This window comes from Gavia stellata, chromosome 24 (genome assembly GCF_030936135.1).
Source record: "Gavia stellata isolate bGavSte3 chromosome 24, bGavSte3.hap2, whole genome shotgun sequence".
Lineage (NCBI taxonomy): Eukaryota > Metazoa > Chordata > Aves > Gaviiformes > Gaviidae > Gavia > Gavia stellata.
Genome location: NC_082617.1, coordinates 7,282,347 through 7,349,942, shown reverse-complemented (window position 1 = coordinate 7,349,942; position 67,596 = coordinate 7,282,347). Strand labels below are relative to the sequence as shown.

At 58.4% G+C, this 67,596-nt stretch overlaps 3 protein-coding genes across 5 annotated transcripts; 1 reads left to right on the top strand and 2 right to left on the bottom strand.

The window, feature by feature from the left end:
• Positions 1-11,017: 11,017 nt before the first annotated feature.
• On the bottom strand, positions 11,018-33,875 carry PRRX2 (paired related homeobox 2). Its single transcript, XM_059828935.1, has 4 exons — positions 33,632-33,875; positions 12,068-12,252; positions 11,719-11,897; positions 11,018-11,153 (listed from the first exon to the last, which is right to left on the bottom strand). The coding sequence occupies exons 1-4, from the start codon at positions 33,873-33,875 to the stop codon at positions 11,018-11,020; spliced, it is 744 nt and encodes a 247-aa protein (XP_059684918.1).
• A 3,028-nt stretch (positions 33,876-36,903) lies between these two features.
• On the top strand, positions 36,904-46,323 carry ASB6 (ankyrin repeat and SOCS box containing 6). 3 transcript variants are annotated; one of them, XM_059828820.1, is made up of 7 exons: positions 36,904-36,924; positions 41,794-41,912; positions 42,366-42,547; positions 42,976-43,082; positions 43,493-43,601; positions 44,137-44,223; positions 44,425-46,323. In XM_059828820.1, exons 2-7 carry the CDS (start codon positions 41,800-41,802, stop codon positions 45,099-45,101), a joined length of 1,275 nt encoding a protein of 424 aa, XP_059684803.1. In that variant the 5' UTR covers positions 36,904-36,924; positions 41,794-41,799; the 3' UTR covers positions 45,102-46,323. The 3 variants fall into 3 exon arrangements, with proteins under 3 accessions (XP_059684803.1, XP_009810470.1, XP_009810469.1); XM_009812168.2 differs by lacking the exon at positions 36,904-36,924 and having other exon boundaries at positions 41,641-41,912; XM_009812167.2 differs by lacking the exons at positions 36,904-36,924; positions 44,137-44,223 and having other exon boundaries at positions 41,641-41,912.
• Positions 46,324-47,388: 1,065 nt separating this feature from the next.
• NTMT1 (N-terminal Xaa-Pro-Lys N-methyltransferase 1) lies at positions 47,389-50,944 on the bottom strand. The gene is made up of 5 exons (XM_059828894.1): positions 50,921-50,944; positions 49,826-49,890; positions 48,818-49,058; positions 48,345-48,597; positions 47,389-47,884 (listed from the first exon to the last, which is right to left on the bottom strand). The coding sequence occupies exons 3-5, from the start codon at positions 48,977-48,979 to the stop codon at positions 47,628-47,630; spliced, it is 672 nt and encodes a 223-aa protein (XP_059684877.1). The 5' UTR covers positions 48,980-49,058; positions 49,826-49,890; positions 50,921-50,944; the 3' UTR covers positions 47,389-47,627.
• Positions 50,945-67,596: the final 16,652 nt, after the last annotated feature.

The window sequence follows — 67,596 nt, the reverse complement described above, 5'->3', positions numbered from 1 at the left end:
TTGTTCCTGAAGAGGGTGGGAGGGGGAAAGCACATGGGCTACCCCTCAAGGAAGGGGCTCATTGAAGGAAAGAAGGTTTTCTGGCCCAGCCACATTTGGGACTGGGAAGGGGAAGATGTGCCCTTTCCCCTTGGTCACAAATACCCTGTGAATCAGGAAGGGAAAGCCACGAGGGTCCCGTGAAATCTCTTGGTTGGCAGAGGTGGGTGGTAGCAGAGGGGGGTTATAAAACAGCCGCCCTCCTCCTGCCTGGCCCTGTGGGTCTGCAGGGAGGGGGACGGTCCCTTAGTTCCCCTCTCCCGTGAGGAGGAGGACAGAGGCAGGTGCCTGCCGGGCAGCATAATGTGGAAGTCGAAATCTCAGGGGTGACGCTGTGAACCCACCAAAGTGTTCAGTGCTTCTAGTGCCACCTTGTCTCATGCCATGGGATGCAGCTCCCTGCCGGGGAGCCTCGCTGCAGGCAGGAGCCTGCCTGTCCCAGCAAGGACGTCCCGCAGCCAGCGTTCGGCAGCTCCCGGCCAGCAGCAGCCGTGGCTTTTCCATCTCAGTCTCGCATCTCAGTGGCAAGATGCAGCAGGGATGTGCCTGGAGCAGCCAGCAGGAATCGTTTACCCCCTAGAGAGCTGGACCCTCGCACAAAGCTCCGGACCTTCTGGAAAGACTGAGACGCTCACACAAAACAGGGGGTTTGCAGTTTGCAGACAGCTTTCTCCCAAGGGCGGTATCTGTGTGCACATGCCGCTGATGCCTGAAAACACGCCCAGGGCAGCAGACTGAATTTCTCCCCCTCTGTTTGTAGCCTTTCTCTGGCCACAGAATGGCCGTTGCTATTTGGGGAATGTGCCGTGACCGCTTTGGGAGTGTTTTCTTTCAGCTGTTTCCTGCTGTCCACTGCCACCGAGTCGTGCGCAGCCTGGATTAGCTGGTGTTTGCTGAAAGCTCTGGAAATGAGCAGAGTGGCTTTGAACCACCCCGCTGGAGAATACCACTGTTCTGCAGTGTCGCCTGAAAGCCGTTATGTTGGAGAGGAGAGGCTGGAAGCAGGGTATCGCAGGATGATAAACCCTCACGAGCTCCTCTGCCATGCAGCTGTCCCAAAGTGCCGAGGGCTCGTCCAGGCAAGAGCAGCATGTGATGGAGCACCCCCATGGAGAACAAGAAGGAGGAAGCCTCTGCTGTTCAGTGCCTCCTCCCTCCTCTGAGGGCAACACAGAGTTTCACTAAGATTACAGGGGGAAACCAGAATGAGCAGAAAATAAATTCCCCTTCCATCTGTCTTAAGCACTAAAGCTGTTCCCTTAATGCTGCTGTCCTCAGAGATGCTCTTACTGAGACAGCACTGAGCGTCTGCATGCACAAAGCACAGGGTGAAACACCAGCTCGGAGCCCTTGCCCAGCTTGGGTAACAGCTTCTGAACCAGTAACTCCTGACCCCAGTGCAGATGTGGCCTTAGGCTAAGCTGTTTGGTGAGGTTTGGAGTAGAGCGCTCCGCTCTTCCGCGGGGAAACAGGGCCCATCATGTGTGGAAGGTGGGCAGAACTGCAGGTTCAGCAGTTTGCTTTTGGCCACTTCTCATTTACACAGCCTCAACAGATGTCTGGGTAATACATACCCCTCTTAACAAGCCTTTTCTGCCTCACATGGTGCACAAGGTCCTGAACCCCTGTACGTTTCGCTGCTGCTGCACATGCATCCTGGTGGCAGGAAGCAAATATTCCCAATAAAAACAAATCGTTGTGCTCTGATACATCCTTCCTTCGGGAGCAGCAGATGCAGCTGGGTAGCAGCTGGGTCCTGCCCCAGCAGGACGGCTCCCCAGCTGCAAAGCGCTTTGCTAAACCCTGCTGCAGAGCCTGGAGTGCCCTGGGACTCCTAAAGAGACGACCCTTTCCTTGGGGCCACCTGTCCTGCAGAGGAAGCTCTTTTCCAGGTGTGCATTATTGGTGCTGATCCTTTAAATTCAGCAGAGCCAGGACTTGCAAAGCATCTATGTTCAATTTTCCTTCTCAGAATAGCAGGTTGCTATAAAGCTTGCTGTTCCCCAACCCTCCTCCCTCCCAGCTCCCCCAAAGCAGGCTAGCAGCATGAGATGCTTTGTCCTCACAAGCTTTCTTCACACCCAGGGAAGTCAAGCTGGTGCTTAAATCCTGGAGGTTTGGAGACGTTCAGGTAAGATGCGGTTGCTTTCGTCTCTGTGCCTATGACTTGCAAAGGAGCTGCCTGTATTTTTCAAGCTCAGCAGCCCTCTGTTTTTGCTGGTAGGTTGCTGGGAAGCAGATGTCTCTTTTCCCTGGTTTTCCCCTATTTTCTCAAACTGTTGGTGTTTGGGAGGTGCTGCCCCATTGGTATCTGTGTTAGCTGGTTGAGATGGACAAAATGGCTTCACTTAGTAGTGAAAGCTTTGGCTTTCAAATAAGAAAGGCAGCAGCTTTATAAAATGGACTCTCTCCAATACACATTGCTGTGGTTAGAGATGTAGCTAGGACTGAGATTTTGGCATGGAAAGAAAGAAATGGGGCTGCAGAAACCCCCCAGCTGCCAGAGCTGCCAGGTCCTTCAGCCTCTTCTAAATTGCCTATTTGGTGCCTGGGGCTGATGCCCTGCTCAGGGAAGCTGAGATTACATGCAGAGCTCTGCTTTCTTCTTTTTTATTAAAAAAAAATAAACCCTGCTGTACTGCAGGGAAAAGCTTGGGAACGTGAACTCTCCTGGCTGAAAAAAAAACAAACAGAAAAAGCCCACAAGGCAAACTTCAGAGAGGCCCAACCATTGCACTTATTTTGAAATGCTGCAGAGGTTTGTGGGAGGCTGGACAGAGCCCAGCTCTCGGCCGCCTGGTCAGCCCGAGCCTCATCAGGGCTCTCCCGGGACCAGGGTGGTCAGAGCTGCTGGCTCTCCCCTGGGCACAGCCAGTGGTGTTCGTTGTGTGTGGGACAAGTGATGAGCTAAAGCATCCCTTGCCTTTTCCCAAATAATATTCTAAAGCCTAGAGCTCCCAGGTTCCTGGTCTGGCATCGATGCAGGGGAAAGACGTGGTCAGGGTCTCGCGCAGCTCCAGTAGAGCGGGGATGGCAGTTGCATCTACCAGTCTCTGGGTTTTGGTGTGTGCGTTGTATGTGCCAACAATTTGGTTTTCACGCCTGGCTCAAACCTGAACTGGTAACACCGCGAAACCCACATGGGACTGCAAAACAACAGACTTTGGTGCCTAAATATTTGAATATGATTCACACTGCCAGTATGTGTCTGCCCTCCGCCCTGTTGAGCCCAAGGTGTCTGGAGGTGGGGGAAAAGCAAGCAGGGACCCAGCACAAGCCACTTCCAGCCAGTTCAGCCCCAGGATCCCTCCTACCCCTGAGCTTTGGGCTTACCCCTTCCTTACCTGCCTGTGCCTCTTCCCAGGCCTCTCCTGTTCATCTGGGTCTTCCTCCGCTGGGGTCTGGGGCCAAGATTCCCTGCCTTGGGCATCTCTTCTGTGACACACGTCACTCTGCCTTCTCTGCCCTCCCAAAACCTCCCATTTCATCTAGCAGACGTGGGGCTCTCCCATCTCATGCTGTAGAGTTTTGTCAGGCAAATCCCCTTATTCCTCTTGAGGAACTGGGATTCCTGTGGCTCGTAGGGAGAACGAGAAGAGCCAGCTCTACAGGTACGGATATCCCAGAGATTAGTCACCTGGAAAAGATATCGGTATTCCCCTGCCCCTCTCTGGCATACGTGAGGGTGAAGTTGACACAAGGAAAACTTTATCCACCGGGTTTTTACCTGCCCAGCTCCGGAGCTGAGCTGTTCCCTGTCTGCGATCTGGGTGCCATTGGGTGCCAGCTCCAGGCAGGGACGGGGGAGCCCCTGGCCCCGGGTGGGGAGGGATGGAGCACGATGCGGGGCTCCGCTCCGCACCCCTGACCCGCGGGAACCCCGCGGCCGCTGCGCTGCGCTGCGCTCCCCTGCGCGGGGCTGCAGCACCCTCGTGTGGCTGCGAGCACCCGCTGCGGGGGGGCCCCGCTCCCCCCGCCCCAGAGCCGCCCTCTGGCCTGGGGCCACGGAGCCCCTCGCCCGGGGGCTGGGCAGGGAGCTGTGGGCAGGCCCTGGGGGGGCTTGAGGTGTTTGGGGCGGAGGGAGGGGGGGATGGAGGGATGGATGGATGCTGGGTGGCATTCCTTGAGGAGTGGGTTGAGGAGGAGGCTCATGTCTGCTCCTGTGCCCATCAGCCTCTCCAGAGCAGGCAGACGCGATGCTCTGCCTCGCTCCTGGCCACGCCGTGCGTCTGCATGCAATAATTCTTCCTTGCATGCAATAACTCTTCCTTGGCTTTGTAACACCCACTACAAAGGGAACCTTTGCTTCCTCCCTCCTTCCCAAATTGTTAGAGCGTTACACCCCCAGCGGATAGCTACCATCCAGCAAAAGCTTCTCTGCTGCCTTAGGCTGCTTCCTTTTGGGGTTTGGAAAGAAGCAGCAGTGAGCAAAACATCAGCTGCAGGGAGGAGATGCTCCTTCCAAATGGAGCGCAGAGTTTGGGGTGACCGCCCCATCCCCCAGGGCAGGCGGGGCTCAGCTGCTGGGAGATGACATGTTGCTGTCATATGTACATATGTTTCTGCAGCTCCTCGGTGGTGTCAGCAGGACTTGGAGGGTCTCCGGACCTTCCCGTTGCCACCAGAGGGAGAAGGGCTCAGCGCAAGGGGAGCGGGAGAGGAGGATGCTGTAACTGCTAGATGTCTGTGTCATTCATTCTGGATGGGGATAACCAGGCTGGCATCGCTGCGAGCTGGGAAATGTGAGCTCTGTTTTGTCTCGCTGCCGTGACAGCCGATGCTGATGACAATACAAAATTGTTCTCATTAAAATATTGCAGGGGCAAATTTCAACCTTTCATCGGTCTGAAAGCCATGTGCAAGTGTTGGGCTGCGGGGTCAGAAACAAGGAAAGAGGGTACAGGGAGGTCCTCCCATCAGCTGAGACTTGCCCTTTGGGACTCAGCTGGTTGAACAGGCAACTGCTTTGAGGAAGGAAATACAATTTGCAAATAATGGTCTTGCAACCTTCCCCCACACACACACCTGAAGCTGTGTATGGAGGGAGACCAGCTCTCCTGCAGATATCCGTTTTGATGATGGATGTGTCTGTGACAGACTGCTTCCTAGGAGGAAAAGTCCTCCTATGCTGGAAGAGGAGGAGAGGTACCACAGAGCCTTGGAGCTCTTCTTCATTGGCATCCTTCCCCCCAGCACATCCCTCCTCTGTGGAGTGCAGACCCTGCCAGGTGAGCTGCAGCTCTCCATGCTTGTCTGTCTGCTGGTTTGCAGACCCCTCAGAAGTAGTCAATCAGCTCCTGGGAGATGGCAGACCATGGGTTGAGACCTTCTGCTCTAGCAGGAGCTGAACTGAAGCTGGGACCGTTCAGGCAGGAAATAAGTGACATATTTCCAGTAGTTAACAGTAATGAGTCACTGGAAGAATCTGCCCTGGGATCTGCAAGCTCTTAACTTCCAAGGGTCTTTTGACTCAGGGCTGGATGCCCTCCAAAGGGATGCTCTGCGCTGGCCACATGCTGAGGACATGAGGATGCTGCTTGGGTGATATTCTCTGCCTGGGGCTAGGCAGGAGGTTGGACAAATGACCTTAATGATCTACAAGTCACTTATTGAATGAATAAGTGGTTACAAAGCAGTAGTGGGGTGGTACGATAGAGATGGTTAAGCTGCTGGTGTGCGGGACCGTGGCTGCTGGATTGGGCTGGTATGGCTTTGTGGGCTGCACATCCCAAAGACCAGATCTGTAAATTGGGGGGGGGGGGGGGGGGGGGTACCCTGAGTCCCAATGGCTACTCGTGGTTCTGGGCACCAGCACGGCTCCAGGTGCTGAGATAAAACCTCTGTGTCTGTCTGTGGAGTTGCCTACTACCCCCAGGATGGCACAAAGAGCTCTGTGGCTGCATTGTGGAGGATTCATGCTCCTCTCAGGCCTTTTATTGTGTGGCCACCCCCTGGTTTCCTCTGCTAGAACTGAAAATAAGGTGGGAAGACACGAAAGCTCAGGCAGTTAGTGGGCTTGGGGTGATGTCCAACACAGGGACTTGCTCCCCTTCTACTGGGTGCTGCACTGAAGTCCTGGGATGAAACAGGATAAGCCTTGTTCCCCTCTGGGGAAGGCTGGGATGTGTTGCTGTAGGGGTCCTTCCTCTACCTTGTAGTCCCATGGGGTCCATGTGTCACAAAGGCCACCAGTGATGGGGGACACAGGGGTTGCTGCTGGGAGGGAGCTGATCCTGTGGGCTCTCATGGAGCTGAGCTCCTCTGGGCACGCGGGACAGAGCTGTAGTCCCCCGGCTGTGTAGGGGGGATTGGGGGTGACTTGGGGAGGAGGAGGTGATGCAGGCATCCTGTAAGCAGTACCACGGGAGTTGGCTTGAGAGGAGTCTGCTGCAATTCAGCAGATTAAGGCAGGTAAAAGAAACAAGGCAAACCCAGGGCATCCCTTCTCCACAGAGCCCTCCCCGCTCCTGGAAGTCAGCAGGGCAGCAGTTTTCTGCATGGGCAGTTGAATCTCTGCCACGTTACGCTGACACAGACCCACCCACCATTAACTTTCTAACCCTCTCTGAATATACTTTGCACCTTTAATCTCTGCAGCATCTTGGGGCGATGGATTTCAGGCTTTAGTTGTGCTGTGGGTTTCTATAACAGCTGTGAGGACATTTTCTGCCTTGTTTTCTAATCCTTTCCTAGCAATTCCTGCCAATTGACTTGCTGCTTTTCAGCCTGAGTGTGTGTTGGGCGGTTTCCCCTGGACACATCTTCACACCTCTCAGCATTGCATTACCTCTGCTGCTTTATAGCTCAGCACCATGAGCTCCTGGGGCTCTTTTTAGCTTTGGCTGCCCTGGACTATTTGGTATCACCTTTGTCCAACCATCGCATTTGTGTGCTCAGTGCCTACTCTGCACCTGTGAGCCTTTGCTCCCTGGGAAGCACTCTGCAATCTAAGAGCTGACCGTTTATTCCTACCTTTTTGTTTCTCATCCTTTAGCTAGCTGTCTGTGCAGAATCTGACCCTTCTCATTCCTGCCTCTTAGCTTAATTTCTGTAGAGCTGGAGGAGAAAACCCCCGGGATCCACGTTCTGCTCTGCTCCCTGCATGCATGCTCCCCTGCTGCGGGCTGGTCGGGGGTCCTCCCCATGAGCCATCCTGCTCACAGCATTCTGTACCGATCCTGGCTCCTCCCTCCAGGTCTGGCATCTTCTCACCCCTCAGCCTGGCTCTCTGCCCGTGAGCCACCTCAGTGCCCAGCCTGCAGCTCACCAGGTTAATGCTCTCCTTGGTGCACAGGATGGAGCCTGGAAGAGCTGGATTTGGTGCTGACTTGGGCTCCCAGTGCTTGTGCTGCCCAGCCCTTACAGAGTCTGTGTGCTTGACAGAGAAGCATCTGAGTGCCTGGATGTGCCTGCAGTGATGGTGTAGCAGACAATCTCCTTATTTCTCCACTGCCTCCAATTCTCCGAGCAGGTCCAGACCTCCATGTTGTCTGTTTCCAGCTCCCAGGGCTGTGTGATAACTTTCTGGTGGTCTCTGCCGGGACCGTTGATGAGCACTTGTCCCAGGAGGATGGGATGTCTGTAACAGATGCTCATCCCTGATGTCTGTGGAGCATCAATTAGTGTTTACAGGTTTCTACCCTCATTTACAATGCTGGATTTGACCTGATAACCTCGCAGCAAGGGGCTCTGCTGCCTGCTCCTGGCTGCATCCCATCTCAGCCCACTCCCTTGCTGCTGGGGGGAAATGTGGGTGCTGCTCTCAAGGCCATGGGTGTGAACTGGGGCCAGCGTTAATGTGAGCTGCTGCTTTGTGGGGAATTTGTGAGCTGCCCAGGGCAGACCCTGTAAGCTCTGCCACTCTCAGTGGGATTTTGAAGGGGAAAAGGAAAATGACCCCTCTTCCTGACACCCCCTCCTCAATAGCCCACATTTCTTATCCCAGAATGAAATAAGATGGCTCTGGCAAGGCCCTGCAATTAACTGTTATGCAGGGACCTTCATTAGGCTGCTTTCTGTGCACCTTGAGTTTCCACCATCTCCAGGCATCAGCTCAAGGGTCCCCAAGATAGAGGGAAGCCCTGCAGCTCTACTGCAGGACCCTGGTCCCTCTGACCCATCCCAGCTCCGTAGGGCCTTGGCACATTCCCCCCTTGCTCCTGCCCCTCTCCTGGGGCATGTGGACCACTTGCTGTTTGGGGGCCTGGGATAAAATCCAGGTCTCAGGGAGAAGCTGTGGGATGCCACCATCATGCAAGGTGAAGGTGGCCAGATCACAGCTCTCGTCCCCTTGCCCAAGGCAGTTGGTCCCCTTCCCATGCTGCTTCTCCAGGGCAGGTGGGGAAACCACAGTGGCTGGTGAGGAAAAAGCCATGTCCCCATCACATGCACGGACACATCTCTACTCAGTAAAATATTTATTCCTCCATTATTTCACAAGAGTTGTTTTTACAAAAACCTTACAAAAATTTCCAAAACACAGACATGCAGAAGAAAAAAAAAAAATCCACCATGGATCTTGTTACCAGTAATTGAAATGTACAAATAGAAAGGGCGAGAGGGAGCTTAGATTACAATAATCCCTCCATCCTGCTACCCCTCCATGGGTGCAATTTGTATCTCGTTTCAGTGAAGCTTCAGCATTGACGGACAAGCTGTGTTAAGCTGCCAAGAGCACGGCGAAGGAGGGGCCCTAAGATTAGGAGTGAATGTTTTCAAATATATATATACATATAGATATTTAGTGAAGAAATATTTATTCCCTGCTTTTTTTAGGTTTACAGAAACGGCATCTGCAAACTATTAAATGGGTTTATTTTCATTAATGCTCTCAAAGAGGCAGTGACATTTATATCCCTGTGGTTTCATCTTGTATAACGAAAAAAGGGCCCTGTGCTTTCCATGGGAATAGGACCCCCCCACCACCTCCTGCCCCAAGTGGTGTTTCTCATGGTGAATGATTTGATCTGCAGTGGATCCATCTTCCCCCCAGCCTGGCATGTCATCGCTTTTGTCAGGTCTCTGTGCGGTGTCTCGCTGTGGTCTGGGGAGCTGTGTGCTCCCCTTCTGGCATTGCAAATGGGGGGATACCAGCCCTGGAAATAGGGGTGGGGGGCACAGGGTGGGTATTTAGGGTGACTTTGCTCCCTGGATGAGGAGGGCAGTGTCGGTCAGGCTGTGCTTGAGGAGGAGGCGGTGGCTGTTCCCAACCGGGGGGCTGCATTGGGTGGAGCAGAGAAGGCTGGGGGCAGGATGGAGGGGCCCATTCACCCCTGGCCAGAGGTGATGTGCTCTTCTCCCGGTTCTCCCACCAGGTCTCCAGCGCCGATTGCTGGGTGAGTCCCCCCCAGGCAGGCGCTGCCTGGGGTGAAGCTGAGGGTCCTGGTGTCGCAGCTGCTGGGTACCACGTGTGGCTGCAGTGAGAGCCCCAGTGGGAAAGGGAGAGGATGGTCCTGGGAGTGGTGGGGACTCGGGTGGGTCCAGGTGTAGTTGGGACACTTTCCGCCTTGGTGTCGTGCACTAGAGGATATTTATCTAGAGGAAGCACCTTAGCAATTGCTGTACTCGTCCTCAGATCTACTACTGCAGTCCCCAGTGAGGTTAAGCCCTTCGAGGCAAGTAGGGCTGGTGCCTTCTCTGTCCAGGCCACCCGTCTGAGCTGGTGGTGTCCCTGCTCTTGGCTCGTGGCTCTTTGCAGTGGGTGCGGAAAGGGTGGCCTCTTTTCCAGAGGGCTTTGTCCACAGGGTAAAACCTCCATCACTCCAGCTCGTCCCCCATTGCTGCGGTATTGGCAGGGGAAGGTGGAGGGTGCATCTCTCTGCAGCTCAGTCCCTCGGGCGAAGGGCTGGGATGACATAAGCCTGGGGCAAGGTTGCCCACCCTGTGTCCATCCCCCTGCACATCCCACCTTGCAACCTCATTAGGCTGCACGGCAGGGTGGGATGAGGGGGAAACCATTTCCTTTCTGCAAAACCAAAAAAGCTCACCCCCATGGAGTCGCCAGCCCCAGACTCTCGCACACATCTGCAGAGCTGCCGACGGGGAGGCTGTGCCTCCGGAAGGCGAAGCCTGCTTTGCCGTTGGCACAAAGCGCTGGGAGCCGCCTACTCAGCTGAAACCCAACAGCTTTTTCCAATTTTCTCTTTCCCTGGGACGGTTCAATGACCTGGGGCTCTGCAGAATCGCTGGCAAATCCACCGAGGCAAGGCAGCGGTGCCTGCTTGGGGACCGACAATGCTCCCCCCAGCTCGCGGGAGAGCTCACAGGCTCCGAGCAAGTCTGTCGAGATGCTCCAGCCCTCCTCGCCCTTCTGGGAAGGGACAAAGCCTGATGCCATCAACATAGACAGCTCCTAAATGCCAGCAGCACGGTGCAGGGGGCTGTCTGGGACCAGCCATGGCAGGGACAAGCCGTCGGCTTCCCAAAGTCTCTCCCAAGCACTGTGGCTGGGGTTGCAAAAAGAGGCAAATGCGTGGGTCAGCTTCGGCACATGTGGTTGAGCGCCGCGAGTCACGGCCCGGCGGAAAGGGGGGCTCGTGATCCTCCCACCGCTGCACACTGTCCCTGCGGGAGGAGAAGACCCAATAACTCTTTGGCTCTCTGGGCAAGATACCCAAATTGGTCAAATCCAATAGTCCAAGATCCTTCCATGTTTGGAAGCAAATTCTTGTTCCCTTGGCAAGTCTGTTTGTCCTCGAAGAGCGCGTGGGGGGTATGTGTGTGTATATATAGCCTTTATTATGAGGGTGTGCGGAAAAGCAAGTTTCTAACCAAGTTTGCTCCATATGTGGCTATAATTATGTGCCACTTTGGCCTGGGATTGACTCAACCCTCCAAAAGGGAAGAGAAGAGGAAAAGAGAGGTGCTGAGACATTGGATGACTGGCATGTGGGTTGGGCGGGCAGCAGATTCATCCTGCACCGGCACAGGAGCTCCACGCTGTATCCTGGATGAGGCCACGGGGTGCGCTTTGCCCTGGTCAGTTCACGGTCGGCACCTGGTTCTGATGGAGGCTGAACTCTTTGGCTTTGAGGCGCAGGCTGGCGATGCTGTTGGCCATGTTCACCCCTTGGGTGGGTGTTGCGGTCCCGCTGGAGCTGTAGGAGGGCACAGTGCTGCGGGGAGGGAGCAGGGGAGGAATGAGGTATGGCCCACGGAGAAGTCCCTGTGCCCCGCGCGGTCCTGCTGGCTTCCCAGGCCAGGCTGGCCGTTCCCTCTTAGACATCTCCCACAAGAGCAGTCAAGGCTTCAGCATTTTTATGTGGCTGGATGCATGTGGGAACCCCTCAAACTATGCACCAGGAGGCCCTGCCTTGAGCTTTTGGACGAGATGGCTGGACGCAGAGAGCTGGGAACCAGAAGGGACCTATGCCACCTCCTGTGCCGAGATGTGGGAAGGGTCAGCACGAGGCCAAGCGAATCCCTTGCGAGGACTAGGGCCCCTGCTCCGGCCCTGAAATGCATGGAGGCAGGGAAGCCTGCTCAGCGGCGGGCAGGGGATGCTCAGATGGGGCTGAAATGGGTTCCCAAAACAAAGCCGGATGAGCTCCTTTCGGCCCCATAAAACCCTCTGCGTCCTCAGCAGCGGCACAGGGCTGCACTTCTGCGGCGGTGGGGCGGTCCCTAGGCAGCCTGTCGCATGGCCACCTCCTCCCCAGCTCCTCCAGTGCTTGCACCTACCTGTACGGGGAGGTGCTGGTCCAGGAGAGATACTCCGGGGTCAGCGCAGTGGGCCGTGGTGCCATGGGCTGCTCAATGGCTGCTTCTTGGCTGTAGGATTTGAGGAGTGATGCCGATCTGTTGGCCAGCATTGCTCTCTCGTTACGGCGAAACTTGGCCCTCCGGTTCTGAAACCAGACCTGCGTGGGGAGGGAAGGTGGTCAGCGGGGACTCGGGGTGAGCAGGGGTGTCCCAAGCATCCGCCCTACCGATCATGGTCATGTGCAGGGTGAAACAAGGGGACAGTCCCTGCTCCCACCTGGGGACAAAGCAGAGGTTGCTGTTTTCTCCCACACAAACCTTTGCTCACCTGGACTCTTGCCTCACTGAGGTTGACCCTTCTTGCCAGCTCCTCCCGCACGAAGGCATCAGGGTAGTGTGTCCTCTCAAAGACCCTCTCCAGAGCCTGCAGCTGGCTGCTGTTGAAGGTGGTGCGGTTCCTCCTCTGCTTCTTCTTCCTCTTGGCCGCCCCGCGGCTCGGGCTAAGGCTCTCGCCTGTGGGGAAAGCACAGACAAGGCCACATGAGAGCCAGACCCGTGCGAGACCCCACACAGGGACCCAGCCGGGCTTGAGCTCTCCTGGGGGTCTGCACTGTACCAGCCGTCCTCCCTGCGGGCACCTGGGACTCTGTGGGGAGCAGCATATGTGCAACCCTGTGGTCTCCGTGAGAATCAAAACCTATTTCAGGACCTGCTGGAGCTTAGGGTTAAACCCAACATTTGCAAAGACCTGTGGTGGTTTCACATCTGGCTGAAACCACTCAGACCTGATTTTGAATACCAATCTCTGTGGATTCTAGGGCAGCACTCGACCAAAACTGCTGGGACTGAATCTCATGGTATCCCCACACTCCAAAGGGGACACATCCACAGGGTGTCTTGGGCTTGGCTATTGTTAAGTGTTTAGGTCAAGCTTTCATGGATGGCGATGGAAATGCAGTACCAAAACATGTCTGACATTTGGGTCTCAGGTCCCACCTCCAGCACCCCCTGAAACCCCAGCTGTGGCATGTCCCCGTGGTGACACAGGACTAGCCGAGTGTCTGCTCATCCAACCCTGGTCTTCGGAGCTAGGAATTAACGCCACCAGCATCTCGCAGAGCTCAGCCTCCACAGTGTTTATTTCTGGCTTTGCTGGCTCATGGAAACATGAAGCTGAGGGTGCAGTTTGGTTTCTCAGTATTGATCCTGGGCTTTCAGCCAGGCTGAGATTAATCTCCTCTTTGTCACTAATATCATCAGGTTTAGGCAAGTTTATGAAGTCTTTTTCTGAGATACCCAGTCAGCTGCCTGCAAAGGCTTCATGAGGAACACGTCTTGCTGTCGTTCTTCCTTATGGAGGTACTGGTTAATTATTCTATCTGTTAATAAAGCATCTGGATCCAATCTGTACCTACTGGTGGGAAAGTATTTTGGAATTATTTGAAATGTTAATAGTTTTATGACATTCTGATTCATAGCAGGGTTATATTGGGGTTTTCTGCTCTATATCATTGCAGAGGCCATGGTGGCAGGAATTACTGCTCCCTGAATAGGCTCAAGAAATAAATACTTGCTAATAAGCTATCTTGATACTTATTAAATAGATGTGCAGCATTTTCAGATGATGCTTGAGCAAGTAACAAAATCTACTGGAAGGGATATTAACTCTCCTGTTTCAAGACAGCCCAAGCTGTTGAGCAGGAGGAAACTATGGGTTCCAAGATCTTTAAGGCTAGAAAAAACTTCTTGGACCTTAATTCTGAATAACTCAAGTCATGAAACCTCCACCAAGTTCTCTATCAAGTCCCTAAGGTCACTTTGTGCCTGAGTATACCACTCTTAAGGGCTGTCCCATCCTGACATGAGCCATGAGGACCAGACAAAACCCAGTATCTGCTGGCAGGTTGTCCCTGGGACTAATCACCTTCTGCCCAAAGCAGGGTCCAAACTTAGAGCTACTGCAGAGTTTCCTTGCACCCTTCGCTGAAAACCATGCTGCTGGCTGATGCCACCAACAGCATCCCAGTGCCAAATGCGAGCCATGCCAGGCGATGCAGCAGAGGAGGAAGGGTTAAATGTATTTCCATTACTGGCAGTGGCCTCCTGGAAAGAGCAGATGGCTTCTCTGGCGCTTTGCTCTAGTGAGGACCAGTGCCAGAGCCTGGGAACGCTGGGTGCCTCCAACACCCTGACTTGTTAAGGGACGAAGCGTTGGGCTGTGGAGGTGGGACCTGGGCACCACCACCAGCCCCCTTCCCTGTCTCACAGGCAGAGACACTGCATCATTTTGACCACAATGGGGCCAAACTGCTAGGACCGTGGGGAGAGGAGAGCATCCCTGGATGGGAAGGGGAGGAAAAGGAGCTCCATTCACCTCTCAGGTCCTCGCTGCAGCCACTGGCATTTCTCTGGGTCTTTTATTGTGTTCTAGGTGCATTTGGACCTTAGTTGACCATCCCTTGGGCTGGAAACAGCCCGTGCTCTTGTATTTGGGACATGGCCTTCTTGGCTGGGTAAAGACATGAGGGACGGCACCATGCCTGAAATACGTGCAGGTTTGAGGCCCTTTCCCCAGCCAGGAAACCGCAGGCTGCCCTTTGCCGCCGTCCGTGTTAAAAGGCTCACAAATAAAATTCTCAAGATTCCCTCCAGCCCTTGTTCCTGCAGCTTCAAATGTTCTGCCAGTCTCTGCTTTCCAGTTGCCCCTTTTAGTTAAACTCCTTTTTTGGTCCTGTTTTCCTTCAGTGAGCTAACGAGCCGCTGGATTAAAATACATGAAGTCCAGCCGTGGTTGTCCCTGAGTTTTCCAGGAGCCTGGGATCGAAACGGGAACCATCAGGCTGGGAAGGAGCTACAGGATGTAACAGGACAAGAGATGTTTCCTTGCAGGTTTATGGCCACCTCGTAGGGCTTCTGGGGAAATTATAGACCAGGGCTTGGTTCAAAAAGTGCCGTCACCAAGGGCACCCACTGCCCCCCACCAAACCGGCAATGATTTCAACAGAACCCCAGTAAATGTATAAATAAAATTTATAAACCTCCTTCGGTTTTGTCCCCAGTTTAAAATCTGGCTATAGGACTTTTCCGTAAGTGATGGCTTCTGTCATCCCCTCTAATTTGGCTGAAAGCAAGGAGGAGGATTTCTTAAATTAACTCTCAAACCAGCTCCATAGGATCTGGCCCTATTTCTGGCTGTTTTCTATTTCCCCAAACCCACGGAGGCAAGAGCTAAACGGCTGCGGTGGTGGTGCCGAGAGATTCCTGTACAGGACTGGCAGGCGTGCTGAGATGGAGATTTAAGACCAGAGTTGGGTCAGGATGCATTCAGGTGCCGGCAATTCCTGGGTGGTTGGAGAGCTGCAAGCCCTGGGTCATGCCTGGGTTGGGGCATTTTGTTCAGCTCCTATTGCTGGTTTTAATGGAGGGACTTGACTTCTCCTGCACCACAAAACCCCGTGGGATGCTCCAGGGAGCTTCTCAGAGGATACTGGTGGCCAAAACCCCTTCCCCAACTACTCACACCTCCCCTAAAACACACTGCACCCCATTGTAGCTCAGAGCTCCCCAATCCCCCACAGAAACCTTTGCTTTCCAGCTCAATTCTCTGCTATGTTCATTTCCCCCCCTCCATTTTCCACCCCATCTCCATACTACAGAGAGGCAACTCCAAGCCTGAGATGCCTGCCTGGGTCTTCTGCTCCACACAAGGATGAGCCTTGGTAACAGATCAACATCTTTTCCCCATTAGCTCAGGCATCGCAGGCTTGTGGGACCAGATAAATGCCACCCTAATTGCTGGCTGTGTGCGTCTGACAGGTTTACAGCGTGCAAAGTCGGGTCGGATCGCTTCTATCAAAGATGCTTTAATAACCCCAAATCAGCTTTCCAAAAATGAGCATCGCTAAGCGCTCTGCGGCATTGGAGAAGGAACAAGGAAGGGGATGGGTTGGGTCCCCTGAAGACCCCCTGCTATCTTGCTGCCACCCATCCGCGAGAATCAGATTTAACTGGATTCGCTGACACCCTGATGGAGGAATCGGAAACCATTTCCCCACCCCAATGGGCTTCCAGGAATAAGAGTTTGTAATTGCACAAAGTTAAAAGCCAGCTCACTGCTCTCCTCCTTTTGCCCCAAAGCAGTGCGTGGGGAGGTTGCAGAGAAAGCTGAACCCTTGCCTTTGCCAGTTATAATTTGGGGGTTCGTTTGGGGCACGGCTGGAGGCATTGGCTTGATTGTCCCACCCCAAGGTCAGAGGGGACTCCTGAGCCATCCCCCCAGCCACCTTCATCTTCGGTGTATTTACCTTCCACTGATTACAATTTCCGCTAAAGTGAAAAAAAAATGCAGGGGAAGGGGGAAAACGGGGGGGATAACTTTACTGAATAATGAAAGATGACGTGGGGGGAGGATGGGGAGAGGGAGGCGCAGGGGCTTTGCACAGAGCGGGATGGGCCTGGTGTGCTTCACAAAAAAAGCCTTAAATTGCCCTGGTGTGTAAGACAAGACATGAGTCTTTTAGCCCATGATATGGATGAGTTTTGGGGTGCTGGATGTGGCCTGGGTAACCTCCAGCCTCCTCTCTGCTACGCCCAACCTCAGGCAGTGCTGCCTGCCCGAGAGCTGTGGGCAGCCCGGGGGGCAGTGCTCTGCCCTACGGATGCCATGGGGTACTGGGAGTCACCCCAGATCCCTTCTCCATGCAGGAGCACCGATGCTGGCAAGCCTGGACCGCGCCGTACCGGCAACCTGCCCTGCCACTGGGAACTGGGGAGCGACTGGTCCTGCCCCATTTGCAAAGGCAACGGCCTCAGCGCGGCCGGGTCAGAGCCGTGCTGGTTCAGCTGAGCCCTGACCAAGCCCACTTTTCCGGCTCTTGCCTTTTCCCTCTGTGCTTCCATTAGTTTTCCATAGGACGGACTCAGCGGGTTTCGGCTGCCGAAGCCTAGGTGCTGGGCTTGCCAAGGGGGGGCCCCACGCTGGCAGGGCCCCCAGCCTCCCGCGCAGCAGCCGCCGAGTGCTGTAAAGAGGTAATTTTCACTAGATTTCCACCGAGGCTTCGGCTTTGACTTACGACCTCCATTAGTGAGCGATAAACGACCTCCGTGCAGCTGTGATCCAGACCTAACCAGCGTTTAAAATCCCAGCCGCTCGCACGCCTGAGCCCCAGGGACAGTGATGTCCCCCGGGGCAGGGATGCTCCGGCAGCGCAGCTCATTCCTCGGGATGGCTTTCGGTGGTGGGCCCCATCGCCAACCACACTCAGTCTCCCGCTGTGGGGCAGCTCCCCTCTGGACACCCAGTTTGGGGTTTTTTTTTGCAAAATGCTCATCCCAGAGCGTGGTGTTTGTCCAGCACTGTCCCTGCGACCCGGGATGGTCACCTCAGCCGACTGCAAGCCCATCTCTCCCCTGGATGATGCTGCAAACCCCCCGCGTGCACCGCCACGTCCTGAGACAGGTTTTGCTGGCTCCAGCTCTGCTGCTTGGCTTTGGGGTTCAAATACCCCCCTTTTTCGGGGGGCATGCCAGGAGGGAGTGAGTTCAACCCTCTCCTGCAAAAAACCCAGGCTACATCTCATCCAACGTGTTTCATTTTCCATTGCGCCGCAGACCCCGGAGCCCCAAACAGTTTTCTGCCGTTAAATTATTTCACGCGTTCCATCTATTTGTGAGCAGTTTGCCAAAGACCTTTAAAGCTTTAAATTTTTCACCACCCCCCCCCAGCCAAATGATCAAATCTGCTGTACCATTTACTTCCCTTCTCTGCCTGGAATGGCATTTTTTTCCTCTTTTTTCTTCTTGGGTATAATTTAAGGGTTGAAATAGCCTGGAGGGAATTAGCTGTAAATTCTTCCTAAGACAAATAAATTCAGCCCTCTAAGTTTCTACGTTTTTCAAACTGTTGAGAGACGTTTTGGGTTTGTTTTACTTGAAATAATGATCGTGGCATATCTGACCCTCAGGCTGCGGCCGGCTCTAACCAAATAAATAGCTTTTATTAATTAAGGTTTATCCTTAACAAATAAAACCCCAATTTGATCTCGGCCGGCTGAATTAGCAAAAATAAACAACGGGTTCTCCGGGCACTTGATGTGGATTTAACAAATTAACGCTGGGCCTTCATCAGGGAAGCCGCAGGGTGGTGGAGGCCTTTTACAGCCAAGAAATCCTTTGGAAAAACAATGTCTTTCGTTTCTCCCATGGTCTTTCTCGGTAAACATGTGGACTCCCTTCATCCCTTCTTATACTCGGGGGAAGCGAGGAGAGCTCCGGCGATGACGTCCGCCAAAGTTTCATGTGCAATTGTTTAACTTGTTCCTCTAAATCATGCGATGGGGAGGAAGCGTTTCCCTTCGGATCGCGGCGAGCAGTGCCGGAGCAAAGCTCTTAGGTTTGGGAATTGCCCCTCTGCGGTGTCCGCCCGCTCTGGCTCCTTTTTATCCTGTAACTCTCAGCTGTGACGCCCAAAGCCGGGGGGTGATTTGGGGGTGCATGGGCAGCCGAGCCCAGCTGGACCCCCTTTCCAGCAGCTACTGCCAGCACTGCCCTGTCTTGGGACATGGTTGGGGACAGACTGGGAGCCTCCGGGGGGGGTTTTACCTGCCCACACTAGGGCTTTGCAGTGAGGAGGGATGGCAAGAGTGATGCTCTACAGGCCAAAGGGGAGCTGGGGGCTTGTCCGTGCTCGCGGGCGCAGGCGGCACAGGGTTTGTCGCAGAAGCAATGGTGGGAGCTGCCTATGCCACTACGGGTCTGTAATCTCCCCAAATCGTCTTGGGAAGCCCAGGGGGCTGAGAAGCATCCAGGAAGGTGCCCCTCGATATGTGCTGGATCGCCCAACTGCAGTGCCTTTCCTGCACCCGCCAGTGAGCCCAGCCCGGGTGCACGGGACCAGCACGGCGTCGCAGCTCAGGGCCAAAACCATATCAGCGTAACTCCGTTTTCTGGGTGGTTTCACCCCACTACCTGGGGGAGAAGCCCCTTGGGGCCACCAACCCCTGCCCACAGGGTGCTGGTCCTGGCTTTGCTCAGCACGACGCTGTGAGGTCCAAACCCATCCCAGGAACAACCCGTGGGCACGGGATGGGGTATCCCTGGGGAACGGGGCCTGCCAGCCCCTCCCTGCGTGCCCCCGCTGCTGGGAGCGGGCTCCAACCTCCTCGCCCCGACCCACCGCCGCTCCCTGCTCCCCCTCCAGCCCAGCCCCAGCCTCGGGAAGACCCCGGGAATGCTGGAGGCTCTGGGGGGATTGAAGCCGAGGGGGTCCAAATGTGCTGAGTCCGAAGGAAACTTTCTCCGCTCAAGTGGTGTACATGAAAAATTTAAGAGAGGGGCAAGTCTCAGCTACTGGAGAAACATTACAGCGAAATGTTTCCGAGGATGTTTCACCTCATTAATTGTGAAAAAACTGAAACGCTGACACGTTTTTACAGGCTGCCAGTTTTGCTGGGGGAAAAGTGTCTCTGTTAAAAAGGAGCAGCAAAAGCCTGGACCAAGAAAGAGGCCAAGGCTGTCCCGGGAGGGCCTTAGCCTGCGCTCACTGACAGGCAGCAGCAGACTGTTTTATGGTTATAGAGCTGCCGCTGCACCAGCCAGAAACCACCCAGCACCGCAGTTTGCTGCCCCCGGTCATGTGGGGGGCATTTCGGGAGGATCCTGCCCAGCAGTGATGCTCCATGCACAGCCTGCACCCCCCAAGCCCAGGAGGCTTTTCCCCATGCACCCCCAGAAGTTGCAATTGCTGCTCGGCAGCGATGCCGGGGATGGTGTGCGGTGTCCGAGCGTCCGCCGTGGCATGTCCAACCGAAAGCCTGAGCAAGCTGGGAAGGTCCTGGAAAGCCGGCCAAACTGGCAGCATCCCTGCATCCCGGCGGGGATGCGTCCAACCTGTGCTTGCAACCCGACTGCGGCACCGCAGCCTTTTTTCACCTCACCCTGATCTTTGGTGCCGCAAATGCAGTGGGAACGTGATGCTTAGCTGAATTTTGGGACAAGAAGGAACCTGGAAAGGAGGAGGCCTGTGTGGCAGGATGCTGCCTCTCTTAGGGACAGTCCCAGCCCGGCAGCAGCCACCGAATTCATGGGTGAGAGGTGTGAGCAGATTCAAAGCCAGCTCTCCAGCAAGGGCAGCAGTGATTTATCTGCTGCAAAACCTCGGCACACAAGAGGGACAAGATCGGAAGGGGTTACAGTGAGGAGCGGAGGGAGAGAGGAGATGAAGGGGGTGAAGGAAGAGGGAGTTGAAGAGAGGAGAACCAGATGCTGGAGAACCAGGCAAGGACCTGGCCGGCCAAGTCATGCTCTGTGGTTTAGAGAGGACACCCTGAAAGCTGAAAGCTGGTGAAACCCATGGGGCTGCAGTTGTCTGCTGCCAGCAAAGCCCCAAGGCTTTGATGCGCCCAGACCTTCCCGAACACTTCATAGCCCTTCCAACCACACCAAAGGCTCCTGCCCCGGCCAGAGGCTTGTGCGCAGCTCAGCGCGGTGCTCGCCCACCTGGGGCCAGGCCCCGGGAACAGTGTTTTGGCACAGCCGGCTCCTGCATCAGCGGAAGTGTTTAATGAATTAATTGCAGCTACATTCCCCAAAGGAGGATGCAGGGTCGGTGGGATGCTGTCAAGCCTCAGGAAGGGACTGGGGAACATCTTTGGCTACGAAGCTCTGGTGGGAGAGGGCTGAGCAGCATGAGAAATTCCCCCCGTGCTCTCCTGGGCGGCTGGGGGAGATGGTGCCATCGCCTGCCTTTTCCCCGGGGTTGGAACCGCCTGCCTGGGGACAGACCTTTGGAGAAGGGGACATGGACAGATCCTGCTGCCAGGCTCAGCGCCTCTGGCACAGACCCCAGCATCCTGGCCCTGGCCTCAACCCTGCATCAGGATCCAGATCACAGAGCCTGGCATCATCAGCATCCCCTTAAACAACTGCTGCAGAAACAGCCTTTAAAACCAGGCAACGGCGCTGGTGCACGGCACAGGGCTCAGTGAAGCCTCTCGCTGCGCTTTCCCAGCCGCCTGGCTCCTGCGCACCCCGGGAGCCGGGGCCGGGGCTATTGTGCCGGCCGCAGGGCTCAGACTGCCTGGCTGCGCCCGCCGACAAGTGGCACTGGCCCAGGACATCCAGCCCGGGACCCGGAGCGCCGAGCTCATCCCTTGGGCTTGGTCTGCAAGTGAAAAATTCCCTCCCAGGGCCGTGCCTGCGCAGGGTGGCGGGTGACCCCAGCCTGGCGAAGAGCTTTCCGGAGCTGCCAAGAGCATCCCGTGCGCTCAGAGGAGGCTACAACCACAGCCTGACACAATGGGCTGTCCCAGCTCCAGCGCCGCCATCGCCTCCATTGTGTCAGGTCTCTGTGGGGATGGAGCCGCAGAGGATCCGAGTGGGGGACGAGCTGGGGTGCTGCTCCCCCCTGGATACCCCGGTTTTCACCCTGAGGGATGGCAGGGTGAGGAGAAAAACCTCCCAGGAAAGGTTCATTTCTGTGCGAGTTTTTGGGGATGGTGGCACCACGGCAGTCACTGCTGGGCGCCCCGGTCGGCTTTGAGTGGTTGGGGTCTGACTGGGGTCTGGCATCTTCACCATTTGTAGGGGGGGAACACACAGCTCAAGGGGGTTCACTCCCCTCTGGGGTCCCCCTTTGCCTAGGTGGGGCTTGGGCCACGCCAAGCCTCCAAAAACTCATCTGCGATGGTGCTGGTCTGGCATGTCCCCTGCAAATGCCAAAGAGGGAGAAGGGGAGACAGGATAAATACAGGGATGTGGTGCATGTTGTGCTGCAGCTCCTGGCTTTGCCCAGGGATGCTCTGGGAGGACGTGTAAGACCAAAGGGCTCCTCGGGCAGATGCTCATGGCCGCGGGACCGGGGATGGCAGGAGCTGATCAGCCGGGTGAGCAAAAGCGCTCACGGCACAGGCAAGGACCTCAGGAAAAGGCACCGTGGTGGGTTTGAAGCGCTGAGCCGGGACAAGTACAAAGCAGCACTGACCAACAGGGGATCAGGAATTTTAATTTTGTTCTCCCACGAATCTGCCAGCCCCCACAGTGGAGGCCCGGGGACCAACACAAGGCGCTGGCTCTCCCCCAGCCGCCGGCGGCCGGGAGCCTCCCCAGCAAGGAGGCATTCACCGAGGGGGTTTGCTTTCATCTCCTGGCCAGGAGACCTTCTCGTGGTGGGATGCGACCAGCACTCAGGCTGTCCTGCGCCTCGCACCGCTATAGTACCCTGGGATACCCCTGGGATGAAGCCCCTGGGCACCTACCCGGGCCACAGCCTCCCTGCTTTGCCAGCATCGTTTATGCCATTCATTAAAATAGCTGAGCACGGAGAGTGGCAGCGACGGTGATGGTTAACAGATGTGTGAACGGGCTTCTGCGGCGCGGGGAAACGGCCGGCCCGGGCTCCGCTGCCAAAGTGCTGGGGTTTGGGTCAGCCCCGGGCACCGCAGCAAAGGGGTCTGGGCAGAGGGGACAGCCACGGTGGCTGCCAACAGCCATCAGCGAGGGGGATGCCGGGATGCACGATGCCAGGATGGATGATGTCAGGATGGACGGACCCCACCGTCCTGTATTAGGGCTGAGCATGGCAGATGCTGCTTCTCTCCCCCTCCCACAAATATTTTAGGCAGCATTTGGTGCATCCATGATGCAGGCACAGAGGTGCCAACATCACTCACATGCGGCCGCCTGACATAACAGGTTACACGGTTTCCCAGCAGGGCATGGGGCATGTGTAATTAATTAACGCTAATGAGACTTGTGCAAGTGCTGGCCCTGAGAGCAGCACCCGCCTGCGCTTGCAAAGCTCCACCAAAAACTCAGCTTTAACTGCAAAGTGGGTTTCTCCGGGGATGGGAAGGGGAGAGGATAGCGGGTGCCTTGGACCGTCACTGTGTCGTGAGCTCACTGGGACTTTTGCATAGTGTTTAAAAAATAAAACTAATCAGCCAGGGCTGCATAGCAGGAACACTGTGTAGAGGGCTGGCTCCCAGCCAGGGACCCCTGGCATGGCGATCCCAGCCTTCCTCTCTCCACCCTGCCCCCCAAAAAAGGTGGTTTCTTGAAATTTAATAAGCAAAAGCCCATAGCAAGCCAGCCCCAATGGCATCTAGCACTGAAACCCAACCCCAGCCCTCCACCTTAAACACAGACCCCCTTGCATCAGGGTCATTGCCAACGGGGAGGGAAGAGGATGGGCAGGGACCAGGGAGAATGGTGGGAACCCCCATGGTGTCCCCTCATGTCGCCTCCTTCCATCGACCTGACTCCCCTCTCTTTTTTGAGGCCAGTTGGGTGTTTTTCACACCCAGGCCAAGATGCCACCAAGTGCCCATTTTATGAGCAAGCACCGGCACCTGCCAAGAGCCCATCCTGCGGTCTCTGGCCAGGGACACCAGCACATTTGGCCAGGGTGTGGGATGGGCACAAGCCCCCAGCCAGGACCCCACCCCACTGCCGCTCCAAGGAGGACCCTCGTGGGCGCGTGCGCGCACAGATATCCCGGAAACCCTCGCCAGCGAGCAGCATCGCTGTCCTCCAGTCTGGTTTTCATTTGAGGTCGGTGGCCTCTCGCCAAATTTATTGTAAAACATTCATTTTAATAAGTGGCTCGTATCTTTTTTTTTTTCTTAAACCCAGCCCAGTTAACTGTTTCCAGGTTAAAACAGAGCCGTGCACAGGTACGGCGGGGATGGCAGGTACGGCGGGGATGGCGGGGACAGCGGGGATGGCGGGCACGGCGGGGACGGCGGGTATGGCAGGGATGGCGGGGATGGCAGGGACGGCGGGGACGGCGGGGACAGCGGGGACAGCAGGCAGGTTGCTGGAGGCAGATGCCGGCTGCGGGGAGGACACCAGGGGACACCTCGGAGATGCCAGGGTGGGGGCAGCTGCATCGAGGTCCCACTTCTGCAAAGCCCAGCGGCGCTGAAACCCTCGCCCTCGTCACCCCAAGCCTTCATCCCCTGCAGGTCCCTGGGAAGCCCAAGCACCATTTTGCAGTGCTGGGGACCCCAACCCCAGCACCAGATTGGCTGAGGACCCAAAACCCCGCCAGGAGCAAAGTGGGGGACGCACTGGCACCGGTGTTTGGGGTCCCGGGGTGCAGGTCAGGGACCTCCAGGCACTCTCATACAAATTTCATTAAAACTTAACCCCCAATGGGTAACCAGGTCGTGCTGAACACGCGAAGGGCTTCACAAAGTGGACGGTGCCTGGTAGTTCAGTTTTGACATTTGTTTTAAGTTTTATAAACCTCTAATACTAATAGAAATGCTTCAGTGTCTTTTAATTTAAATGAAAACAGTTATTTTTTTAATTTAAAAATTCCCCTGAGGTATTTACAACCCCAAATTACAGCCATGTGGCCAGCCCAGCCAAGAAAGTGAAATCGGTGAGGAAGGAGCGTGGCAGGCACCCCAGCCTGAGCCGAGCCCAGCACGGCCCCGAGCAGCACCGTGCCAGTGGCTGACCCCGTGTCACCCATGTCCCCTCCACAGTACCCCATGGATGCTTTGCACCTTTGCTGGGTATGTGGGATCCTAGTCCACGGGGCAACCAGCCCCACAGAGCTGCCAGCCACAGCTGCCCCTGGCAGGACAGCATCCTTCTGTCTTTTCTGCCTTCCTTCCGTCCTTCGTTTTCGTCCTTCCCTCTCCCCCCTCTCCCTTCCTTCTCTTTTTCACTCTCCTGGACTCACATCAGGCTGCTGCGGGCAGAGGCAGGAGCAGCCCTGCAGCACCCCTGGGTTTGGAGATAGGAGCTGCCCCTGCCCGTTACCTCGTCCTGCGCCCATCACCCGCCCAGCGCTGTGTGCGGGGTCCCCTGTGTGCTGCCCTGCAGTATCAGTGCTGCTCCCACCCCAACACGCTCCCCACAGCAATGCAACCCTGCCCTCCCAGCCGCTGCAATGCCCCACATGGCTCAGGGTGCAATGCAACCCCCCACATACACACACTGCAGTGGACTGTGCAGTTTGGGGTGCAATGCAATCCTCCCCCTCCTGCCTGAGCAATGTCCTGCATGACCTGGGGTACAACACAATTCCCCTGCGTGACTCAGGGTGCAATGCAAACCCCCCCACACACACTGCAATGCCCTGTACAGCTCGGGGTGCAGTGCACCCCCCACAACAATGCCCTGCACGACTCGGGGTGCAGCCCACAGCCGGGGCGGCACGACCTGCTGCACCAACACCTCTGCTCCAGCTCTGTACCGGGGCTGTTCCCCGCAGCCCCCCAGGCTCGGCCCTGGGGCTCTGCCCCCTCCCCAGCGCCCCTCTCGCGCCAGCGCTGCCATGTGCTCCCCGGCGCTCCCCCGGCTCCCCTGCCATGTGCACTCCAGTTTCCTTGCGTGTGAAGCCTGCAGCCTCTCAGATTCAGTGGCTGGAAAGGATGGCGCCTCTCCACATCTGGTTCAATGCGCGAGCCTGGCGCCTGGCTTAGCCACAGTCTCCATTCAGAGACACACAGACTTTAATAGACTCATACAATTCTTCCTGATCTATCACTGCAGCCGCAGCTGAAAAGCTGCTTTATTATATGCACTCCAAAGGGGGATGAGGAGGGAAGGGGAGGGGGCTGGCGGCTGGCGCTGCCGCTCTCTGAAGGCTCCCAGCCCGCCCGGCGTCCCCCCAGGACCTGAGCTGCGCTCCCCCGACCCTGCCCTGGCTCCCGGGGGCCGTTTGCCCCCCAATCCCAGGGGGAAGGAGCAGCACTGTGGCCTCGTTACGCCTCCCGCTCAATTAACGCCCGCGGGCCCCCCCTCAAGCTGCCTTTTGCACCCAGCAGTGTGCACAGCTGGGGCAGTCCCCAGCAGAGCTGCAGGGGAGGGTGGGTGGCAAGGGGGACCCCATCTGTCCCCCTAACGTCCCCAGAGGGGTGTGTGTGTCCCCTGAGCTGGGGACCCCTCCAACATCAGCACCCCCTTTACCCCCCACCTCCCTGCTATGGGATCCACAGCCGGCGCTGCCAGCACGGGCTGCCCATGGGCGAGGGGCTGCTCTGCACCCCCAGCAAAGCCCCCGGCAGGTCCCAGCACTGGGGCTGGTTTTCCCAGGGGAAGCGCAGGGCGGAGGAGCGTCCGGCGAGGGATGCTGCTCACGGACGGGGCGTTTCATTACACCGTGGGAAGGCTGGAAAACGTCGCCTGCAGCCATGTGTCCCTCGGGCGGACGTGAACATTGAGAACGCCTCAAGGGTGAGGGTGGGATTTTTTTTTTAATTCTTGGAAATTTGGGGGCATCCAGTGAAAAACCAACCAGTTCTGCAGTGCCGTGGCAGTGCTGGCAAACAGGCATTGGAAAACCACCTTGAAACTCCAAATCAGTCCTTCCTCACCAGGAGGGGTTGTTTTCCCCTTCCTCGCCCACCCGGCTGGGCATCGCTGTCCCTGCACAGGCACCAGGACCGGGCAGGGGATGGCTGCCTCTGCCCACCGTGCTTTCACCCTCTTCCCAGTTGCTTTTTCCAGCCAGGAAAAAACTGATTTGCATTAATCCTGGTCTAAATCCTTGCCCAGTCCCAGCTCAGCCCAGCCACAACCCGCTGCCCGGCATTTTAAAGGATGCTCTGAGACTGCCCCATGGCTTGGGGATCCCATTCTGGGAAGATAACTCCTTCCAGCTGCTGCTTGCGCTGCTGGGAGGGGACGGGGTGCCAGCCTGGGAACACCAAGCCTCTGCCAGCCCCAAAGCACCCGGGACCCATCCTGCTTCAAACCCCATCCCTTCGGGTCAGTGATTTTACAGCTCTGGGGGAATAATTTCCCGTGGCCAGAGGAAATCAGACCCAGGAGAAGGGGTGATCGGCCCCGCTCCCTGGGAGAGAGGAGGGTTTCTAATGAGGCAGCCTCAAAGCCCCAAATCATTTCATCAGCCTCCCAGCTACAGACACACGCCCAGGCTCTCTTAAAATGCTGATTCGTTGAAATTCACCCATCTTGGCTGCGCGAAGTCGAAATTTCATATTTTTCCTGTGAATCAGCCCCGTTCCCTGAAATAACAGCCCAAAAGGAGAGGGGAAATAGTCTTGCACTGAGCTGTTCCTGGTCGAGCTAGACATAACAGCCCTGGGGGGGGACGGGCAAGGTGTCCCCACACCCCGGCACCCTCCTGGGCTGAGTATGGCTGTACCATGGGGCATTTGAGCTGCTGCTGGGGCTCAAAGCACATCAGTGGGTGCTGCCGGGGATCCCAAGGGAGTGGGACAAAGTCCCGTGTCCCCACCACACACGGGACCCCCCCACTGCCCTCTCCAGAACATGTTGAGGGGTGGCTTTTGCAGCTCTGCCGCATGCTCCTGTGCCCTTTCCCTGCTGGAAAGTGGGGTCGGGAACGAGCATCCCCCACTGCAATGCCTGCTGAAAAACCAGCTCACGGGGTGCTGAGGGGAGAAAAATCCCAGCAATGAGAAGCGGGGGGAAAACTGATTTTCCTGCCCTCCTGGCCCAGCCAAGGCTGCTCCGGCTCTTGGGCTCCCCCAGCAAGAGGGGACCCATCTTCCCAGGCCCTGGGTTTGGGTTTTTTTCTCTTTACCCTCTGGCAATGGCTCCCCTGGTGCAGATGCAAGCATGTGCAGGGACCCCGCAGAGCCCTGCAAATGCTGCAGAAAACGTGCTGGTATGTATTTCCCTGCGCTCCTGGGGAGGGCTCTGAGCGAGCAGGGCTGCTTCCCAGGGCTGCAAAAGCCCCCGCTCGAATCCAGAGCCCCCCGAGCTGGGGTGGGGGGAGCCTGGAACCCAGATGGGGATGTTCAGCCTATTTGGGGGCAAATTTTCCCCAAATTGGAGCCCAGGTGCCACCAGTCAGTAAGAGCCTGACTGCACCTCAGGGCACAGAGCATCCTCCCAGCACCAGGAGGAACGGGATGGTGAGTGGGTGTCACCATGGGGAGGAGTGGGATGATGAGCAGGTGTCACCCTTTGGGGCTGGGGGGCACAGAGCAGTACCAGGGTGGGCCCCATGCCAGAAGCCCCATGAGACCTGGGGTCTCCCAGCTGTGACCCCCACCCCAGGGTCCCTCCCTGCCTGCGCCTGGCAGCGAGCAGTTTTTGCTGCTCTGGCTGGTTTTGGCAGGGCTGTGACCTAACTCAGCCTCTCATCCTGCCTGCACCATGGGAAAAGCATCTCTCCAACACCCCCCCATGGTTTTCGGATGGGTGAGACCTGGGGAACCAGTTTCCCCTTATCCATGGGACAGGGGACCACGTGCAGGACAGCGGGTCCCGTGGCAGTGACACAGGGTGAGGACTGAGGGGGGAGCTGGGGCTGTGTCCCCAGTTAGGGATGGGAAGCCTGGCTGCAGGGATCGCACTGCAGTTTGGGGCTGTCCCCTGTCCCCTGCAGCAGCCTGGGTGCATGCAGGGTGGGTGCAGGGAGGGGGGTCCCTCGCCATACCCCCTTTTTATCCTGACTGGGATACGCTGGGCTCCCTGCGGGCGGCTGGAAACTGTCTGGGCGAGCCGGGACACGTCAGGCTCCCCATCCATCCTGCGCCTGTCGCCAGCCTCGCACTAAGCGCAAACAAATGTGGAGGGTTGGGAGGCGGGCTGGGGCGGGGAGCTCCCGCCCGGATTAATTGGCGCTTACTCAATACGCGCTGATGGATGCTGCACCCGGGACCTGCCAGCATCAGGCACTGGGCAAGCACTGGTCTTGGGCACAAGGCCTGGCTGTGCTGTCGTCCTCACCCTGCGGACTGTCCTGCTTCAGCAGCCCCGTGGGCATGGTCCCTGCATGGAGACAAACCTTTTGTCTTGGGGTCTGCAGCCCTCAAAGCTCTCCAGAGAGGGACATGTCCCCAGACAGGTGCTGGGGACAGTGAAGGTGATGTCTGGTCGCTGAGAGTCACGGCCATGCAAGGGTGGCTCCTATCCCTGTGCCACCCAGACTGGCTGCGCTGGCCTTGCAAGGACCGAGACGATTCACCTCCCGCCCCGCTTTGGATGCCACTGTTCCTGGCTCTGCCACGCAGGGACTGTCCCCACCAAGGGCCCTGCAGGAGGTCTGCCAGCCCAGGAAGATGCCACAGATGGGTGCTCCTGTGTCCAGGCACCCTCAGCTGATGCTCTTTTGGGGGGCAGTGAGGGACCACTGGTGCTGGAAACCCTGCATCCCAGCCTTGCTGCCCACTGGCGGGTCGTATCCCACCCCGGTGCATCCCAACCTCATGCCCCAGGCTGGGGCAAGCAGGTCCTGCTGCCACCCCAAGCAGCCAGGACCCCTGCTGTCCCCTCCTTCAGGGGACAAAAGCATGAGAGCCTCTCCTTGGAGAGCTGCAGCCACATCCATCAGACACTTCTCAAAGCCTCTTCCCCCCCACAGGGGCTGAGTCAGGGTCCCAACACCCCCAGTCCCTCCCTGAGCCATCATCCAGAAACAGCAGAAAGCCTCCCAGCAGAGGTGCTTGGGGGATTTCCAGCACTTTTGGGGCTGTGGAAAGCAGATGGGTGCTGGAGAGGGGTTTGATGGGTCTGGAGTTATGGGACAGGGGGCCTTGGCTGGCTCCCATGCCTGTGACCCAACCCCACTGGTCCTAGGGGTCTCTATTCCCCTGAGCCAGACACAGGGGGTCAGCCACGAGTTAATGATGCTGGTTTTAATTGCAGCCGAGCCATGTACGTGCATGGATGTCCCAGGAAAGGCAGATCGCCTTGGGCACATCCCGGCCCTTTTCCAGCAGCATTACGTTACAGGGCTGCCTCCTGTCCCCGCAGCCGGAGGGGCCGAGGTGTCCCCGAGCTGTGCCTCCCGTCCAGCGGGTACGAGCAGCATTTGGGAAGGCACAGAAGTGCAGCTGAAATGTGTGCTGTGAACCAGGACCAGCACTGTCCCCAGGCTGGGCCACCATGGGGACATCAGCTGGGATGGTTCTGCCTCGGGGAAGGTGCCCAAGCCCTGGGAGGAGCTCGGGGCTGCTTGGGGCAATCAAGCCACTGCTTGACCCCAAAAGCAAGTCCCTTCCCCTTTTCCACTCTGTTACCAGGTCCCTGCCCCTCCCTGCCTCGCTTCTCCCTTTCCAACTGCCCTCCTTTATGTAATTAAAACCAATTTGCTGTAACATCATCTTAATCCCCTCTGTCCCCTCGGTTGCAGCCTCTCCTCTCCTCTCACTTCATCACTGTTCTGCTCAGCATCCCCACAGCCCCAGTGCAGGTCGGACGGTCCCGGCTGCCCCAGGGGTGAGGAAGGGGCCCCAGGAGCTGCTGTGCAAATGGGATGCCCAGGGGCCACCACGTCTCTCCATCCCATCACCCAGTCCCACTGGCTGCAGCCGAACGGGCAATGGGTGCCTGCCCCGTGCCGGAGGATCCCCTCGGAGGGACCACAGACCTTCCTCCAAGCCCGGCTGTGACAAAAATGGCTCTTTCTGAGTTTTCGGCCCCGAAGGGGCTGCCGGAGCCAGCGCCCGACTCCCTCTCCCATCCCCAGGCGGCACCAAAAGTAAGTTCATTGTTTGAAAAGCCATCAGTCAAGGCCTGCTGGCTAAAATTACCCTCCTGCTTTATCATCTTGAGAACATTAAGGGCTGTTGTTAACAGATGTTTCGCGTTACACATTATTTGTTAGTCTAATGAAAGGAGGTGAACAAGCTTTCAAGACCTCAGAAGTTGTGCGGAAGGTTTTCCATGGGAGGCTGCTGCACAGCTCCAGAGGAGGATGAAGATGAGGATGGGGATGACCCCTCATCACCCTATTGGCGTTTCCTTGCTCTTGCTTGGCTTGTGGGATTTCTGCCTCTAAATTTTTGGGTGCCAGGAGAGCAACGTGTTGCACAGCTGATATTTGCAACTTTTCCCCCACTGTGGATGCTCTGGGTGCCAGTTTGGGGCTGGGGCCAAGGCAGGGGCTGAGCAGCCCCCTTGGCTGGAAAGGGAGGTGGGGACAGCTCTAGTTCTCCATGCCAGTGGGAAAGGATGTGCCAGCCCTGCAAGGGATACAGGCAGCAGCTAATGGAAGGGCTGCTCCCGGAGCAGAGATGTGTCCAGGGCTTCCCCCAGCCACCCTCCCTGGCGGGGAGGGCTGTGGGACAGGGGTAGTGGGTGAGGGCAGGAAAGGGTTGAATCCCCCTCTGCAAAGAATAAAACCCTGTCCCGAGCTTCTCCGGCTCTGCCAGCCTCAGAAACAGAAGCCTCCTCCTGCTGCGGTCGCCTGGGGAAGGAGAGAGGTTTTCGTTGAAGTCGCAGTCTGCTGAGCACAGCCTGGGGCTCCCTAGAGCATCCCTGCACCAGCTCTGCCAGCGTGGCCCCCCCCGGACCATGGTGAGCCCTGCTCAGTGGAGGGGGTGCCAGAAGCTTCACTGCAGGCTCAGGGCTGCTCTTTCTCCAACCCGCCGGCATGATGACCCTGATAACAGCTTCCCGGCCGGAGCGCAGAGCCACATCCTGCAGAGACACTCAGGTACCAGGGTCTGTTTGCATTGATAATAAACCCGCTGCCACGGACCTGCGGGGCTCCAAACTTGGATCTGGCAGAATAAACCCACAGTGGTGAAGAGGAAGACGAGAGAAAACACTGAGAGGCTGTTTTACTTTAGGATGCCAATAAAAGATAACGTTACCAGTAAAAGTTCCTCTGCTGTCATCACGCTGATGCCGAAAGCATCGCAGATGTGTAGCAAAAGGCTGATGCTCACAGGGCATTGCCTGGTATTTAGAGTCTCCCCATCTCGATTTAGGAAATTGCATCCCAGTTTAGGCAGTGGCAGTGGGTAAGGGGGTCTCATGGGTTGATGTTGGCATGCACACAGGTTTTCTTCTCTGTTTCCTTGTTCTCTTCTTGCTCGCTGCTCTCAGTCCCCATTGCTCAGGTATTTCTCTCTCCAGGTGGGATCTGGGGGAGAAATGCTTCCACTCCTCCATGGGTTGTTGGAGCATCCCAGATGCTGATGGTGTCTTCATCTCTACAACCTCACCGAAACAGGTGCTAATGGGAAATATCCCCCATGGTCTAGCGGTGCTGGGATCAGCGGGCCAAACCCCACAGGGCCTCTGCCCCAGAAGGAATAGGCTTTTAGGGTGAAAAATAGGCTTGCAGGGATCAGCCAGCCCCCTTGCCTCTCTCTCTCTGGTATTTGCATCACCCCCGGTCTGCACTGAGCCTCTTTGGGGTGCGTTAAGAGCTCAGCAGCGTGGTAGTTTCTCTGCTGTTTCGCAAACAGCCCTGCGAGACGAGCTGGCTGCTGCGGGCTGGGCTGCGTTTCCAAAAGCTGTGCTGATCCCACACAGCATACTGTCCCTCTGTATGGTCCCATCAGCGGGCGAAAACCTCCCCACGGTCCCAAAGGCAATGCGAGAAGTACAAACAAAACCCAAGGGAAGGGGAGGGAGGATGGAAAATAATGCCGAAAATACCAGATGCCATCCCAGAAAGCAGCGCCCAGCCTCACCCAGCCCTCAGCATCCCAAGCAGAGGCAGGTTGGAGGACTCAGAGGGGGTTCTCCATGGAGGAAGGAGGTTGTGCAGGGAGTGAGATGTGGGTGGGAAAAAGATGCTTCAGACCTGCACGCAATGCGGGACATGCGGGAGGGGACAGAGGGAGCACCCTGCGTCGCGGGGATTCCCACTGGGAGCCCCTCACCGCAGGTCCAGGCAGCCTCTGGGGTGGGCTGAGCCCCCTGTACCGGCACAGCTTCCCCGGTGGGCTGTGCACCCCTGGCCAGGCGCGGGTCAGGCCCTGGTCAGGGCCCTCAGCACCCCAGGACTGCGCTCCGGGGGCCGCAGAAAACAAGCCCGGGGTACCAAAGCCCAGCCGGGAGGCAGGTTTGGGGGATGCCACCCACAGGGTGCCCTCGGGGTGGGCACCACAGCCGTGGGGAGGCGGCGGGGCTGCACCTCCACCCCGCGCTCTGCCCCCCTCCTCCTTCCCCGTCCCCGTCGCCCCTCCGCCGCCACTGCGCCCCGAGGGGACGCCCGGCTCCGGGGGGGCTCTGGGCGCTGTCGGGTGCCCCCGGAGCGGGGCTTTGCCGCAAGGACGGGGCGAATCCTCCTCGTCCTCGCCCCGGGCACCGGAGCCAGGATGCGCCGGGACTGGCGGAGCGGCGCGGAGGGATGCGCGCTGCCCGGCGCGGGCGGCAGCCGCGGAGCCCCCGGGCAGGCGGGGTTGTCCCGTTAAAAACGCTCCTCCTGCCACGACCGAGCGCCACGAAGCCGGGTGCCGGGTCGGTCCCCGTCCCCTCTCCCAGCCCCGGCTCTGTCCCCACCGGCCCGTTGCTGCCGGTGCTACCGGCCTGGAGACGCGTTGCGGCGGGCGCCGGGAGAGGACCCGCTGCGACCCGGTCCCCATGGCCCCGCCGGGCCGCCTCCGCTCCCCGGGCCCGGAAACCGAGGCGGGGAGCCCCGGGGGAAGGGGGTACCCCGCAGGCCGCGCAGCCCCGGCACGCACCGGCTGCCCGGGACCGTCCCGGACCCGGCACCTCCGCCGGCGGCGGGGAGGCAGCCGGTGCGGGGTCCCTCCCCTCGGTGCGGGGTGCCTGTGTTCCCTGTCCCCTGTGCGGGGTCCCTCCCCTCGGTGCGGGGTCCCTTTCCGCCGGTGCTGTGTCCCTTTCCGCCGGTGCGGTGTCCCTGTGCCCCCCGTCCCCGGTGCGGTGTCCCTCTCCCCCGCTGCTATGTCCCTGTCCCCCGGTACGGGGTCCCTCTGCCCCAGCCGTCGGGGTGTCGGCAGCCCCGCAGCTCGCCCCGACGGGGGTCACTCCTTGTCTCCACCCGCCCCCCCGGTGTCCCCCCTCCTTCCTCCGCCCCGGGGGGGACACCGACCCCCTTTGTCCGCTGTGCCCGGCGCTGCGCACGGGCCGCCGGCTCCGCAGCCCGGCCCGGGGCGGGAGGGGGGGGGGTGCGGCGGGGACACCCCATCCCCAAGGCTGCCCCAAACCGGGGAGGGGGCCATCCCGGGGCGGCGGGACTCACCGTCCTGAGGCGCTGCCTCGCTGCCGCTGCTGCCTCCCGACGGCTCCGGCATGGCCTTGCCGCCACCGGCGGGCGGGGGGCCGGCCGGGGGGGTCCCGTTCATGCCGGCCGCCACCTCCTCCAGGTCGAGGAGGTGGCTCACGCTGAAGTTTTTCCGGCTTTGAGGGTTTTCGGGCGGCTCCGGGCCCCGCACGGCGCTGGGGGCGAACGGCTTGTCCATGGCGAAGGCTGGCGCCGAGTCCATGGCTCCCACCCCCAGCCCGCAGCCCACCCCGAGGTGCCAGGCCGCTCCCCGGCCCCCTTTCCCTTCCCCACCCCCCCCAAAAAAAAAAAAGAGAAAAAAATATAATAATAATTATTTTTTAAAAAGGAAAAAAAAAAATCACGGCTGCCCTGTGAGTCCGGCTCCCTCCCCAGCCCCTGTTCCGCCTTGTGCTGACGTCTGGGGAAAAAACCACGCTCCCAGCCCAAACTTTCTTCCCCTGCTCTTTGCTCTGGAGCTGTTCAAACAAACGCCCCTGCTCCGAGCCGAGCGGGGCGGCCCCTCGCCCCCCCCCGGCACGGCGACCTGCCCCCCTGCCAGGGGCCGAGCACCGCCGGCAGCCAAGCCGCGGAAAGGGGGGGGGCAGAGAGGGAGGGAGACCCGCTTTTCCCCCCCTCTTACCCCAACCACATCATTCCCCCCCCAACCCCTGCTTTAAGTGCTTCTATCAACAAGTGTAAGTGGCTGCGCTCCGTGGGGAGGGATGTGGGGCCGGGTTTCCCCAGCCCCAAATGGGGCTGGAGGGAGAGGTGACCCGCAGGTTAGCGGGGGACACGGGCCCCCTCCACCTCCAGCATCCCCCCCCTCGGTCCCCATCAACCCCGGAGCAAGGTCACCTCTCCTGGGAAAAGCCGGGCTCTCTCGCCTTAATGAGATAATTACGTCCTGCACCACAGTTAAAAACTCATAGGCTGTTTCCCTTGGGGTTAGAAAGAAACCTCCCTAATGAAAACCAGCCACCGGGAGAGGAAAAAGGAGTTTTTCCTCTTTAAAAATTATATATATATTTATAGATATATACACATATATGCAGGGAGGAGGTGGTGGGAGGGAGGGGGGCAGAGCCAGCAGCTGGGGCTGGCTGCTGGTGTCCGGCGAGGGCTGGGCTCGGGGCGATGAGCAGAAATCGAAGAGGTTAACGGTTATTATTTCTTCCCCTTGATTCCAGCGTGCTCTCCTGCCTGCCGCTGCAGGCACATATGGACGGGGCTGCGCGCACGCAGAGTTCGACGCGAAATCTCCGAGCGAGATCAGCCGCAGCAGCCCAGCTCTGAGCTCATAAACATCCCTGCTCCAGCACAGCCGAGGGAGGCAAACCCCTGGCTGAGTTATTTTAACATTTGTCGAAAGCTTTCCTTGCGCTCTCTTCCCCTTCAAGTTGGAGGCGTGCAGATTTTTAAGCCAGCCAGTGCTGCCAAATCTGATCTTCCTGACGGGGAAGCAGCTTCCCAGAGCTCTCCAGTTTGGAAGGGGTGTAGCTGAAGGCAGACTTTGGCTCTCTCCGACTCTGCGGGGGGGTCCCCAAATGTGCAAACAAGCCAGCCCAACCTCCCTTCACCCCTCCTTTTTTTTGGGGGGGGGTCCATTTATTGGCCCAATTGGCCCAATTTATTGGCCCTAGGGCCACTTTAGGAGTCAACTCCAGTGTCTGGTCCTGCCCCCTTGGCTGTGTAAATCATGGGCTGGTGTCACGCTGCTTTCTGCTCCGGCTTCCCCAGGGGCTGCTCCCCATGGATGGGTGTTTTAACTCCGCCGAGCACCCAGCTGGATGGGTCCCCAGTGGCGCGCAGTGCCAGGGCAATGCTGTGCACCGCGGTTACGCACTCAATGCATATATTAGAATATAGATTGCGTATATTGCCATCAGCCCTTCTGGCTGCTCCGTGCTCCTGGGGCGGAGATGCCCACATCACCCCTGGGACCACCAGGCCCTGGGGGACCCAGCGCAGCCCCGTGCCACCCCTCCTCAGCCAGGTACCCGCCTGATCCTGCTTTTTTCCACCGTGGCTGCAGGGACAGATCCTTCCCAAGATGAGGATGACACCACGTCCAGGAAAAACTGCTCGAGGACCAACCTAGGGGACAGAGACATCCCCACGGAAGGCAGTGACCCACCGGCGATGCATCCCGGCCAGTCGGGGCTGGCGGGGGAGCCAGGGCAGCGAGGTCCCCCGTCCTTCCCCCAGCTTTTTCCCCTTGGCCCCGGAGGCTGGGAACATCTTGCTGTGATTATTTTGGGGGGGCTGTGGGGTGGCTGCTCTTGGCCCATGAGGGGCGAGGGTGGGAGGGGGGATGGAGCAGCCCCAGCCCCATTTATAACCCTCTTCCTCCTCCTTGTTCGGGGCCAGACCTTATTCTTGAACTGTCTGGCTTTTCCAGGGGAGACGGCTTTCCCTCAGTTCATGGCATTAAATAATTAAATGGAGGGAATAATCGTCGGTGAAACCCCCTTGGGTTCGCACTTCCTCGGGCCCTGTGATTGCTGATATTTTTTTGGGTGAAATATGACCTTTTTTATGATCAAAGGGGATCAGAGTTCCAAAGGAAAGTAAAAAAAAAAAAAAAAGTAAAAAAAAAGAGGGCAAGCATTTTCTTTTTTCCCAATCCTAGCGGTCTGGTAAAGTTTCTTTAGACATGCAAAGATTTACACACCTTTCTGCAGGGTGCCTTAAATTACCCTCCGACTCTTTACACATTTCCATGAGCAGAGCAAGAACAGTAAGTCATTGAGAAATTAACTGGCCTTTCAGTAATATCCCCTGTCGGCCTTTCAGAAGGAGAATGTCTAATGACTTTTTTGAAGTAGAGGTCAGGGTTTGCTTTTTTTAAATAAAACAATCTGTATTAATGCAATTTCCTTTTTAGCTGTAGGATTTGCCTTTCTTTTTTTTCCCAGCATAATTTTTTTTTAACTCCGCCGGCCATACAAGGCATCTGAAGTGAGACCCAATTGCTTGAAACCCACCCTCCTGGCATTTCCTAACTCTCTTGTGCAAGCTCTTCCTTTTTTTTTTTTGTAAAAAATATGTTTTAAGTGATTAAAACTGGAGCTTGGAGCTGGCAAGGTGAATCTCGGCCATGCTTAGGGTGGTTTGGAGACGAAGCCAAGCAGGTTTGCTTTGCCTGAGACGGAGCGCCTGGGTTTTGCTGAGCTGGGTGTGTGCTCAGAGTCTGGCTTTGCTGAGCCGGAGCAGTCGAGCTGACGAACCAGCGCGGCCCCAAACCGGCAGGGCCGTGCAAGGCTCTCAGGGTGAGGATCTGGCTGGCCAGAGCCTGCCAGGTTTGCAGTTTGCAGCCCTTGGGATGAATGTGTTCCTGTTTGCCAGTCCTTCATCTTCCTCTCTTAAGAAAACAAACAACCCAAAAGATGATCTTTTGGTAATCTCACTTTGTGTCCTCCTAGGGGTTTCCTGATATTTCTCTCATGCTGTGATAACATCTTGCGCTTCCACAGCGCTTGCCGCGGCACCGATCCGGACGTGCTCTGCCAGCCCAAGCCTTCCTCCTCACCCATGAACGGTGGCGGTGCAGCATCCTTGGAGCACTGCTTGGGCTGATGCTGCTCCTTTCGGCACCCAAGAGCTCATTCTCCTTAATATTTCCAAAATCCTACCCTTTGAGTATTATTGTGCAGAGAAACTGGGCTGGCTTGCCCAAATCTCCTATGGGTGGAAGGTTTTTTCTTACTATAGAGCTGCAGCTCTGCTCCACCGTGAGGAGGATGTTCAGAGTAAGGGGATAGTAAGGAGCAGAGTAAGGGAGATGGTGGGGGCTCGATGGTGCCTGGCCAGGACCCAGCAACCAGCTCTTGGGGTGGGTGGCTGGGGGTCGGTCCCTTCCCCGGTGCCGGGGGAGCAGGGCTGCCTGCCCCATCTGCTTAAATCGGAGCCATGCCCAGCACTGCGTCCTGCCCGGGGAGGGGGACCAGAGCATCCCCGTCCTGCCCCGGCACCGAGAGCCCCGGGCCGGGCAGGGGTCAGGGCAGCGCTGGCCGCAGGGGTGACGGCCAGGGGTTGCAGGGGCTCCTGCTTCAGGAGTCCCCCCGTGCCTGGCCCTGCCAGTCCCAGCAGAAATGGTATTTCTCTATCTGCTGAGCGATTCCCATTTCTCCCTCCATCCCTGCCAGACCCTGAAAGCGCAGCGTGCCCTAGGCTAGCTCCTCTCCTCCTCCTCTCCCCTCCAGCTCTCACAACTCCCCCCATTCCCTCCTAGCTCCTTGTCTCTGCGGTCGGTGGCATTATAAAACACCCCGGCCAGGCCCTTGGTGAAGGTTTTTCTCCCAGCTTTCTTATTCCCTCTGTTTCTGCCTCTTTCTTTCTCTCCCTCTCTTTCTTTCCCTGCCAGGAATCCCAGTCCCAGATGAACCAATACTCCGTGGCTCTGCTATTTCCCTTTTATTCCCCCCCCCTTCAACAGCGAGATGGGAAAAGAGTGAACTAAAAAAAAAAAAAAAAAAAAAAGAAAGAAAGAAAGAAAGAAAAAAATCAAAGCTGCACATATTGGATCCAGATGTGCTTACAGCCCTTTCCAGCAATTTAATTAAATTCCCCCAGACAGCCAGGAGGATTTCTTAATGATCAAATTTCCCTGGCTTTCCTCCTAAAATGCCCCTCTTTCTTCGGCTGGCTGTTGCTCTGTCTCCCTGATGGATAGCCAACTCGCATTCTTCCTAGTCCGCCCCGCCAAGGCGATGGGGAGGAAGGGGACAGATCCCAACGCTGTTATTTTAGCCGGGCACTCGAACACGCCAGCGACGTCCCTATTTGCAAAACGGATTTTTTCACCCGAGAAACGTGGGGATGGGGAGTCACCTCCCCAGAGGCCGTGGCTCATGGCATGGTCATGGCAGGACCGGGGCAGGGATGCTCTGGGGAAGGGCTCCCATGTGCCCGGTCCCCCGCCAGCCTCGCCATGCTGATGGCCAGGGAGGGGTTTCAGCCCTTGGGTCTCTGGGCTTGATACCTTCCAAGGCTGGTTTTGAGCTGGGTTTGGCCCCACACTGCACCCCCAAAGCCTCCTTTCCAGCCAGAGGGGTTATTGGGGTGGGGACAAAGCCTCTGCGGGGCTCCTGGGGGCACAGCCAGGCAGGATCCTTTGGGGCAGCCTAGGGTTGCTGCTCGTTCCTGGGGCCAACATGGCTGGGGTCAGAGGTGGCAATGGGGTGACCCACGCTCACCAGCCCTCCTTTCCCAGCCAACGGTGGGGAATGCAGGGGAGGTTCCCCCAGAATGATGTCTGATGGATGGCTGGACCCTGCACGGTCCCACCGGTGCCACGCAGCTGGGGACAGTGACTGCTCCCGGTGCTCCCACCCCGACTGCGGAGGGTCCACGGTTTTACTGGACCATGGGGAGTCTGGGCTTTACCCAGACCAGGAGGGTTCAGGGTTTACTCGGCTGCCAGCAGCAGCGAGGAGGCACTCAGGACCGGAGCGAGGGTCTCGGCTGCCTGGCCCAGCCGACGTGGGGTCCCCCCAGCCAGGCTGCGCGGTTTTGAAGCTGGCTCATATGAGCATAAAGCATCCTCCATGCAGAGGGAGAAATCCTCGCTCCCCATTACTCCTCCTCCTGCCTTTCCTCTCCAGTCCCTGCCCAGGGCGCTGGGACAGGGTTATTTCCACCCCCACTCAGGACGGCATGGGGATGATGCCCCCCAAATCCTACCTGCAGGGGCTGCTGGGGTGCAAGGGGGGTCCATGCCAGCTGCCCAGCAAGGTGCGACCGCACGACACCAAGTCCCCATGGCACCAGAGCCAGCAGCCACTCTGCAAAGGGCCTGGGACCCCCTGCCCTGCCACAAAGGTGGGCTTGGGGCTGGGGGGCTGCAGGCACCGGGGTCCCCCACCCTGGCACCCCACCTCGTGCAGGGAAGGGAAGGGTGAGAAACAGGGGGGAGCGTGACGGCATGTCAGAAAAATGCCCAACCGACACGGCCTCCTCGCCCCCTCTGCCCCCGGGCCACGGCTGCCTGCTGAAATCTGGAAGCGCTCCACCAGAATAAAATAAATACGTAAATAGGAAACCCAAGGCGGCTTCAGTTATTGCCGGCTCTCCGGAGCTCCCCGCCTCTGGAAATTCCACCAGAATAATAATGATGATGATGATAATAATACTAATAAATCCTGGGCTAACGCTTCCCCCAGCAGCTCTTTCGGCAGGGGATGCTCTGGGCGCGCTGCGGACAGCAGCACCCGAGCCCCCCGAGCCCCGGGGAGGTGGCAGCCACCGGGTGCCCCCTCCCCAGCACCCCCAGCCCATCCCGGGTGGGTGCGAGTAGCCCCGGTGGTGGGTGCTCCTGGGAGGGCGGGGTGCGGGTTGGGGAACCGGGCACGGGGTGGCACGACCACCTCGCACACCCACAGCCAGGCACCCACCCCGGCACCCACCCACACTCCCACGCGTGGCAGAGCTGGAGCTGAAGCCATGGCAGGCCCGGGGATGGGACGCAGCTGTGTGCGTGTGCGCGCACACCTTGCCCGCGCTCCAGCTCGTGCGCTTGCGTGCCTGCCTCTGCGGGCGTGGGTGCGCACCGTGCGCCTGCAGGCAGCTGTGCACATCTGGGGTGCTCGGCAGGGTCGTGCTGGTGCGTCCTGAGCGGTTGCACGGGAGGGTGCACCGGGGGCGGGGGGGGCACGGGGGGGTGCGCTTCCGTGGGTGTGCAAACGCTCCGTGCACACCTGCGCCCGGGGCGCGCACACGGGGCGGAGCCTGCGGCTTGTGTGCGCGGACGGGGGTGCGCCCGCACCCTGCGGGCAGCGCGGGGAGGCTGGGGGGGGTGCACCGGGGTGGGGGTCCCGGGCCGTGCCCCGCGCACGCCGCCCACTGCCACCGTCCCCGCTCCCGCGCGCTCCCGGCGCGCCGCGCCCGGCCGCCTGCTGCCCCCTGCCGGCCGCGCCGCAGCCCCGCCCCGGTGAAGCCCCGCCCCTCCCGCACAGCCGGCGGCTTCCGCTTCCGGCGGCGGGGCTGGGGCAGGTGAGGGGCGGCGGGGCGCGGGGGTCTCAGCTGCGGGGCGACCTCCGTGAGGGGAGGGTGGTTGCTGGGGCCTCCGGGTCCCTCCCCGTGGAGCGTGGGGGCCCTGCGGGCACTCCTGGGCTCGCCCCGTGGGACGCGGGGGCGTTAGGGGCCGCTGGGGCCGTCCCGGTGGGGTGTTGGGGGTCCCTGGCGTTTCCCCCCCGCCCCGGGGTGCTGGGGGGGTTTATAGGCCTCTGGGCTTGCCCCCGTGGGGCGCAGCGAGATTTCGGGGCCTCTCGGTCCTTTCCCCGGGGTTGCCGCCCTGTGCGATGGGGCGTTGGTGGCCCCTGGGCTAGCTCCTGGGGGTCACAGGGGGCGTTGGTGGCCCCTGGGCTAGCTCCTGGGGGTCACAGGGGGCGTTGGTGGCCCCTGGGCTAGTTCCTGGGGGTCACGAGGGGCGTTGGTGGCCCCTGGGCTAGTTCCTGGGGGTCACGGGGGGCGTTGGTGGCCCCTGGCCTAGTTCCTGGGGGTCACGGGGGGCGTTGGTGGCCCCTGGCCTAGTTCCTGGGGGTCACAGAGGGTGTTGGTGGCCCCTGGGCTTGTTCCTGGGGGTCACGGGGGGTGTTGGTGGCCCCTGGGCTAGTTCCTGGGGGTCACAGGGGGTTACAGGGCCCCCGGCCTTGTGGGGGCTGCTCCAGCCCTGCTCTCCCCCCAGAAAGCAGGCAGGGGTTTGCTGGTCGCAGGCACCCCAGAGCGCTCGGAGCCCCTCTCCGCTTTGGCTGCCCTCCCCCTGGCACCCCCAGCGTGTGGGGGCTTGTGGCAGAGCAAATGGGGTTTGCCCCGAGCCTGGGCTCCGCCTGGCATGTTTTCTTCCTGCACCCAGATAACTCCAATTTATGGCTCTGCATGCCGGAGATAATTTGAATACACCTCCATGGTGTATGGGGGAGGAGATCCCTGCACTGGTCTTTGTTGCCTCTTAGAAATGCATAAGGAGGAAGGCTGTGTTTTTTTCTAAATGCAAAACTGCTAGAAAGGCTTGTTTGTTTTAAAAGGAGGGAAAGTCCTTTGGAAACCAGGCAGCGACAAGGTCTGCCCGCCGGAGTCCTGAGCTGGGGAAGAGACCACTGCCATGCTGGAGGCCCCTGGATGGTCTGTGCGCAGAGCAGAGCACGATGCCTTTCCTGCATGGCTTCCGCAGGATCATCTTCGAGTATCAGCCCCTTGTAGACGAGATCTTGGGGTTGCTGGCGATACAGGATGTGGAAAGGCAGAGCGCCCTTGAGAGGTAACTAGATGGGGCTGTGAGCAGAGCTCTGGGGCTAACCACCCGCTTGGTGTTTTAGGGGGTGATAGCTGGAGCTCAGTGATGCAGCCAAGGTCAGACACAGCCCTGGCTGGGAACAAACCCCGGTCCTGGTGAGCAGCTCATCCCATGGACCCTGCTTTTGCTGCTGTTCTTTGAGAGTGAGGGGATGGAGCAGAGCAAACACAGGGGCTATGTGTGCTCCCCAGGAACAGCCCTTTCTGCCTGAACCATGGCAATAAAACCTAAACTGGGGTTCAGCTGTGACCCTGATGCTGCTGCATAACCCCATAGCCAACAGGTTAGAGACCCGGTGGTTGTTAGACAAAGGGAGACCAGCAATTTTTTTTCCTCCCTGGTGCTACTTCGACCATTGCAAACACACCTGTGAGGTGCACTGCTCAGGTGAATAACATTATTTTTGTGTGTCTCAAGCCCTGCCTGTCTGGGCAGCAACAGAAACAAGCTCTCAGCTGTGAGACAAGTCTTGGAAAGGGAGACCCACTCCCCATTTTATCAGGAAGGTGTGAGCTATGCCCTGCTGAAGGTCACCGAGCTGGGGCTTGTCCCTGCTGCAGAAATCCTCCTGGAGTTCGGAGCTGACCTCAGCTTTGAAGGTAAGGCTGGTGAGGAGGGGGCTGGGCCTGGGTCCGTTCCTTGGGCTGACCAGGAGGAACCAGCTGGTGCGAAGCTGCCCTGGGAGATGGTGATAGCTAGGGCAGAAAGAGGGGGTGATGCCAGCTCAGATCCCCACGCTGCTTGGATAGTGTGGATGCACTTTGTGGCAGCCCTTGTCCAGACCCAGCCACAGGGATGGACTGGGGGACGGCGAGAGGTTTGGGGGCCGGTTTGAACCTCTGAGGGCTTTTGCCGGAAGTGGAGCCATTGCAAAAGCAGGACTTGGGGTCTCTGTGACAGCCCTGTTTTCACAAGCTTCGCTGTGTTCTCAGAGCCCTCCTCAGCTGCCCCCTTCCACTTCTGGCAGGTGTCAGGGCCGTTGTGGGGAAACCCTTAGCTCTCTCTGACTCTGTGTTTTTGTCCTCAGATCCAGTCACCTACTACACCCCCCTGCACATCGCAGTGCTCCGCAACCAGCCGGATATAGTGGAGCTCCTGGTGCGCCACGGGGCTGACATCAACCGCAGAGACCGGGTATGGGCTTAGCTGCCTGGGCATGGCCAAGCTGAGCCCCCTTAAGACTTTGCTGGAAGGGACGGGTGTGTTGGCACAGCCCTCCCTGCTCCCCACCTCCCAGGCCTCACCGCTTCCCCTTGTCAACCTCCTGTGCCCGTTGTCCGTAGTGCTCCGATGCTGTGGCAGAAGTTCAGGTTGCCTTTGGCCGAGCAAAGCTGCCTTTGCCATGGAGAGATGGGTGGAAGGAGGCTGGAGTAGACAAACCTCTCCCTGTGGACACACTGGGGAAGGTTCACTTTGATTTTTGGGAATGGGTTGAAATATGCTTTTATGTTGGCCATGATGAAGCCCCAGCAGCGACTGTCTGGAAGCACTCACAAATAGTCTTTAATGCTTACTAGTGGTTTTTTTCCTCTTGCTCTGTGCAGATCCATGAGAGCAGTCCCCTTGATCTGGCCAGCGAGGAGCCTGAGCGGCTGCCTTGCCTCCAGCGGCTGCTTCAGCTGGGGGCCGATGTCAACGCAGCTGACAAAAACGGTACGTGTGCCCTGTCCGGCTCCCCCAGCCCAGGTGCTCCCAGCAGTCAGCCCTCATGGGTGGGCTAGAGCAGGGCACAGGGTCCGGGTCCTTCCATGTTGCTGCTGCAAATGCTCTCTGGTTGTAAACTAACTGGTTTGGAAGGTTGGTGCAGGCTGCAGAACCTCCCTGGTGCTCTGTGCTTTCTCCTTGTATGTCGGCTATGTCAGGTGCAGAATGGGGCTGAAACCAGCTCTCTGCAGTCTGTGGGAGATGGAATGGGGCTGTGCCTCTGTAGCCCTGTGGCGCCCACGCACGCTAAAGCCCACTCTGCCATGGCACGTGTGCCCTCTGGGGCCACCACCAACCCTGCACGTGTGGCCTGCGACCCTGTCCCCACAGCTGTGCACCATCACAGGGACAGCAGGAACCTGCCAGAAGGAGAAGGGTTATTTCTCCTCATGTTTGGCCACCTGGTTGGTGGGGTGGATTGTTTTCATTCCTGCATTTTGGGGTGTAATCCTATTCATCTGACTGACTGATTGCTCCATTGCAGGAAAGACAGCGCTGTTGCACGCCCTGGCCAGCAGTGATGGTGTCCAGATCCACAACACCGAGAGCATCCGTCTCCTGTTGGAAGGAGGTGAGGGTAACTTTCTCCCCTCCCCACACAGAGCCCCTCCAGGCCTAGCGCTGGCTGATGCTTTGCACAGCACCAGGCGCTGCCCTCTCAACTCTTTCATGTTCCCACTTCAGCAAGAGTAAAGCCCAGCAGTGCCAGAGTTAGTTCTGTCCTGGCCTCGTCGTCTGCAATGCCAGTTATGTTCTCTGTCCCTTCCTCCAGGTGCGGACGTCAGGGCCGCCACCAAAGATGGTGACACTGTCTTCACCTACGTCATCTTCCTGCTGGGAGAGATGGTGTGCAGCAACACCGAGGAGGCACAGGTGATCAATCGCTTCTGCTTTCGTGTCACACAGCTGCTGCTGGCCCATGGTGCCAACCCCAGCGAGTGCCCAGCCCCTGAGTCCCTCACCCACCTCTGCTTCAAAAGCTTCAAACGCCACTTCCCGCTGCTGCGTTTCTTGCTGGAGTCAGGCGCTGCCTATAACTGCTCCCTCCACGGTCCCTCATGCTGGTCAGGCTTCCACATCGTCTTTGAGTGCCTCTGCTCGCACCTCAGCGTCTCCGAAGATGACAGCTTCTCTACAGACCTCATCCAGAAAGGTCAGACTCTGCTGGAGCTCATGATGGCCAGTTCACAAGCCATCCAGCTGCCCAGCAACTTTGAGGTCAACACCAGCAGCTGTGGGTACTATGGGGAGAAGATCAGGACTCTCTTCTGCTCTCTGAAGCAGATGGAGCGCTCCCCACAGGCACTGAAACATCTCTGCAGGGTGTTTATCCGGCAGCGCCTTAAACCGTGGCCAGTAGATGTCAAAATCAAGGCTCTACCTCTTCCAGACAGGCTGAAGTGGTACCTTCTCATTGACCACGCTGCTGCTGGGCATGAGGACCTCTGAGCCTGACTAATGCCTCTCTGTCTCCCCCCTCCACAGTCATCGTATGCCTACAGCCACCAAATTTCTGCTCTGGGCCAGTTTTCTCTGCAAGAGGTGGACTGTCCGCATGCTGTCCATGCACCCACAGCTTGGCCAGTGCTGCCCACGGTGTCCCTCTCTGCTGCGTTTTTGGAGGATGTCCTTTATTGAGCATGACGCTGCACACACATCTGTGGAGGCCTTGTTGCTCTGGGGCATGTCATGGGGAGGCGGGCAGAGCCCCATGGCTCCCTGGGGGTGAAGAGAGCCCCTGGGCATTGGGAACCCGATCCTGGGGCAGAGGGGTGGTTTGTGTGGATTTTAAGAAAAGGCCTGGTGGGCAGGACCAGGTGGGTGGTGTGACCAGAGAGGCAGCCTGTCCCCTCTCTTTCCAGCCCTGCTGGGTCCAGGGCGGGTGAAACAGTGCCTTAGGCGAGCGGCGGAGTCGTGAGATGCCTCGGGGTGCTGAGAGAGGAGGTGTTCCCTGTGCCAGGAGAGTACTGGCATTGGTGTCCTGCCTTCGGTCCTGCTGGTGGGAGCACCTGTGGTGGAGGCAGGTCCGGCATTTCCATGTGGATGCGGATGCCTTCCTTGCTTGCCCGGGCTTCTGAAACCAGGAGCATGATGGGGGTGAGGAGAAGCTGGGCTGGCAGCTGTCGCCGGCTGCTCTGCACCTTCTGAGTTTCTGCTGGGAGCACCCTGTCCTCCCAGCACAGATTCACCAAGGACATCTCAGAGGTGCTGGGTTCTAAAACAGACAAATGGATGTTTCTTGGCTTCGTGGTGAGTTCCCTGTGCAAAGGACGAGGAATGGGCAGCTAACTGACGAGTGCTTTGTGCCTCCCTCCCCGTTCCTGGGCTCTTTCCCTTGCTGACTGCTCCCAGGACTGGTCTCCAGTGCCTCCTTCCCAGGAACAAGAAATTGCAGCAGGACTTGGGGGTTTTCTTTCCAACCTGCTACTGGACGCTCCAAACTCTGGGGCTGCACATGGAGGTCCTGTGTCCCAGCTTTGCCACAGCTGTCTGGCTCCACCTTCTAGGCATCGGCTTCCTCGTGATGTGCCAAAGACAGGCTGCAGAGCCCCGTATTTTTGTTGTTTTGTTTTTTTTGTTTGTCATGGGGGACAGATGCAGAAGAGGATGAAAAGAGGAAAAAAACCCCGATTTTGAGCAGGTACGATTTATAGCAGGTGGATCTGGGATCCACAGGCAGTTTGGCTGCAGAAGAGTTTTCTCCCCCTATTCCCCTTCTGGCAGCGTCTTGAGTTTTACCTTCTCCCGCCTTGTGGAACTGGAGCTGTGCATCTTGATGAATTGATGCTTAAAAAAAATAATAATGCAATCAAATACTCCCCTGGTGTCTGGAATGGGAAATGAGCAATTAAACGAGGCCTTTTGTAATAACAGGGGGCTTGTTTCTTCCGCAGGGGAGACAGGGCAGAGGATAGGGGTCTGCGGGGATGGGGGGGGATCATGTGTGAGCCCAGCTGGAGGGACGGGCTGCTACTGGGGTCTTCTCACCCACCTGGCAAGCCACCATGCCAGTGTGGGCTGCGTTGTGCTGCATTAGGTTGGCACAAGCACGTGACCGGACTTGGGCAACATGATGTGGATAAGGCCACGGAGGAGATGAGAGTGTTCAAAGCTGGGTGATGGTGTAGGGTGTTGGGGGAGCAGCTGTAGTGTCGCGGCATTTGAGTGGGAGGTGCTGGGCATCACCGTGAGCCTGCGGGAATGGGCTGTGGGGGGTCCGGAGGCAGCTCAGAGCGGGTTCCCCATTAACGTCCAGAGCACACCAGCTCTCTCCCAGCGTTGCACGGCTTTGCCTGGGTTACCCCTATCCCTGGAGGAGGATGCGGGGGACCCAGGATTACATCCACCTCCCTTTTTACTGCACACGGGGGAGACCTGCTCATGGGTTTAAAGGAGAGGCCCCCAAAAAGCCCCAGAAGATGGTGTTGCCTCTCCAACCCACCACAGGGAAATGGTAGAGATTTCTCCCATTTGCCTTAACCAGCTTCTTGCTGTGAGCAGCAGCAGCAAGTTCAAGAGCAGGAAAGGGTCAAACACCCAAGCGACAAAGGGAGCCCACACTCTCACAGAGGCACTCTGAGCTCCTGTTCACTAACAGGAGTGGTGTGTGACTGCGGTCATCAACCTGCTGGTCCCCAAAGAGCATGCCTCTTGCAGGGGAGACCCTGCTCCTGTACAGAGCCCCCAAAGGTGGCATAAAGCCAACACTGCGTCTGACAAAGCCCGTGTGCAGAAGTGCAACAGCAGGAAAATGTATTTGGCAAACACCTCTTTTCACAAACAGCAGCAATGTGGAAGACAAAGCCCCATCCTCATCGCCAGCCCTGGAGAGAGGGAGTCACGACACCCTCGCCACCATCCGCCACCCCACAGTGAAGGCATGGTCCTCACCCCTCCCGGCCCTGGCAGGAACCACTGTGCTGGCCCGTGGTCTGAGCTGGCCCTGGAGAGACCTTCTCCCGCTGCTGGCCGCTCTCATCTCATGGCAAAGGTGTAGACGTGGTAGATCTCATCGGGGAAGTTCTCCTGGCGCTCCTCAGCCAGGAGGTGCAGCCCAGCTCGGCGGATGATCTTACGGACCACGTCCAGGTCCCGGCAGACGCTGCTGTCCACATCGTCCATGATCACACCCTCCTGAGCCATGTTGTCCTTGATGACCACGATGCCATTGGGCCGCAGACCAGCACGGCACCGCTTCAGGAAGTCTGAGAGGTGGTTGTCGGTGAGGTGTCCTGGAGGGACAGAGCGGGTGTTAGAGGGCACGGGGTGGCTGCGGCAGGACCCCCAGGCAGCACGTGATACAAGGGGAGGAGACCAGGAGACTGCTGTTGGGATGCCTCCTGATCCAGGCAGCCAAATACTTGAGCCATTTGCAGGTGAAAGCTTTAGCTTGGGTGTGTCCAACTTGTGTCCCACAGGCTCTATCCAGCTCTATCCAACTCCATCCAACCCCCACCTCTGCCCTGGCCTCCGAGGGCTTGGGGGAAAAGACCCCACAGTGCAACACCCTTGTCGTGCCCACGGAGGGCAGGTCCCCAACCCAGCCTCCCACCCATGCTGTGATGCTCATCCTTCATGCAGACCTCAAGCTGCTCTCCCCAAAGCTCCCCCCAGTGTGTGGGGCACCTGCCCCTCGGGGTAAGCTGGACAGAGGACAGGCTGGTGAGACCCCACAAGCGAAGCGACCCTCACCGATGACCCACTGGATCCAGATGACATCATAGGAGTTTGGCTCGGGGCTGAAGTCCTGGAGGCCACAGCAGAAGTAGTTGCGCACCCGCCTGCCCTCCTCTCCCAGGTAGCTCTTGGCCTTGGTGAGGAAGTCCTCTGTCACGTCCACCATGTCCACTGTCTTGAAGAGGGGCAGCAGCAGCCGCTTGGTGATCCGGCCAATGCCTGCCCCACAGTCCAGAGCGCGGGTTGTCCCCGTCCGGTTGGGGCCATCCTGGAACAACAACCACAAGGGGCTGAATCCCACCACGAGGTACCCACAGAGGAGAAATGGGGCAACCAAGCAGGTTGGGGTATGGGGGATCCATTGCAGGGCAAAGCTCTGCCAGCACGCACGCAACGGAGGATCCCACAGAGTGACTCAGAGGGAAGAGCCCAGCTTTGTGCTGGGAGAAGGACAGGGCTTTGAGAGCATGACAGACCAGGCCACCTACCCGCAGAAACCGCTGCAGGAATTTCCTGGAGCTGTTGATGTCAATGCTGGAGATGTGGCCATAGCCCCCCAGCATGCCGTCCACCGTGGCAGGCACGTCCTTCCAGTACTTCTCCGCCTTGGAGTAAAACTCAAACTCGTTCTCCACCACCTCGCTCGTCATGCTGGCCAAGGGGCACGTGCCCGCGTGGGACTCGCTGCTCCTCCAAGATGGGAGAAACCACTGGTCGGGTCCGAAAGAGCTGCAGGCGCAAAGCCCCCCCAAACCGGGGAGGCAGGTGTCAGCTCTGTGAGTACCCCAATTTCTATTTGTCACCCCTTCCCCCCTCCACAGGGCTATTTCAAACCCTAAAAACCTTCAACTGAGAGCAAGAAGGAACAAAGATCTAAATCCTGGTAGTTTCTGGAGACTAACAAGCCCAAAACCCCTTCCTGGGCAGGGATGCTTCACCCAGACCAGCCAACCTGGAGCCTTGCTCAGCAATACACCCAGTTATATTATTATTTTTTTAAGGCTGACCCACTCTTTTCACCTATTCTGCATCTTCTTTCCCTGTCTTAATGTTTTACAGATTACATGTTTATCTGTGGCGACAACCCCATCAGTCACTCCAATTACATCTGGAGTTGCTAGAAGTTATCCTAAGCACCTACCTGAGGATTGTACGTCTCAGCCGTGACCATAAGTTAGGTATTTGCAATATAATAAAGTCAAGGTATAATCAGCAATACAAGCTATAAATCCCCCCCAGACATCTCATAATTCAAACCACTGTGGATTTGATTAACTGCATTGGGAATTAGAAACTAGATTTAAGGTGGCCAAAGGGTAAATTCAAGGACTTCAAACACCTTTACAAATAAAGAAATATATAGAGTTCATGGCTTGAATTTGCTGGCAAATATCCCATTAGACACAAAGCCTTTTCTATGGCAGCTTAGGCGGTTTCGGTGGCCCTGCGTGGTCTTGAACAGCCCAGGGACGGAGCAGGGGGACACAGCATCTCACCTTACAGGTCACCGATTGAAATCCAGTTTGGCTCGGTGGTGCCGGGAGCTGGTCTGCGCTGTGACCTAAGGGAAGAAAAGACGGGATTTTAGTCCCAAATCACCCCTGTAGTCCTGCAAGCATGAGCGAGGCTGACCGCAGCCCCAGGGAGACGGAGGTAAGAGCTGCCCCAACCCTGCAAGCACCCTCCCGGGGTGGTTGGGGGGCAGGAGCTGCTGTTGCCCCACAGCTCAGAGGTGGCAGGAGGCTGAGCCATGGGGGCAGCCGGTGCATGGAGGGTTTTGTCCCCGCTTTAGGCAGCACTACCATTTGATCTCAGGCGTTGGGACCCCAGTTTGCCCTCCTGGCCTTGTCACCCCTTCCTTGCCCCCGGGTTCGGCTGGGCGACCCCCCGGTGATGTTTCTCAGGGTGTCATGGGCCGCTGGCACGGGTTGAGAGCACCCCGCGGGACGACCCTACCCACCGGTGTGGACCTGAGTGCCAGCATCTCCCCGCTGCCCTGAAAGCCCCGAGATGTGGCAGGTCCCCAGCTGACGTGGGGGCAGGTGAAGACAGGTACTCACCCCGCAGCCCCACTGCTGGGAGAAGGTCCCCCCGGCCCTCCCCACTTTCGGGGTGGGGGGTTACCCCAGCGTGGGGCCCATTCCCTGACCCCTGGGGCCGCTTGCAGGCTGGGGGGGGGGGCGGGGGGGCGGAGGGGTCCCCAGGACGAGCGAGGGAGGGGTGCACCCCCATGGGGGGCACTGGGGTCCCATCCCGGGGGAGGGGGGGTTACACCAGCCCTGCCCGTGGGGGTGCGAGGGGGCGGTTCCTGGCTCAAGGCCTAACCCAGCCATTTCCCCGGTACCCCCCGCTGGGGCTGGGGACCCCCCGCGCTCTAGGGCTGCGGCATGGGGAGCCCCGCAGGCCTCCGGGCTGCAGCCCTGCCCGCCGCGGGGGCCGGATCCGGCCCCGGCAGCAGCCCCGGCCCCTCCCGGCCCACCCCCCCGCCGCTGCGGGCACGGGGCGGCGGAGCCGCACCGGGGTTGGGGGGTGCCCGGTGCCACCCGCTCCCTCGGGCCGAGCGGCCGCGACCCCCGGCTCCCCCCGGTTACCTCAGGCGGCGGCCGCGCTCTGTGCCCCCCCCCACACCTCCGCCGTGACGGGCGGCCGCGGGAACCAACCAGGCGGCGGCGCTCTCGGTGACGTCAGGGTGCGGTCACCTCGGTGGGCGGGCCCTCCCCCGCTCTCCTACCGCCTGTCCGCGGGGGGGCGCCCCTGGGGGTTCGGCTGTGGGCGGAGAGGGGCGACCCGCGGCGGGGAGCGGGGTGGCGGCTGAGGGCAGGGGGGGCCCGTCCCGCGCCGGTGCGGGGTCCCGACGTGTGCCCGCGCCGTGCCACGAGCGGCCCGGGGCTGCACGCGGACTCCAGCGGGGCTTCGTGCCGCCGCCCCCCCCCCGCCCCGCCCGGGGGCAGCGCCCCAGGCCCGCCGCCGCGGCCCTCAGCCTGGCACCGCGCCGGCTGGGGGGGGCAGGCGGGCGCAGGAGCTTGCCGCCGGGTGGCACGGCGGGGCGGCACCGGGATGGCGGGGCCCGGGGCTGCCGGTGGGGGCGGCGGGGCTCGGGGCAGGGCGGCGGGGTCGCGGTGAGCCGGACAAGGACCACCCGGGGCTGTCAACGGAGAGGGTGCCGGGTTCGGGCTGCCCGCCGCCCCCCGGCTGTCCCTGTCCCGCCGTTGTCCTTGTCCCGTCCCGTCCCGTCCCGGTCCCGTCCTGCCGTGTTCCGATGCGGCCGCGCGGGGGCGCTGTTGTCCCGTCGTTGCGGCGACGCCGTCGCCGCGGGAAGTTCGCTGCGTCCTGCGGGGGGGGGGGGGGGGCCGGGCCCGCACCCAGCCCGGCTCTGACACCCCGCCTGCCCCTGCACCCCGCACCGGGCACCTGCACCCCACCCCCGCCGGCACCCACCCGGCACTTCCCCATCGCTCACCGGAGCCCCGGGGGGGGGCACCGGTCCCGCGGCTCCCAGGTGATGGCCCCGCCCCTCCCTGCCCTGCCCTGCTCTGATCTGCGGGCCAACATGGAGAGCTGAGGCCTGACAGACTCATCACAGCTATGCCCCCCCCTCCGCATTGCACCCAGGCAGCGGGGGGGTGCAGCTGAGACCGTCCCCTCAGGGGACGCTCCCTCCTTCCCCCGTGAGGGTCTGCACTCGAGGGGTAACGTCCCACCCCATCGCCTCCCACCCGTCCCCCCACCCCAGCCGGATGGGGTTGGCCCCCTCCACTCCCATGGATGAGGACCTGTGGTGGCCGAGGCCTTCGGAAGGGATCGCTGTGGGGGACAGTGACAAAACTGGGTTGGCTGCAGCCATGTCCCTGGGGAAAGGAGGCCGGTGTGGGTTCTCTGGTGTCTAATACGGGGTGAGTCCTCCGCTCAGCCGGGCACTGGCCCCTCCCTCACCTTTCCGCTGACACCAACTTGCACAAAATCTGTAGGAACAAAATCTGCTTGAAATCACCCAAAGTGGTCAGAAGATAGCAGCAAGGGGGACAACACTGCATGGGCACAGGGGGAGCGGTGACCATTCCCACTCAGCCAGCACCCACTTACACCCCAAAATGTCCTAATGGCCCCAGCAAGGACTTGCTGTCCCCGAAACAGAGCTGCTCATCCCACGGCCATCCAAAAATTCATGGCACAACCAGGATGTGGCCTCGGTGCCAGAGCCCCTTGCCATCCTTCCATGATACCTCCGCGGAAAGTGAAAGGAGAGCCCACCTTTGGGCAAGCGGCGCTCACCCCAGGACAGCTTTTGGGCACCCAAGTGCCCGCGAAAGGGCCTGAGTGTGCCGGGGACAGCAGCGACCTGAGGCGGGGGCTGATGGCAGGGGCTGGGAGCGGGTGTTTAGTCGGCTGTGGAGTTGGGGATGCAGCGAGAGCATCTCTAAGCACAGAAAGCACTGCTTTTGCCCCATTTTGCTTTCCAGATTTTAAGGAAATGAGGCTATCTGTCACCGGGGAGGGGTCGCTGAGCACAGGGCAGCAGCACCTGGCTGCTCCCGGGATGGGGTGGTGTTTGGGGACATGCATGGGGGGGACCTGGCACCAAGTGTCCCCCATGCACAGGCACCTGAATGACCAAAACCCACCAGTTTTCCCCTCCCTGAAGCCACCAGCAGCCATCGCATCGCTCTGGTCGTCACCTGCGTTTTCAAGCAGGCTGTGGGGCATCCACATCCCATCCATGCCACCTATTGCCCACGGGATCCTGCAGTATTTGCTCCCCCTCCTTCCCAAAAAAGACGTTTTTCTCCTTTTTTTTCACCATACTGCACTGGGGCTCCTGCAGACCCTTTCCATTAAGCCCCAGCCTCCCCCTCCACCCTTCCCTGCCGCCGAGGCCCTTTGCGGTCGCAGGGAGGGGACGATGCTCCCGTCCCCCCCCCGGGGCTGGGGCTCCACATCGGCCCTTCAAGTTTCAATGAAACCTGCAGCAGTTGCCTTGAACTGGTGGCCAATCTCACTTGCGAACGTTCCCTTTGATTTTATATTATTCTTATTAAGGCAACAGAGTGTGGCTGAAAATTAAAAGAGGAAAAAGAAATTGGTTGAGCGTCCCTTGGCTTGCTACGCTCCTGAGCCCAGCAAAGGGCCAGGGCTGGGGACAAGGGTCCCATCGTCGAGGACGCCCTATTGAGTCCCGCTCTCTGCTGGAGACGGGTCCAACCTTGGGGCCAGTTTGTGCAAAGCCAAGTCTGCAAAAAATGTGGCAGCACTGCGCCGCACAGCTGCCTGCTCCCCTCCTCGGCTCAGCTGCCTCCCCGTGGTCGCTGCTGCCGGGAAATGCTTTTCCTCTGACCGGTTTCAATCTTGTCACCCGGTAATTCCTTGTGTGACGAGACAGAAAACACCCCCCAGACCCTCTTCTCCAGCCCATTTGTTTCCCTGCACACTCTCCTGCTCCCGCTCACTCGCCGCCTTGCAAGGTAATCACCAACGCTGCTATCGCTCTTCAGGAATTTTTTTTTTTTTCTTTTTCCCCAGGTGCTTAATCACCCTTATTACCCTTTTCTGATTAATTAATTCTAATTAATTTTGCACTATCATTTTTGAGAAGAGGTGACCAGGACGGCACATGTTGTTGCAGGTGATTTGCAAGGCAGGTCCTGCAGCGTCGGCACAGCCCTCCCCTCCACGGCTTTTAACCCGGGTCCGGGTGGGCGCCTGCTGCCCCTTTTGCTGCCATTAATGGCAATTAATAGCACAACGAAGCCCTCCAAGGCCCAGGGAAGAGCCCCCAGGTACTTTGCTGGGACACACGAGGGGTGCTCCTGGGTCATTTGCTCCGCCGAGGCAGCGGGGTTTGACCCCAGCCAAACCTGCCCCTGCCTCCACATCTGCCCGGCTCCCTCAGCCGCCTCTGCCAACGCCACGGCCAAGGCTTGAGAAGTCGGAATAAATTAGGTCAGGGCTTCTCCCCGCTCACCAAGAGCCGCCAAGGCGCTCGGAGGGGTGGCAGAGATGTGGGTCCCTTCGCGCCAGCCATGCTCTGTCACCTCTCATCTTCCAACACTGGTGCCAGCCCTTCACCGGGTACCAGCGCAGGCTTCACCCCCGTGTCGCCCTGGGGCCTTAGGAGCCGAAACCCAACATCATTTGGGTGATCCCGCCCTTATGATAAATACACGTCTTGGGGACAGAGGCCAGCGTCCCTTTGCTCTTTGTCCCAAAAGCAACCCCTGCTCCGTACCTCATCCCCAGCGCCCGGCAAGGAGAGGGGACGTGGGCTGGGAGGTTGCGGCCACACTCCCAGCATTCCCAGGAGGCTTGTCAGGGATTCCTGTGTCCCTGTCACCGGTTGCTGTCCCCAAAAGGAGCTGGTTGGATGCTTCTGCTGGCCAGGCGGCCGCCCAGCACAGCTCAGGGCCGGGGACCGTACATCCCACTTTGCTCTCTCGACCGCTGGCTCTCGCCGACACTGCTGGAACCCCCCAGCAGCCCTAAATATATAAAATGTATTTGTTATATATAGTGTAATATATGCTATATACTATAAACTACTCTACACTAGACAGTAGATAATACATATAGTGTGTGTATATATATATAACTTCTCTCTATACACTGTGTGTTTATTATTGTGAGTATAACAACTGTGTATATACACATATATATGTGTAGTGTAAATGGACCATTTATGCCTATATGTATAGACATACATACACAGCATGCCTTATACACCATACATATATAGACATATATTTACACACCAGATAGATATAGATATATGCACATGGATATATGCATGCATATATATATATGTACACACACACACAAATATGTATACACATATATAAAACGTATTTGTATGTATGTATGGTGTACATGGTACGGTGGGAGGAAGAGGGGGAGAGAGAGAGTATGTACGTGTGTGTGTGTGTGTGTAGTGCACAGTGAAGCTGCCCTGGCTCTGTGGCCAGTGCAGGGCAGTGGGGAGGAAGAGGAGGAAGAGGAAGGAGACTCGAGGAAAGTACATAGCAGGGAGAAAGAGGGAGAATACAAACTGCTCCGAGTTACAAAAGCTCCCCTCTTTGATTAATTGTACTTTCTGTTTGATAAATGTTACTCATGAGTATAAAATATGCAAAGCACTTACCAAGTTCACACTGTTTAAAGAACTCAACTAACTAAATTAAAATTCGATGATACGAACGGAGCCGTTGAAGAGCAGCGTGGCAGCGCGCTGTTCGGGGAGCCAGCCAGAGCAGGGAGCCTGTGCCACGGCCACGCATCCGCCAGCGCATCCCTCCCCAGCAAACCCAACCACGCCGGCCCCAGCGCGGCAGCACCCAGCCCACGGGAAGGCACCTTGGGCCCGGCTGCAGTGGGTGGTTTTGGTGAGGCTGTGGGTGGGAATTTCTCACGCGGCCCCCAGCGCCCCGGCCGGGTCCCCGCGGGGTGGCGAGGGGCTGCGAGGGGCCAGCCTGGAGCACCCTCACCTCGTGACTCAGCTCTGCAGCGCTGCCAGCCCGGAACCGTGCTGTGCAGGCTGGGGTGACACCGGTGCAGGGCTGCCTGCCAGCTTGGATGGGGGGCGGGGGGGCTGAATAATTTGCTCTAATTTCCAAGTTCCCACCATTGTGGGTGGCAGCAGCCAAGCACCCAGTTCCAGTGACCAGGGTGGCTCCAGTGGGTCACCCAAACCCCCAGACCAGGGTTTTTCTGGCACTGCTGAGCCCTGATGCAGCACCCCAGCATCCCACCCTGCGCTCCCCTGCCCTTGAACCACCATGTCTCCCATCACACCCTGGCAAGCGTGACACCTCCCTGCATATTCGCAGCACTGTATCCTTCCAGACCTTTGAAGAAAACCAGCTCAGCACTTTCCAGCTCTCTCGAAATGGCAGCCAAGCACCCTTGGGTGAAGGGGACCCCTCCTGGCATGGGAAGGATGGGGGACCCGGAATTCCTCCATGGGGTGTCTGCAATCCTGCCAGCTCCCACCTCTGCTCCAGCTCATGGACTGGGGGATGCAGTGAGCACTCTGGGGAGGACGCAGCGTGCACTGGGAGGACGCAGTGTGTGCAGTGGGAGGATGCAGCATGAGCTCTGGGAGGATGCAGTGTGCACCCTGAGTAGTTTCCCCATCTCCCAGTGTGTGGCATGTGCCCGGCTTGCACTGGCCAAGTTCCTCGACCTCCTGTGCTTGGCCACGGCCACCGTCCCAGGTGAGCAGTGCTTGCTGGAGGCCGCTTTGGGCAGCAGCAGCACATCAGGCAGGTAGCAGCTCCCTCCTGCTTGCATTTGAAAGGAGAAAAAACGGAGGAAAACCTGGCCTGGATCTGGCCTGATTCTCTGGAAAGATTGAAGAGCTCACGAAGGTTAAGCGTGGCCCCAGAGCTGCTCCCCGAGCCCCTGGGTACCCCATTGGGTCCCACGGGACCCCAAGCCGTCCTCATCCCAGCTTACAGCGCAGGCGACACAACCCACTGGAAACCTCCAACTTACCAAACCACCTCACAGGCGGGATAAGCCCCCCACGCACAGCCCCGCTCCCACTTCTCCCACCCGCTGCCCTGTGCCCCCAGCACCAGAGCCCACGCTCCCACCACGGGCAGGAGGTCTCCAGCTCCCCCATGCCCTGGGCAAGTGCTGCAGGCACTTGGACCTTCCCATCCTAATAACTCTACAGCCGAAATACTGACGGAGCTTCAAGTTCATCATTTTTGTGATGCCAACAAACCCAGCCAGTGTCTTGGCGCGGATGGGCTAAAACTCCCTGTGTCTCGCTGCCCAGGGGTATTGCTTCACCTCCTCATTCTCCCGAGCCTCCTCCCAACCCTTTGACCAAGCCAAGCTCTCAGGGCAAGAAGCCATGGGCAGGGGATGGGCAGGACAGAGGGACTTGACCTGGGAAAAAAAAGATAAATCCTTCTGCAAGGCATGACCCCGCACCCACTCAGCCCCGAGGGGGAGAGAATAAAATGACCCACACTTTGAAAAACCTCCTGGGAGTTTTTGCCAGGGAGGGATGAGCCAGCATGCAATGGCGAGGTGCTGCTGGGGACCCAGCCCCGAGTCCAGCCCTGAGCCCCCGGCACATGCCGGGCTCGGTGGTAGCAAGCCGGCTTATCCTTGCAGTTTGAGCAATGATTTAGCCCCTATAAACCCACCCGGCGGTAAATCCTGGCACAGACAAGTCCCAAACATTTGTTTCAGGCAACGCAGTTTGTGTCATCTCAGCATTAGCATTTACACTCTTATTAATTAATACTTGTTAAACTGAGACTAAAAATAAAGCGCTCAGCTCCTCCTCGCAGCTAACACCTCTTTGCCCTCGCCCGGCAGCACGGCTGGGCTGTGGCAGGCTCAGCACCCGGCTGCTCCCTTCTCCATAGCCAGAAAGGAGGAAAAAAAAAAAAAAGGGGCTGTGTTGAAGCAGGAATCCTGCTAAAGCAAAATTCACCCTTGTCTGCACAGCCTTGGTGGGACAAAGTCTCAGCTATTGCTAAGGGCATGCGGCAGTGTGAGGCTCACCCTCGCCTCCGCTCCTGCCTGGGACGAGCTGTGGGGTGACAAGGCTGGCAGCACACGCAGGGTTTAACCTTTCTTTTCCGTTCCAGCTTCTGAACTTGTTTTTCTTTTGCTGCTTTTTTTTTCTTCCTGGGCTGAAGGAAGAAAAGGCTATTCGGAGCTGATTTAATTTCTCAGGCGGGACACCCCGGGAGGGCTCATGCCCAGGAAGGAAATGGTTAAACGCGGTGGGCGCAGGTGGGCTTTTGTGCCTGCACCCAGGCAGGCCCTGCCACCGCTGCCTTCAATTAAATCCAAAGGGCAGCAGTTGCTGCAAAAGTCCCTTTTCCCTCCGCAGGGCTGCCACTGCCCATCGGCATCCCTTTGGACGCGAAGCCAGTGGCTGCACATCGGTTAGTGCTGCTGCTGGGGGAGCTGTGGAGGAGAGAAGGGCCTGAAACAGCGGTCAAAAAGGCTTTTGGGGAACCCCAGGGGTGAAACCTGGCTGGGTTGGGGCACAGGCAATGGTGCTCCCCACCACACTCCAGCCAAGCGTTAAACCCACCAGGCTCCGTGTTTCCTCCCTTCCCAATTGCCCGAGCTCTTGGGCCCCCTTCAGACCTCAGCTAAGCAAAGAAAGCAAAGTCTTAGCACAGGCTGCTTCCCATATAGCTTACATACATTGCACATGGATCTAGAGCACGCAGACCTACAGTGCGTACAGAGCTGGGGCACATGGCCGGCGCGATGCCAGCTGGGTGAGGCTGTGCCGACTGCGGCTCCCCGGTGCTATTGCTGGGGAAGGCAGCCTGGTCTGCAATAGTTAATAATAATAACAATAATAATAATAATAATAATAATAATAATAATAATAATAATAATAATAATTTGTTAGTTAACCTTTGTTAGTGAAAAGCCAAAGCCTGTGAATTTACGCCACTCTGGGAAAGCCCCGGGTTACCAATCTGCATGAATTAAAACACCAAATCTTGCAAGACTTGGCCATGACCTTGGCTCCTGGCTTGGGTGCTTTTCCCAGAGCTCCTCAGCTTTCATTTTCTTGGAAAGCCCAAGCTCCAGCGGAGCAAAGCTGGAGGCCAGGATCCCACCCTTTTTGCTGTACCGGGGCAGCCCGGCGTGGAGCCGGGGGCAGAGGGGCTCTCCCAGCCTGAGCTGTGGGAGGGAGAAGCTGATGCCCAGGTCCCCTCTGAACTGGGGTCGGGTACCACAGCCGGCAGCACCGGCGGCACTTGGTGATGCAGCGCAGCTCGCGTGCATTGGGAGTGAATGTTAATGGTTCCGAGCTCCTGGGAGAAATGATCAAATTCTCCGTATAAAGCAGGCAGGAGAGGAAGGGGAGGGGGAGGAAGGGAAAATAACTCCACAGATTAATTCTGCTGATGAAAATTAAAATCGGGCATCGCCAAACCAACCCCAGAACGAGCTGCTTCGGAGCTGCAGCTCAGCCCCAGCCTGGCCACAGCCACCCTCCAGGGTCGGGTCTGCCCGAGCTTTGTTCCTGCTTGTCCCCCAAAAGCCCCCAGATGTGTTAAGCCAGCAGCTCCCTGCACAGGTAAATGTGCTGCAGCCTATGGGGCAGGATCAGGCCCTGGGGCTGGCAGGGGCTGGGCTAACCCAGCTGTAAGCATCCTGGCTGGAAGAGGGTTTGTCTTCCTCTCTGGTGCCTTTGGTTCACCCGGCTTTACCCGCCCAGAGGGCAAGTTGGAGCACCCAGAATTGTGAGATTTGTTTCAATGCCAAAGATAAAAAAATGAAATGTTGAGGGCTTTTTATTTATTTTTTATTAACTTCCTGGGTTTTTAGCCTTTAAAGACTTATTTTTTTCCCCCTGTGCTCTCTGGCAACGACAGCTCCGAAGGTCCTCCTGTCCGGAAATGAAGGCAGAGACTCAGCAGTGATCACGGGACTCCAGGAGCTGCTGCTTTAAAAGGAAAACCGTCTTGAAAAAGAAAATAAGGTAAGAGTTTGGGAGTGGGCCGTGCCATGAGCTGCTGCAGGATCTGACCCTCCCAGCCTGCAGCTGCCTCCTTCTCTGCTCCTCTCGGAGCTGGAAAACCTCCTGTGGGACCCCGGGAAGTCCCATGGGAGGGATGTCACTCCAGCATTCCCAGGGCGGCTCTGGGGGCACAAGGGGACCTTCCTTGGCTTGGACCACCATGGGCACATTGGACGGCACTGAGGAGGGTGCAGGGCTCTGTGCTGGGGGACACAGCAAAGCCTTGAGGGTCCATGCTGGGGTTGGAGCCGCAGCAATCCCAGGGGTGCACCCAATGGGTGGGACTCTCCTGCATGCCCCGCTCTGCTGCACCCCACCTTCCCGCTCCCCTCTGCTGCGCCGCCAGCCGTCCCTTCTCCCTGGCTGTGATTTAATTTTGATCTCGGGCTGCTTTCCTCCCTCCCTCCAGCCCTCCTCCCTCGCTCACTGCTGCCAAGTCCGCAGGTTCCCGCTGTGACCTTGAGCTGGTTCCTGGAGCCGGTTGTGGGTTTCTTAAAGGAGCCATGGGGGCTCCCACCCCCCTCCTCCTGCTCCCCTGCACCCTGGCCCAGCCACGCACTGGGACCTCCAGGGATGGGGGGGATTGGGAGCAAGAGCAGGGGGGCTCCCAAGGGCACAAAAATGGGGAGAGGGTGGAAGTAGCCAATTCCGCAGCCACGGAACCACGGCTCGGCCCCGCTCACCACCAACCGCTGCGCTATCTCCAGGGCCAAACAGCCGCTGGAAGGGGGTTCCTGGCCACCAGACCCAGCACTGTGTGAGGGCTGGAGGGCACAAAGTCCCCGCTTGCGCGTGGTACCCAGCGCTGGCGGCGGCATGGGAAGGGGGAGCCCGGTGCCGGCATCTGGAGGTGCGCGGGTGCTTGGGCTAGTGGGGTGCACCCATCTCCCAGCATGAAGGTGGGTCGGTGGCCCTTTCTGGCAGCACGGTGGCTCTCGAAGCCCCCACAGCCTCCAGAAGGGACAGGGAGAGCTTGAAAGCGAAGGCGATGCCAGCTGCTCCCAGCTCCTCTCCAAAGCCAAGCCAAGAGGCAGACGACAGCCCGCCCGCCACGGAGAGCCGCAGGTAAAGCCTGCAGGCAGACCCCTGGTTCCCTTGCTGGAACACACGTGTGTGTTTGTGCATGTCTTGCATGCAGGTGCAAACACGGTGTGGCTCACTGTGAAGCTGTCGCTTGCACCCAACAGTGGGTGTTGCACATAAACCCCAAATCCCATGAGCATCCCCATGCCCCAGGGCGAAGGTGAGCAGTGCCTGGAGTCTCAGCAGGGCAGAAACCCCCCAAACTTCCTGCACCCCGAGTCCTAAAGGCACCTCAAACCCTCTCAGGAAAAGTCTTCTCTGGGTTAAACCTCGCGTGGGATGTGGCATGGCCGGGGGGAACCAGCTCTTGGGCTGAGACTGAGTGAGGTACAAACAGCTCTAGTGTGGATGTGCACATGGAGACCCCGCTCCCGGGAGCAGAGGTGTCCTGGCGCCCATGCCACAGAGGTTTTAAGCCACAGCTTAGCTAAGCCGGACAGGCTGAGGTTTCAGCCTTGCTTGACCAGCCCAGGCCATACTAAAATCTCCATCAGCTGGAGAGGACCCCAATCAATAAGTGCCTTCAAGGCAAGTAATAAAACTTTGAAATTATGCAGGCAGTGCTTGGTGCTCCACAGCGAAGGTGGTGTTTAATTCATGGGGATGCTCTCGGGGAACCAGGGAGCGGGGTCTTAAATTAGGGAGAAGGAACGAGGAGCTGCACTGCTGCCGTCTGCACCAGGTGTGTGGTTCTTGGACGGGCTTGGAAGATGCTGCAGTGACAAACCTGCTGCTGAGCCTTCCTCGCTGCAGTGCCCAAGCGCAGCACCTTGTTCAACACCCGCTGGAGGTATGGGAGAGATCCAAAGGTGCCCCCAGACTCCACCCTTGTCTGAGCATCTCTCGATCACAGGGAGATGCTGAGCATGCCAGTGCATGGATCACAGGACCCCGCAGACAACCTGAGGACCCCAAAACCAAGTGCTACCCTGTGAGCTGGGAACCAGCAACACTTTCTGCCCCAGACGTGGAGCCCATGGTGGCTCATAACAGCGTGGGAGGGAGCAGGAGGGGATGTTTTCAGCCCCATCTATTATAGATACATACAGGGGAAACTGAGGCATCGTGGGGTTACAGAAGCAGAAAGGATAAATAGGATAGTTATGGGAGAAACTCAGTAGGGCTCATGCACTGGAGCAGACCAACCACTCAGGGGATGAAAACCTGGAGATTTCCCTCTGTACTGCTATAAAAATAAGGGCCACGTTTGGACCATACAAAGGCATCATTGGGCCACCAAAAGTCACAGCCCGGTGGCCAAGGTACCCTCAGGAGCCCCTGATCCCACCGAGGAGAGGAGAAAACACTTCTCTGCCGCCTTCATCCGAGCTGCTGGGACCGATGCTCTGCACAAGGAGCCAGGACTGGCCTGCAGGCGATGGGGACTGAAGGGCTCAGAGCTGTTGAGGCAACATGGGAGGCTCAGCCATTGCCCCCACTACCACGGGGATGGCTCGGGAAAGCCTGAACCTGCGTCCCACCTAGCATGGGGACACAGTCTAGTGCCACGCTGGGAGGAGGAGGAGGAGGAGGAGGGATGGAGTGGGAGGAGGTGAGAGAGAGGGAAGAAAAGGAGAAAAATGAGTTTTCCTGCTGCCCCAGCGGTGTGGCGATTGATCGGGTGCAGGCTGGTGTGGAGCGGTGCTGAGAGCCTCATTCCCCACCGCCGGCTCACAATTATTGGAAAAAAACCGGCGCTGCTGCTGCAGTGAAATTAGTTATTGATCTCTTGTCTGGGTGACAAGCGCGGCACTCGGCTGCGGGGCTGCTCTCCCCACCGGCCGGCCCCGCAGCCTCCTCCGCTCACCCCGCCAGGGCTCAGCATCCCCGGGGCTGTCCCATGGATGGAGGTGACAAGGAGGTGGCTGGCAGTCTTGGTGCTTGCTCTGGCTCCAAAGCTGCTCCCCAGGGAGGTTTCACCCACCCCTCTGCATGCAATGAAGACTTTAGCGGGAGAAAAAGGACTCTGCCCCATGCAGGATGGGCACCCCGAGTGCTGACTGCCCCCACTTTTGCCTTTTGCAAAGCTTTGTCCCCCACCCGCAGCCATCTCCCACCCTGCCGGGGCTCCCAGCCCCCAGCGATTGGGGTCAGGGTGTCCTACGGCCTTTACCACCTCTCTCTAACCTGGCCACGGCGGAGGGAGATAAAGCAGCTGGAAATCAGGCAGCCAGAGAGCTTTTGTTGTCTGGAAAGGCTCTGCACATCCCTGGCTGCAGCCGGCTGGACCAGCATTGGCTGCCTGGCCCCATGGGGATGGGGACACAAAGGGTGACACGAGGCTGGGGCAAACAGTTTCCACCCATCCTAGGGACACTTCCACAGTTTCAACAAAAATGGGTGTTTATTTCCTTGTTGTATTTCCCAGTGCGAGGCAACAACAGGGGACATCTCAGAGGATCCTATTTTCCTCCAAAGCTGGTCACCAGAGAAATGCTTTGCTCCGGGGCAAAGCCAGGGTTTGGTTTCCAGCAGGTTTGTTTTGCGTCTCACCTTTGCTTTGAGTTAATTTGGGCATTTCTTTTGCACAGAGCAAGGGTGTCGCTAGCAGGGCTGGTGGTTTGAGGCCGGCACTGGGGTCCCCTCGGTCACATCTAGGTTGTTTGACTGTTCAAAGGCATTTTTTCTACCAACTTTTTGCCCTGGAAAGAAACTCCCTGAAGTGATTTCTCCCCGGGGCGTAATTAAAGTGGCTTTTGGGATGTAAATGAAAAGCCACCTGATGGGTTCCTGGGGCCAGTGGTCTCTGCAAAACCCACAAACTTGTCACTTGGGCTTTTTCTGTGGTGTCACTGCGATGGGCGTGCGACCAGTGCCCCTCTGCCTGCAGGGTCCCATGGGTGCTGGGTGTAGGTCAGCATCTAGGGGTGTCCCTGGCAGGGGGCACAAGCTGGTGGCACTGCCCATGTGCATAGCCTGCAGGCTGTGCTGGTGGCAGAATGCCGGGGGGGGGACACGGTGGGGACAGGATGGACCAGGACCTGTCCCATGAGTAGCTCCCAGGGATGGGTAAAAAGCGGCAGTGGGGTGGCAGGTGAGGGGGACAGTGGCTGGGGGCCACCAAGGTGGCTCATGAGGTGTCCCCCAAGCCCTGAGACAAGGGGTGCAGTCAGCCCTTGCCTCCTGCCTCCTGCTCAGCATCCTGGGCAGCATGAGACCCTGTAGGCATGGATGTCCCAGAGGAGGCTGGGGGGGTCCTGGCCCCTTCCCCAGCCCTGGACAAAGGCCTGGGAACAAAAGCCTGCGGGATGCGGGAGGCATTTCCCAGCCAGGGGTATTTGTTTAGCCTGGGGGGGGAGGTGGAGGGGGGAGAGGAAACTGCATTTCAAAGTGTTTCACCCGTTGTGAGCCCTTCGAAGCACACACACCCCCCCCTCCAGTGCCCCCCACATGGCTCCAGTTACAGCAGGGTCCCGCATGTCCCCTGCGAGAGGGCACGGGTCCCCTCTGGCCAGCCCGACCCCTTTCTGGTGGGTCTCCGATGGGGAGGGAAAAAGAGAGAAGGTGGGGAAGGAAAAAAAGGCCAGTCCAGCCAGGCGGAGGGAGCAGATCGCTGTGGGAGCCTCAGCCCCTCTCTGGGTGGGGAAGTCGAGGATGCCCCAGCGACCAACTGCTGGGCTGAGCTTGGGAATTCATGTGTTTCTCCTCATTTCTCTCACAATTACACTGGGGATTTTTGGGGTGGTGGTGGGGTGTTATCCTGGGGCTGGGTCCAAACCTGTGCCTGGTCCCTTCCCAATTTGCCAGCACCCAGAGCAGAGTTGTGGATGCACAGGTCCCCTCGGAGGCACTGGAGGAGGTTGGCAGAAGCTGGCCGGGCAAAGCCCATCCCTCGCAGACCTGCCCACGCTCCCCCAGCAAGGTGCCACCAACACTGGGAGGGCTCTGACCACCTGCGGTCAATTCTGGGCTGCTTTTGCAGGTCCCCATGTCACATCCATCACCCAAAGCTGGGCACATCTCTGCACAGACAAACCCCCGGTGCCTCCGGCCCTGGCTGCGAACCAGCCTGTGCCCCAGGGACTCTGCATACATGAGGTCTCCTGGGGCTGTTTCGGTGTTTCACCACCCTAAAAGCACATGTTTCCCCCCTGGGCAGGTAGGGAGGTGCAGCAGAAACAGCCGCCGGTGTCTTCTCACAAGAAGCAGCTTTCCAGTTTGCAACTGGGCACTCTCCCGGTGAGTCAGCCTCACCCTGTTGCTGGCACTGGAAGGCACTGTGCAAGCCAGTGCAGCCCCAAACACCCCAAACCCTGGCAAAGCTGGGATGTGCATCCTAACCGCTCCTGACAGCCTCTGGAGCTTTGCACTTCACGGGCGCTGCGCAGAGATGAAGGGGGAGAAAGGCTGACCCCATCCACCAGCTCTCCTGCCTCCCCGCTTCCCTCCGGCACGCTGGCGGAAGCCGAGCCCACGCCGACGGCAGCGGCTGGGCAGATGGAAAGACCAAATGATGGCTTTGCAGGGGGCCTGGGATTTGTTTGAGCCATCGCTGTCTCAGTGAGTGACTTCGAATAACGGATACACTTGAGAAAATCGCCATCTGCTCCCGGACAATTCGAAACCAGAGGAAAAGGTGAAATAAATTCAGCGACTGTATTATCTGCCCGGTCCTGGCTCCGACAGCAGGGTCAGGCTTGTGCAGCGTCCTGAAAGCAATTTGGGAATGAGAGGATGGTTTGGGCTGAGCAAAGAGCGGAAAGCGGGAAGAGGGTGGAAGAGGTGAGGCCCCGGGATGCTGCGCCTGCAGCTGGGCTCTCCCGGCATCCCAGGTTTGGTGAGTTTGGCAGGAAGACGAAATTTCGCCAGATCCATTATTTTTTTTCCGTCTCTGAATTTCGAGTGCCTCCTGCTTCCAGCTGGGCTGGAAATACCACAAAAACAGATGCTACAATGCAGCACTTTAATGCTTCGAAACCGGGAAGAAACCAGACATGAAAAATAAATGCAGGGGTTTGCAGTGCTGGCCCCACTGACCGAGCTGGGGATGAGTCCTGAGGGCGGCTGGAAGAGCCCTCGCACCCACAGACCAGCCCTCGGCAGGCTCAGCAGCTCCAAAAATCAAACCCCTCATCCTCAGCAAAGCAGATCCATCTCAGGAGGGGATAAAGGTGCCCCCTGCATCTCTCTGCTCAGCCATGCCTGTGTGCCCAGAAACCCCACATGGCTTAGACGGCTGATTTTTATGCACTTGCAATTAGGAGGGGAATAAATCCTGCCCCCAAAGTCACGGTGTGCGGCAGCCCCTGGCTGGAGGGGCTGAGGGGAATTTGCTGGGGGAGAAAAAGCCTCAGCGCTTGGTCTTGCACAGGCAGGAGGAGCTGGGGAGGAACTGAGCTGGATGTGACCATTTTCAGTGGCTTTTTGCTCCTGGCAAGCTCAAAGCAAGGGCACGGAAGTGCCCGGCACCAGCGCTGCTCTGCACTCCTCCTGTTGCATCGGGAAAGGCGACGATGGGGTTCCTTCACCCGCCTTTTCCTCCTCGGTGGACATTACCTGGGCATGAGGGTGTGTTTGGCACCTGGGGAACGCCACCCAAGCTGGCACCACCAGCCATCGCCTCGTCCCAACCCAGCAGACCCCACCAGGGACACAGCCCCCAGCTCAGCCAGCCCAGCTCCCGCCCAGCCGGCCCCTCTCCCCTGGGAGAGGCTGGTAGTGCCCGCAGAGCCGGGATACTGCGCTGGGCCTCGGCGTGCTGCCGCGAGCTGCTGCAGCCCCATGGAGATGACCCAGGGCGAAACCCTCCCCGAGCGGCACTGGCCACTGGCGCGGATGCACTGGTGTGCCCGAATAAAGCCGGGCACAAGCGGAGGTGAGCCCCTCCAATGTGTTTGCTGCCCACACGGGAGATAAAAGCTTCCCTTTCAGCTTTTATGGCAGGCAGGAGGTGGGCAAGGCGCTGCCTCAAAGTGCTGCTGTCATGGTCAAAGAGAGGGGGAAATGACTGCGACCCGGCACCGGGGCCACAGCCCAGACCGCGGCGTCAAGGGGAGCCCCCGGCTGGGTGACACTGCTGGGGGGACCCTGTACAAGGTCCCGGGGAAGGGCTGGGGCTGAGCCCCCACCATAGCCGCACATGGGTCCCACCCACTGGCACAGCATCCCTGAGCATGGCGCTGCCGGCTGGCAATGGGCAGGACGCTCCAGTGCGCGTTTCGCCTCGGCATGGCTTCAGCGCTGTCATTGCTCCCTGTGTCCGGCCCCCTCCTCGCAGGGGATGCCGGGGGTGCCGGGTCCCCGCCGGGATGCCAACAGGTCTCATGCCAATTGGCACGGGCAGCTCTCACTCAGCACGGCGAGGGAAAGCGATTGCCTGGGGAGGAAGAAGAGGATGAGGATGGGGAGGCAGGCAGGTGGGATGGCAGGGCAGATCGCGAAGCCGAGCCGCAGCAAGCGGGAGCAGGAAGGCAAGGCTGAGCAAGCGAGGGAGAGGGAGCAGAAATCTGTTGCCCAGGATGTGTGCTTCGCTGTCAGCCGGCTCTGATTAACGGGCTGCCTTCCAGCTCCGCGCCGGCTGCGTTCCTGGCAGGAGCGGAGCCCCCCGGCTTCCTGCCGTAGGAGTGGCTCTCTGAAAGGTTACATTTGCACAATGTGCCGCTGGAAAAGCGGTGCCAGAGGTTGCAGGCGGGGGAGCCGGGCGAGCGGGCGAGCAGGCAGCTCTGCTCTGCCCTGCCTGTG

What these genes read in the sequence shown, in the direction of transcription:
- NTMT1 (XM_059828894.1), bottom strand. Translation starts at nt 48,979, where the DNA reads ATGACGAGCGAGGTGGTGGAGAACGAGTTTGAGTTTTACTCCAAGGCG. An exon ending in TCCTGCAGCGGTTTCTGCGG is followed by an intron (nt 48,598 to 48,817) that starts GTAGGTGGCCTG and finishes TTGTTGTTCCAG; the next exon opens with GATGGCCCCAACCGGACGGG. An exon ending in CTGGATCCAGTGGGTCATCG is followed by an intron (nt 47,885 to 48,344) that starts GTGAGGGTCGCT and finishes CTGTCCCTCCAG; the next exon opens with GACACCTCACCGACAACCAC.
- ASB6 (XM_059828820.1), top strand. Translation starts at nt 41,800, where the DNA reads ATGCCTTTCCTGCATGGCTTCCGCAGGATCATCTTCGAGTATCAGCCC. An exon ending in ACATCAACCGCAGAGACCGG is followed by an intron (nt 43,083 to 43,492) that starts GTATGGGCTTAG and finishes TGCTCTGTGCAG; the next exon opens with ATCCATGAGAGCAGTCCCCT. An exon ending in CCGTCTCCTGTTGGAAGGAG is followed by an intron (nt 44,224 to 44,424) that starts GTGAGGGTAACT and finishes CCCTTCCTCCAG; the next exon opens with GTGCGGACGTCAGGGCCGCC.
- PRRX2 (XM_059828935.1), bottom strand. Translation starts at nt 33,875, where the DNA reads ATGGACTCGGCGCCAGCCTTCGCCATGGACAAGCCGTTCGCCCCCAGC. An exon ending in TCAGTGAGGCAAGAGTCCAG is followed by an intron (nt 11,898 to 12,067) that starts GTGAGCAAAGGT and finishes CTCCCCACGCAG; the next exon opens with GTCTGGTTTCAGAACCGGAG. An exon ending in ACCAGCACCTCCCCGTACAG is followed by an intron (nt 11,154 to 11,718) that starts GTAGGTGCAAGC and finishes CCCTCCCCGCAG; the next exon opens with CACTGTGCCCTCCTACAGCT.